This window comes from Macaca nemestrina, chromosome 14, assembly GCF_043159975.1.
Source record: "Macaca nemestrina isolate mMacNem1 chromosome 14, mMacNem.hap1, whole genome shotgun sequence".
Classification (NCBI taxonomy): domain Eukaryota; kingdom Metazoa; phylum Chordata; class Mammalia; order Primates; family Cercopithecidae; genus Macaca; species Macaca nemestrina.
The window spans coordinates 24,221,686-24,293,774 of NC_092138.1; the positions used below are offsets into that span (position 1 = coordinate 24,221,686).

Consider the following 72,089-nt stretch of genomic DNA (forward strand, 5'->3'; position numbering starts at 1 on the left):
GCGGAGCAGCTTGCACAGCAGCCTGGACCTGTTGCAGAGCCTTCTCCTGTTCTGGACACCACTCAAAACTGGCAGACTTTTGGGTCACTCAATAAATGGGCTGAAGTAACACACCCAAATGAGGAATGTGTTCCCTCCAAAATCCAAATAGGCCCACTAGACATTGTACTTCTTTCTTGGTTGTAGGCGGGGCCAAATGCAACAACTTATCCTTCACCTGAGAAGGAATTCCTCAACAGGCCCCACACGACTGGACCCCTAGAAATTTTACTAAGGTAAACGATCCCTGAATTTTAGTCGGATTTATTTCCCATCCTCTGGCATGCAAATGTCTTACCAATAACTTCAGTGTGTTTGCTACATCTTGCTCACTGGATCTAATCAGTATAATGTCATCAATTTAATGGACCAGTGTGATATCTTATGGAAAGGAAAAGTGATCAAGATCTCTGTACAAGATTATGACACAAAGCTGGAGAGTTGATATGCCCCCAAGTTAGGACAGTGAAGGTATATTGCTGACCTTGCCAGCTGAAGGTAAATTGCTTCTGGTGGGCCTTATAAACAGGAATGGAGAAAAAGCCATTTGCCAAATCAATGGCTGCATACCAGGTACCAGGAGATGGGTTAATTTGTTCAAGCAAGGAAACCACATCTGGTACAGTATCTGCAATTGGAGTCACTACTTGGTTAAGCTTATGATAATCCATTGTCATTCTCCAAGATTCATCTGTCTTCTGCACAGGCCAAATAAGAGAGTTGAATGGGGATGTGGTGGGAATCACCACCCCTGTGTTTTTCAAGTCCTTGATGGTGGCACTAATCTCTGCAATCCCTCCAGGTTTGTTATATTTTTTTGATTTACTATTTTTCTAGACACAGGCAGCTCTAATGGCTTTCATTTGATGTTCTCGACCATAATTGCCCTCACCCTATCGGTCAGGGAGCCAATTTGGGGATTCTGCCAACTGCTAAGTATGTCTATGCCAGTTATGCATTCTGGCACTGGGGAAATGACCACAGGATGAATCCAGGACCCACTGGACCCACTGTAAGTCAGGCCTGAGCTAAAACTCCATTAATTACCTGACCTCTGTAAGCCCCTACATTAACTAGAGGACCATAATGACGTTTTGGACCCTCTGAAATCAACATCAGCTCAGAGTTGATGTCCAGTAGTCCCCAAAAGTTCTGATCATTCCCCTTTCCCCAAGGCACAGTTACCCAGGTAAAAGGCTGGAGGTCTCCTTGGAGAAGGATGGGAGAAAGATTAATAGCATAAATTTTCAGTAGTGTAATGGGGTCCTTCCTCAAGGGGACCCGGCCCTCCCTTTTATTCAAGTGGTTCTGGGTCTGTAGAGTGGCTTAAGTCTAGAAATTGATTGAGGGGCAGTGATTCTCTATGTTTATAATTTAAATTAGTCTTTTGTCCATTTGACTGGGAAGTTTTCTACTTATACAAATTAAGTAAGAATGCAGTAGGCTTCCTATCACATCTAGGAACACTGTGATTAATTAGCCAGTGCCAGAACTCTACATGAGTCAAACAATTCTGATTGCTGCTTTGCCTCTGCTGCCCATAACAGTAAGTATGCCCATCTTGCCTTTGATGGTTGAGTGCCACCACTTCACCCTGGCCATGTTGGGATTCAATTATTCCCTTTGCATTTAAATTTTCTAATTGAGTGACTGTGGTTCCCACTGTAAGACATGGAATCAGAGAAGAGCAATCACAGAGCTCTTCAAGGATGCAGGTGCTCCCCTCACAAATCTGTTTTGCAAAGTATTGGTCCAGGGTATGTCTTCTGGACCCTCTCAGCTGGGATGAGTTGGTCTAAAGTGACTAATGAACTCTAGCATTCTAATCTCCCTAAGCCTTTGGATCCCTTCCTCTACATTAAACCTAGGAAGACCAGGCATTTCCAGCTTACTCACAGTGGACCTTCTTTGGATCCATATTTCAGCTAACCAAGCAAATCAACTATTAGAAACTTTTATAACTCCCCAAGCTGCAATATTAAATGCAGCATCCCTGCTTAGTGGGCTCATATCAGTAAATTCAGACTGATCCAACTTTACGTTCCTTCCACCGTTATACCACACCCTTCCACCATTATACCACACCTTTAAGTTCTTTCCACTATTATACCACGCCCCCATGCCTGTTCTCCAGATTTCTGCTTATATAAATTAGGAAACTCAGGCAGTTGTTTTGAAGTGTAGTGCACCTCTTCATGGGTCACACTGTGAACCTCACCTCTAGGGGCCTGCCAGGACTTGAGTCTAATTATAGGGCTAGAAGCTAAGAGGGGTGGGTGTTGGGGGTGGGTCCTGAGGACAATCAGCCTTGTCTTGCCTGGCAACTTCCTCAAGGGAGGCCATCATTGTTGCCTCAGGCAGCGCAGGGTTTATCTTCTCAGACAAAGGTGAAAAGGCTGATGGGTCCAGGAAGGGATGCTGTCACCAATGGGGGTGGGAAGGCTGTTTTCTAGGGCAAAAAAAGCTCATCAGAGTTTACAAGCTCAGTATCCCCAGCTTCATCAGGATCCTCCCATATGTCCCCATTCCAAGTTGCAGGGTCTCATTCTTTTCCAATCAATGCCTTCACTTTAACAGTAGACACCTGGCAAGACCAAGTGTGCACCTTTCGTTGCAAGTCAGCCACTCACATGATAAGAGGTTATGTCTAATTTTCCTCTATTTCAGCCCTTTGTCTACAGGAGATAAGACTCTCACTCAGGGCAATATTAGAAAACTTGAGCCTCAGTATGTGCTTCTGGAGTCCAAAATTAGAATCCTTGAGGTCATGCTTTTCTTTCATCACTTTTCCAGTGAAATTAGGAGCAATCAACCAACTTTATTATATTCCTTGCTTCTCCACATATGGTCAAAGATATTACGTATAGAGTCACTAACTCCTTGCCTCTCACAAGTGGTGAATCAGGATTTATTTTGTATAACTTTCTAAACAGTTCACACCAAGGACTATCAGTGTCCTCCATACTATTAAAAGTAGTGTCCTTAGCATTTTGGAGTGTAATTATATTAAGCAGCCAACTCCAGAAATCTCAAAACCAACTAGAGAAATCCATTCTTAAAATTCTGTTCCTCTAAAACCACTCCTGCTACCTAAATCTGTCTTAGTCATGGGTCTCTAAAGGAACAGAATTAATAGGATATATGTGTACAGGTGAAGGGGAGTTGATTAGGAGAACTGGCTCACACAATCACAAGGTGAAGTCCCACAATAGGCAGTCTGCAAGCTGAGGAACAAGGAAGCCAGTCTGAGTCCTAAAACCTTGAAAGTAGGGAAGCTGATAGTGCAGGCTTCAGTCAAAGGCCCAAGAACTCCCAGCAAACCACTGGTGTAAGTCCAAAAGTCCAAAAGCTAAAGAACCTGGAGTCTGATGTTCGAGGGCAGGAAGCATCCAGCACGAGAGAAAAATGGAGGCCAGAAGACTCAGCAAGTATGCTCGTTCCATGTTTTTCTGTCTGCTTTATAGTAGTCTCACAGGAAGCTGATTAGATGGTGCCCAGCCAGATTGAGGGTAGGTCTGCGCTCTCAGTCCACTGACTCAAATGTTAATCTCCTTTGGCAACACCCTGACAGACACACCCAGGAACACTACTTTGTATCCTTCAGTCCAATCAAATTGACACTCAGTATTAATCATCACACCTACCTTAATCTGAAAGTCTCTCCACCTGCCTCATTTCTTCATTTCATTTATTCATTTGAAGTGTCTAGTCAAATTGTCCTGCAGATCATCACATAACCTGAGACTGTCTGACTGCTTCCTTAGGATAAAATTTAGTTAAACAGTGTGAAAACAATCTCACATCTTATATAGGATGTTGTACCCCATAGGAAGCACATCACATCACATCAAGAGGCACATCAAGTCAGACCATCTCACTATTGGCAATGTTGTTTGACCACCTGATTAAGATAGTGACAGCCAGACCTCTTCATTGCAAAAGCATATCTTCTGATGCAGTATTTCCCTGACAATTTTCTACCAAATGGCTTTTGCATCCATAGTTGACTTTGCCTGCATCCATTGTTTTTCTGGAGGTAACAAAATGGTGGGGATCTATTTCTATTAGTCCCCTTGTTTTTATTAGTGGGTGTTCTTCTGTGAAATAATTTGTTTTCTTTTTAAATCTGTTTCTTACTTATTCATTTGGTGTTATTAGGAACCCATGGATCTTTGTATTTAAATTCTCTGTGTTGCGATCTGTTTTTATTTTTTGATACCAATCGCAAATGTGGCCAGTAGGAGCGCTTTTGAGCTAGTTTCTGTTTCCTTTCGACGTGATACACACGTATCTTTGAACATGTTTTTTATACTGTCTGGACAATAAGACGCTCCAAGTTCACCTAGAACTTTCCTTATCCTAGACATAAAGTCCACCATTTTTCTCCATTAGCTTTGACTTCTTTTTAGGGGAAATGGTATTTCACAATGGAAGATAAACATGCTCTTTGCTTTTTGTGATGTCACTGTTTCTGTGTAGTGTTAGTGACTAGAGCAGGAAAATGTGTGTGTGTGTGTGTGTGTACGTGTCTGCAATACATATGTCCATATTTATATACACATAAAATTACAAGTTCTTACAGATTCTTCTGAATCAAATTCAACATCACAGGATGTTTGTTTTCAATTTTTATTTCAAAGCTGTATCTCTCTTTCCCATAATTTCCCAATAACATCAGTATATTCACTCATTTGCTCCAGTACTCAATTCGTGGAAAATAATTTTAGAGTTCAAAACACAATACTACTAAGTATAACTAAATTAAATAAATTTATTTTTTGGCATATTTATTTTTATGTTCTCTTTTCAGCAATGGCTGCATGAAATAATGTAATGTACATTCTTTGTATCTCTCTCTTCCTTTCTCTTTTTCTTTCTTTTTTGTTTAACTTATGATAGACTGAAATTCTCTCAACATTGATTAATATAGTCTTCATTCCTCTGACAATCTTAATACTTCGTTTTGAAGATATGCAATAATTGATTCAGCTAGAACCTAGTGAAAGTCATTGTTAATATTTTGTCATTATAAATAATGTAATAATAAATAAATATCTGCACATATTGTTTCATATTGGGAGAGGTATGTCTTCAGATAATTCCTAGGAGTAGGATTGCAGGATTAAAGGGCAAAATCATAAATGATTTCATTTACATTATGACTAATTTCTCTTTGTATGGGCTGTGCCATTTTGAACTCTGACCAGTTGTGTGTGAAAATAAATATTTCTCCCCAACTTCAAGTTCTGAATTGTTGCTGACTTGAGAGGTGGGAAGTGTTATCTCATTGAGATTTATGCGCATTTCTTTCATCATGCATTTCTCATCTTTTCACTTTTTTTTAGGTCTATGCAAGCAGATTTTTGGTCTCTTAAGGACCTTTACTTTACCTTTTTTTAACAAAAGAAATACATTAAACATTCTTATCAGAATAACCTAACATTATTTACAAAAAGCTTTTCAGAAATTTCTTTATAGAGATGGTACACATAAAAAAACTATCTTCCCTAATACATTGTGAATTGACTAATAGCATTAGAAAAACATGATAAATGCATGAGTGATAACTGAATCCAAATAGTAATATTATCCATTTGAACTAAAAATGCTTATGATTTCTTGCCAGTGATGAATACTTTTATATACAATCTTAAATGTGTCCCTCCATTAAGCATTTGTCTTTAAAAGCAAATTTATACTCAGCACTTCATCTCTCACTCTCTGCTCTAATTTAATTCAGACCACTTATGATTATTTTAATTATTTTTAACAATTTCTTACTAAATCCCATATGGTAATGATCAAAACTTGAAAGCTTCAAAATTTTTAAAAAATGCAAAAAGAAATATTTTAAATAAGTTTAAGAAGCCTGCTTTGAGCCCTGGTTGTCTCTTTATCCCCGTCAAAACCCCCATGCAAAGTTCCCCAAAGGACTCATTTTCTTCTCAAATGAATAATTTTTTTTTCTTATTCCTTTCAGCTGCTTTTGAAAGTAAAGGATTTATTTAAAATAATTGATTCATTTTTGAGACTGCAAAATGCTGACATTTAGACACTCATTCAACAGAATTGATGTATTTTCCCCAACTTATTTTTCAGTTGTTTATAAATGATGAGTTTTGATTTTTTTTTTTTTTTTTTTTTTTAAGCGGGGTCTCACCCTGTCTCCAGGCTGGGGTTCAGTGGCACAATCTCAGCTCACTACAAACTCCGCCTCCTGGGTTCAAGTGATACTCCACCCTCAGCCTCCAGAGTACCTGGGAATATAGGTGCCCGCCACCACGCCTAGCTAATTTTTTGTTTTTTTAGTGAGACAGGATTTCACCATGTTGACCAGGGTGGTCTCAATCACTTGACCTCGTGATCTGCCGCTTCGGCCTCCCAAAGTGCTGGGATTACCGGTGTGAGCCACCACACCCTTGATTCATTTTAACAGCCATTTCACCTTTACTCTGTTACTTAATATTCTATTATGAAATCTTTCAAGATGCAAGGCCTGAAGCCACAAGGAACATTTATCATTAAAAAATGGAAATCATAGCACACATCCTATTGATTCAGTTGATTTTCAAAAGTTGTGCTCTTTATGAAATTGCTTCAGGGCACAATCCCAGAGTTAAAATATCAATTATATAAATCCCAAACTGAGCAAAACTAAAACTGCCTAGTTAAAAATATTTATATGAATCCATTTCCCTCAAAAAAGCATAGAAAGTGAAAAAAGCATAGGAGTAAAAAAAAAATCTATTTAAAAAAATAGATTTTGCAGAATGAAGTTCAACTAGTTATTTCTCTTAAGTGCAGATCTTCTACAAAGAAAAAAAGAGAAAACTGGTAAAAGACAAATAGATGGGAACCTTGTTGCAAATCAGGGTGGTTTCTACCGTGGCTGCAATCTTTCTACAAGGAATTTGAGTTTTCTTGCTTCAGGGTTGAAAGGAATGGTCATGATCTTAAAGGAATTGAAAGTTTTAAACCTCAGCTAGAAAATTAGGCAAAATTATAGCTGTACTAAATGTTCACATTTTGCTACCCTTTGTCTTAAATATTGGATGCACATATTTTGGGATCCAGTGATTGGCAACTCCTTGATTTGAATTCTAAATTTGTAAGTGGAGTGTTCTGTAGGTGTCAAAACATATAAATTATGTTTAATTTGAATATTTAATAAAGGATGTTTATTTTTAAAATTAAGATAGTGATAACCTCTGTTTTGGTTAGAATAATTTTGCTAACATATTACTTTATTAAATATTAATATTATTAGAAAATTATAAAATTATGAAAATAAAATAATCTGGTACTACTGCTAGTTACAATAAAGTAAACAAGTAATCCTATTTAAAGTTTACAAATGTTTGCTTACAAAAGTACAGCTTTATTATTATTTAACACTTTTGCTATGAAAATTGTATCTAATAATATTTCCATTAAAATATAATATGTATAGTTTTAGCTATGAGATCGATTAAAGTTTTACTTTGTGGCCTGATATTTTTACATAATCAGCTTTCATAAATATTTGCTAAGATCTTAAAAATAAATTTTGTTCTATCTCTTCAGTATACGCAGTTCAAACCATGACAATTGGTATGACCTTACTAATCTCATTATTTAAGGAATTCTACATGATACCAATTTGATCTGCCATGCTGTGAGTTGTAGAATACATCTCTTTCTAGAGACTTTGAGATTAGCATCACTTACAAATTGATGGAAAGTTGTCATTCCATCTTACAACAATTACAGGAAAATACATATCAGCAAATTACAGCAAAATAAATATTAATGATTTTTGTTTGACCCATCATTAAACAGGGCAAACTCAAATTCCAAAATTTGTAGATATGGTCACATCCAGGAAGATATATCTCTGGAGACTTGTTTACCTAGATAAGAAACTACAGGAATCCTTGAGCTGATAGCAGCATTGACATGGTAACTTTGAGAAGTTACCGGAAGCTCAGTGCAGACTAACTTGAAAATGAGAAATTCCTGGGGACTTCAGTCATAAAGAGGCCCCCACAATTGTTCAGGCTTTTACTCAATAAATCTACACATTTTTCATGGTGGCAATTTGAGAAAGATCTTCTGATGGTGTTAGCTGAGAGAGGAAGAGAGTGGCCATCTTGACACCCATATAGAATCTTCTTCCTAATAAATGCCTAAGCTCTAGGGAAAGATAATTCATCAGGCAATTCAAAAAAACTTTCCCAGCTGGAGAAATGTGCTTTGGCCACAGCTCCATTCTTCCTGTATCATCTATAGTGAAAAAGTCAAGAGGGACAGGGTTTCAAGAAAATAGATAAGAGACATTGCAACCAAGAAAGGGAATAGGAATCAGGACTAAAAATGGCACACTTCTCGAAGAGAGAGAGAAGCTTTTGAAAACCACATCTCCAAGACTTAATAAGAAGATGCTGGAATATTTTCCCTTCCCCACACCCACTACCATGCCTAAAAGCCTCCTGCATTCTAAGTGGATTAAGAAAAAGCTGCAAGATAGACATCTCTGAGAAGCGTTAATCAAAAAATAACAACCCAATATTTTTAACCTTAGAAAACTGGAGGAAAAGGGGCAAATTAAACCTAAGACATTCAGAAAAAAAATAGAAATAATAGCTTCAGAGAGGAAATCAATGAACAGGGAACAATAGTCAAAATGAATAAAACCAAAAGCTAGTACTTTGGAAAAGATCAATAAAATTGATAAATCTCTAGTAAGGCTAACCAAAAAAAATAAAAAGAGAGAGAGAGAGAAGATACAAATTGTCAATATCAGAATTAAAAGGTCATTCATCACTAGTGATACCATGTGATCCCATGGGCATTACAACAATATAGAGAAACACTATGAACTATTCCAAGTCAAAAATTTAGTAACTTCAATGGCATGGGCCAATTCCTCGAAGAAACAAAACTACCAAAACTCATGCAAGGAGAAATAGACTACTTAGACAGCCTGTATCTATTAAGGAATTAAATTAGTAGTTAAAAACGACCCAGAAAATAAGTCAGGGAGCCAAAAGAAGTTTCACTGGTGAAGTCTACCAACCCTTTAAAGAAATAATTACAATTCTACACAATCTATTTTAGGATACAGAAAAAAGAGATTATTTTCTGACTCATTTTATTACATCATTATTACACTAATACCAAACCAGGTAAAGACATTACAAGGAAAGGATATTACAGACCAGTATCTCTTATAAACATAGAGGCAAAAATTCTTAACAAAATATTAACAAATCAAATCCAGCAATACAATAAATAAATAAATAAATACGTCACCACCAAATGACATTCATTCCAGGAATGCAAGACTAGTTCAACATTTATAAATCAGTGAGAGTAATTCATCATATTAACAGAATGAAGAAGATAAACATAATTATATCAATATATGCAAAAAAGCATTTGACAAAGTTCAAGAAATGGTATATAGAAAAACCTACAGCTACAGTTAGGCTTGATATAATATTGAAAGAATGGCCACTTTTTTCCTAATAAGGCAAAGATATCCCCTCATCACTTATCTTCAAAATTGTACTGATATCCTGGTTGTTGCATAGGCAAGAAACATGAATAAAAGGTATACAAATTTGAAGGAAGAAACACAATTGTCTTTATATGTGGATAATATGATTTGTTACATAGAAAATACTCAAATAATTCTTCACAAAAAAACTCCCCAACTCTTCAATTAATAAGTGAATATTGCAAGGTTTCAGGATATAAGATTAGTAAATAAATTGATTGCTTTCCTCTATATTAGCAATGAATATTTAAAAATTTTAAATTAAAACAATACTTTTTAAACTAACATCCCTCACTCCAAAATAAAGTATAAAACTAACAAGTATGTACTGGATCTGTATATGAATAATTACAAATCATTGATAAAAGTACTGAAAAAAGACCTAAATAAGCAGGTGATATTTTGTGCCCATGGATTGAAATATTCAATTTTAAATTCTCAGTTGATCCAAAATGTAACTGTAGATTGAATGCAATTGCAATCAGAATCTCAGCAGGTTTTTTAAGAATCTACAAATTAATTTCAAAGTTTATATGCAAAGTCAAAGGACCTACAATAGCTAACAAAATCCTAAAAAGAAAGAACAAAATGGGAAGAATCACATTACTCAATTTCAAGACTCAATACAATGCCATGATTTCAAGATTGCAGTTGATTTTAGAAATCAACTATAATAAAAAGAGTATAGTGTTGGCAAATAATAAACACGTCGATTAAGGGAATAGAATAGAGAGCCCAGAAATATATCCAGAAATTATGTACCCTTACTTCTATTTGACAAAAGTGGAAAGGCAATTCAATAGGGAATAGGACAGTCTTCAAAAACTGGTGCTGTAACAATTGGACAACTCTCTATAAAAATTATCCTAGATGTTGACCTCACACCTTACGCAAAGATTAATTCAAAATGAATCAAATATCAAAATATAATGTAAAATATAAATTGTCTAGAAGAAAATACATGAGGAAATCTGCATGACTGGGTGTTTGGTAATGAGTTTTTTGATGAGTAATTGATTCTGGGGTTGAGACAGGGAATACACAAGGTGAGTCATTGAGCATTTTGTTATTCAGAAAATGAAGTAGTACTTAAATAACTAAATGGTGAGGGCATGTCAAAGGTACACAGAAACCAACTGAAAGAACTCTGAGAGCTTGAAACTGGAACAACTTGAGCAATATAATAAAGAATGCAGCATTAGATTGTAACATGAAAAATAAAACAATTATCCATGTGCTGGGCTAGTACATCTAAATGACTGAATAAATAAACAAATGAAGGTGAGTAAGCCCATCTTCCATGCTTAAGAATTTCAAATAAATTATTTAGCTACTACTCTTTCAAGGAAGTGGAAGATAACATCCCACCCCTTATGTAAGATGTGTCTAGTGACTTCCTACTAAACAGTACATTAGTTTTTAACTTGTGACTTTACTGAAATCGTTCATCAGATCTAGCAGCGTTTTGAATGAGTCTTTAGGGTTTTCTAGGTGTACAATCGTATCATCCATGAACAGTTTGACTTTCTCTTTTCCGATTTGGATACCCTTTATTTCTTTCACTTGCCTGATTGCTCTGGCTAGGACTTACAGTACTAGTGTGTTGAACAGAAGTAGTGCAAGTGGGGCATCCTTGTTTTGTTCCAGTTCCCAAGGGGAATGCTTTCAACTGTTCCCCATTCAGTATTATGTTGACTATGGGTTTGTCATAGATGGCTTTTATTACTTTGAGGTGAGTCCCTTCTATGCCTATTTTGTTAAGGGTTTTTATCATAAAGGGACACTGGATTTTGTCAAATGTGTTTTCTGAATCTTTTGAGATGATAATATGGTTTTTGTTTTTAATTTTGTTTATGTGATATTTTACATTTACTGCCTTGTGTATGTTAAACAATCTCTGCATCCTTGGATGAAACCCACTTGATAATGATGTATTATCTTTTTGATGTGCTGTTGAATTCAGTTAGCTAGTATTTTGTTGAAGATTTTTGCATCTGTGTTCATCAGGGATATTGGTCTGTAGTTTTACTTTTTTGTTGTTGTTGTTGTTATGTCCTTTCCTGGTTTTGGTATTAAGGTGATACTGTCTTCATGGAATGATTTAGGGAGGATTCCTTATTTCTCCTTCTTTTGAAATAGTTTCAGCAGGATTGGTATCAATTCTTCTTTAAATGTCTGGTAGAATTCAGCTGTGAATCTATCTGGTCCTGGACTTTATTTTTGTTGGCAATTATTATTATTAATTTTTTTGATTACTGAATCAATCTCGGTGCTTGTTATTGGTCTGTTTGGGGTTTCTCTTTCTTCCTGATTTAATGTAGGAGGGTTTTATTCATTTCCTTCAGATTTTCTAGTTTGTGAGTGTAAAGATGTTCATAGTAGCCTTGAATTATCTTTTGTATTTCTGTGGTATCAGTTCTAATATTTCCAGTTTCATTTCTAATTTAGATTATTTGTATCTTCTTTTCTTGGTTAATCTTGCTAATGGCTTATCTGTTTTGTTTATGTTTTCAGAGAACCAGCTTTTAATTTCATTTATCTTTTGTATTTTTTTTGTTTCAATTTCATTTAGTTCAGGTCTGATTTTTGTCATTTATTTTCTTCTGTTGGCTTTGGGTTTAGTTAGGGGCAGAAGTCATACAAACTTGAATAACTTGGGAGTTTCTTTTTTTATTTTATTTATTATTATTATTATTATTCTTTTGAGACAGAGTCTGTCTCTGTCACCCATGCTGTAATGCAATGGCATGATCTCAGCTCACTGCAACCTCTGCCTCCCAAGTTCAAGCGATTCCTGTGCCTCACCCTCCCAGGGACCTGGGACTACAGGTGCACACCACCCTGCCCAGCTAATTTTCTGTATTTTTAGTAGATATGGGGTTTCACCATGTTGACAAGACTGGTCTCAAACACCTGACCTCAAGTGATCTGCCCACTTTGGCACCTCAAAATGTGGCAGGTATTTTTCACCGGTGTTGTCCCTTCCTTTATAATCTTCAAAACACTAGATGCACTTGAATTTAAATAGTGATTATGGTCTACAAATTTTGTAAATATATGCTGTCCATTTTTAAGTCTAGTTATTGGCCAGACATTGCAATGAAGTGATTTTCTGCTTTTGCAGGACCCAAAATAATTAGGTTTTAAACATTTATCTTTCACCATTAAGTAGCCGCGTACACTTATCACAACCTTTTCGTGAGGAAATAATTTTACAGATTTCTTCCACTGTGTTGTATAGAACACAGTAAGAATGAATTATATTTGGTTTCCCCAACACCAAATCTGTGTCAGTCAGGGTTCTCCAGAGAGATAGAACCAATAGGATATGTATATAGATACATGACAGGGGATTTACTCGGGGAATTGGCTCACACAATTATGGTGGCAAAGAAGTCCTATGACAGGCCGTCTGCAGGCTGGAGAGCCTGAGATGCATGTAGAATGGCTCGTTTCAAGTCCAAGGCCTCAGAACCTGGTAAGCCTAAGGTCAAAAGCTTTGGGACTAAAGGACAAAATAGGGTAAGTTGTTGAGGCCAAAGACTGAGAAGCCTGGAGGTCTATGTCTAAAGTTAAAGAAGAAAAGTCTTCCTTGTTCTTAGAGAGAGACCAATTTATCTTCTTCTGTATTTGCTGACTCTGAGCCCTGGCCTATTGGATGGTGCCCACCAACATTGAAGATAGATCTTCCCCATATAGTCCACTTAACCTCAAACACTAATCTCTGGAAACAACGTCACGGATACAAACCTGGTAATGCATTACCACGTTTCTAGGTATTTCTTAATCCAGTCAATACCTAAAATGGAGTCCACAAGTCTACCCTTTGCCGAGTTTCTACTCATACACATCTCATTAAACCACACTTAATTTCCAAATGACTACAATAACAAGGTAACAGTTCCACCTAACGTGGTGCAAATTGATGCAACTATACTGTGTAAAAGCAAAAACACAATAATTAGGGATTTTAATATTTAGGGATTTTTGATCATTCAGGATTTCAGGGTTTAGAACTGTGTGTTGTGGGATTATGATCAGTACATGGTGTGAGTAATAAATTGACTCAATATTCCTGCAACTTCTAAACTTTCCTAGTATAGAAATTTGTTTTTGAAAGTGCTTCTATCCCTCTTACATTTCCTATAGTATTTTCTGTGAATTTTAACACTATTCTGTTTGATGTATAAATCTTTTCATTGTAGATTCTAATGTGTATCCGTTTAAATTTCCTTTTCTTTTTTTTTTTTTTTTTCTTTTGAGATGGAGTCTTGCTCTGTCACCCAGGCTGGAGTGCAATGGTGTGATCTTGGCTCACTGCAACCTCTGCCTCCTGGTTTCTGGGTTCAAGCTATTTTCCTGTCTCAGCCTCCCGAACAGCTGGGACTACAGGTGCGAGCCACCACGCCTGGCTAATTTTTGTACTTTTAGTAGAGACAGGGTTTCACCATGTTGGCCGGGATAGTCTCGATCTCTTGACCTTGTTATCCACTTGCCTTGGCCTCCCAAAGTGCTAGGATCACAGGCGTGAGCCACCGCACCCAGTTCAATTTAAATTTTCTATTTGCGTATATTGAATTGAAACTTGTCTGAAACTTTGTTCTTTCATTAGTTAACTTGATCTTATCGAATTGTTTTAAGATTTAGTGGCCACTAAGTATCTTACAGTAATGCTATTTTTAGCTTCAAATTTTAGACATTCTACAAAAGAGAAACTCTTTCTGCACTTTGGAAGAAAAATTAGTAACAATTCACTGACCAGGGACAATAACACTTAAAACTATTTTAAAGAATCAATCAAATTAAGACAAAATTGAGTATGTAGAATTACCTTAAGAGACTATATGAAGATATTATGTAGTCTTATGCAATGAGTTTTTTGGTTTATGTTTTTCTCTGACATTGATTATTCGACTTACATTTGGGCATCACAGAGTGTTCCTTTGCCTCAAGAGCACAGTTTCTAAAATTTATCCTTAAATTTTCCAATGATACTTTTTTAATCTCAAATTTTGTGATTTGGACATATATTCCTATCATGGAACTATATGCTTTAACTCATTTTACAATATTGTGACAAAAAGACTCATGGCTATTTCTTTGTTTTACAGGAGAAAAAAAGTACCCAGAGATTCTACCATAATCTAAATTACCAATCACAATCATGAAAAACACAAAAAAATTCCATTACTATATTTACAAATGTCACACATGGTATGGTTGTATCTAACTGGTTAACAAAATCAAAATATTTCATGAAAATCATATAAGGATAGACTTTCAAATCCTAAGCAAATCTGGTCCACTGCATCCTGTATGAGCTTATGGAGTACCTTGTCTTGAACTTGGTATCTACTTGCTTTATATGTGTTTTCTTAACACGTTTAACCAAATAATATGGAGCAGGGTTGATATCTACATTTTTAAAATCCCACATATCACATTATAAACCATTATATATTCAGTACACATTTGAAGAAATAGTTGTGAAGCTAAATTCAAGGGTAAAATTTGCATATCATGATTTATTTCTAAAATGTTTTCATTTGCTTGTATTAGAACTACTAATAAAAATTTAAAAATGACTAATATGAATTTCTGATACTTTCTTTTTTCTGTACAAAATTGTTTGATAAATTTATTAATGAGCCACGGTGTCCAAAGAGTAGAGCTTCCAAAAGACAAGCAGCAACTAAAGGCCTGGATGATCTACAGTCTAGGTAAGCAATTATAAACAGATACACGTAAATCATTAACATGTGCCTGTGATAGTCACAGATATCTTCATTAAAATACCTTTTTAATGATCAATTTATGTTGTTGGAGACCATATGGAAATATACATGTAAGCACTCAAATAAATTCCTAACTCATTTCCCTTCCAAAGTCAATATTCACATTGCTGCCACATTGCCCATCCTTAACAGCTTTCCTCATTACCGAACATAGATCAGTTGAAAGATTGCTATGTGCAAGGCACTATTTCAGAGTTTAAGGACAATAAAAAGCATGATAAGACATAGTTCTTGCCTTTATTAAAGTAGTTCAATGTTCTATCATTTTCTGGGTAACTCTCAGTTCCTTATCTGTATAATATAATAGAACCCACTTGGCTACCTCATTCATTCATTCATTGATTCAAGTGCTCAAATCATTCTTCATGTTTTTCATAGCACTAGTATGTGAAAGGCACTGTTTTCTCATTCTGAATATAATAGTGGCTAAAATAGGTAAAATCCTTGACATTGTGAAATATACTTAGGTGAATAAAACAGACAATATTCAAATAAGTAAATATAACATACAAGTTTGGACATGGATAAATCTTAGGAGAAGAATAAAGTCAGGCAAAAGGTTAGATATTAAATGCAGAAGAGAGAAAATGTTTCAAAATTAGGGAGGCCTCTCTAAATGATACCTAAAAGAAATGAGGAAGCAAGAAATATGAGGGATATTTCAGGCAGAACAGAAAAATGCAATGGCTCAGAGATTAAAAAAAAAAATGCTCAGCATGGTAGAGTCTTATTGAGAGACAAATGGTAAGTCAGGACAGCAGGAACAGGGGACTGAAAGGGAAAGTGGTGGAAGATGAAACCAGAATCATGAGCAGGGCCAGCTCCCACAGGGCCTAAAGGGCCTTAGTTAGGGACTTGAATCTCAGTCTAAAGGAACTGGAAAGTCACTGGAGGGCTTGGAGAAGAAACGGTTCGTGATTTCATTTATTTTTCTTAAAAGATCACATATGTTGATATGTGTAGAATAAGCCACAGATACTGTATCAGATGGAGTCCCTGCTGGGCACAAATGACACACTCATATTGGCTAGATTGAGAATAACTTAATAATAGGACTGTTCATAAAGATGTAGCCAATTAGCAAACCATAGTGCATTAAACCAAGGCCAGTAACTGGGAGATTTTTACCACTCCTAAAACCAAAGGACAGGGGAATGAAGATGCTAGTGAAATGAGAAGAGAAAGGCTTGTGTGAAGAGGGGTGTCTGGTAGAAATTGAAACCCTGCATTTAGGATCTGGTCAACCTGTGGTCACTCTGCATGGGATGACCCTGGGAATTAATCTCTCCCTTCACACCCCTCCTGGCCCATAACTCTCACTGATGCCCTCCCCCATGCCTGATTGTTGACCAAACCAAATGCAATTTAGAATGCAAGGGAGCCTAATGGTGTGTCCATTCAGGTCAGCCTCAGGAGACACAGGCCAGGGCAAAGAGGTTGATGAATAGATCTGTAGAGGAAAATGGAAGCTATCCAGTATTAGGGCAGAATTGGAGGAAGAAGACCTAGTTTTAAAAACTTGGAAAGTTCCAGGCAAGATATTTTGGTGACTTCAATGAACATGGTAAGAATGCAGATGGTGAGAAATTATGGGACATTTTGGTGGCCACCAAAAGAACTTGTTGTGGATTCTAAATGACAAGGAAAAAGAACAATCAGGGATTGTGGCTGGCTTTTACTTTGAACTACTGGGTGGATGGTGTGCTCTTTGGTGAGATAGGAAAAAAGGAGGTATGGGAATGTATTTTGGTAGGGGAGAAAAACAGAGAAACTCCTCTGAATATTTTAACTTTAAATTAGACATCCAAATGGAGGTTCTGAGCAGGTGGTTGGATATTTTTGTCTGTAGCTCAGAAAGAGATTGGAGTTGGATATGTAAATCTTGAAGTCACAAGCACATAGATAGTATTTAAAACCATGACAATGAGTGTCGATAAAGAAGATAAAGAGTCCAAGGTTGGGACATTCCAACAATTAGGGATTGAGAAGAGGAAAATATCTTGAAATAGAAACTTAGAAGGAGTATACAATTATATGGGAGAAAAACCAGGTCTCAGAGACAGGAGAATAAAGAGATTCAAGAAGAAGAGAAGAGTTTTTAAATGTAAAGAGAACAGTGCCTTAAATATAGCTGGACTGGGAAAAGAAAGTTACCTACTGTGATTATCATAAGAGCTCAGACTTGGATTTAGCTAAATTAATTTGAATCAAATTGCAGGCCCTTATTAGGAGTTTGACCTGGGGCTGCCTTTCTAAGTATCAATTTCTTCAGTCACAGAATAGTGGGGAGTTAAGGGTAAGTTCATTTCTCTTGTATTCTATCAAAGTGCAAATAAGATTATGTGTGTCAGATGAGTTTTATAAATAATTTTCCAAAGAATTCACAAAAAGTACAACTTATTTCTGATTTGAGAATTAAGAAAGAATTTATTATGGAGGTTGCCTTTGAGACAAAAATGAATAAAATCTTGTCAAACAGTTGGGAAAAAAAGAATTTTGAGCATCAGAGAAAAAACATGAACAAAGACCCAGCAATTATGAAATATGGGGCTCATTTAGAAGAATAGCAAGTTACATAATTTTTTCTGGAAATTAGGTGTGGATAGTGGGCCGTGTGTTGGGAAACTAATAAATGACATGCTAAATAATTTGGATTTTATTTTGCAAACAGTAGAAAAACCATTCATGATTCTTGAGTAGGTGATTAAGCTAATCAGAACAGGGCTTTGAAATTTAGTATGCTGTGGTAAGTAGATAGTATTGGAATGAGGAATGGTGGGTATTTAGTTGAATATACAGCTAGGGTTTGGGACATTTTATTCATAAGTCATTCATTTGGCTTAAAAAACATTACTTGTGATACTTAGTACAACCCACTGGGCACACAAATGCATATTAAATGTGCATTTTATGTATGTATTCAATGCAGGCAAGAGAGGATCCTGAGACCAGGCCTCTGCCAGTCTTTTTTGTAGAAGATCCTGATTACCTAATGAAACCAGAATGCCATAAATGCTATCAGTTTTGCATGCCTGGACAAGATAATCAAGAAAAATATATCATACTTGCTTGAGTAGGGTGAAGAGGGTGCTGTGCTACTGTTAGCATGTAGTGAGAGGCAAGGTAATTCATTTTGAAGAGAGTGATAATAATGTTGTTAATTGTCCAAAATCTTTAAGCAGAGAAGCCAAGCCCTTGTCCTTGATATATGGCTGATATGGTAGAATAAAACCACTGATTTGAAAGGCAGTTTTGGTGTGGCCACAGATTAGGAAACATTAGGAAAGTCACTTGTTTTAATATGGGCTGGTTAGCTCATTTGTACAGAAATAATTGAATTAGTGTTCTTATTATAGAGTCTCAAAAAGGATATAAGTTTTTTGAATCGGTGTTTTTCAGTTTTAACCATGGAAGCCTTGTAAAATGTAAAATCTAGAAACATTACTGGCAGGAATACATGGCAAAAACATTATGTTAAATGTTGCTCTAGATATTTCATAAGGCCAGATGGATCAAAGAAAATGCACAGACCTTACATATTGATTTTATATTCTAGCTCTACCATTTATCAGGTGATTAGCTGTGAGTTCCTGACGTAATTTTATGACATTCCATTTTCTCTTCTGTAACATGTATATTAATATTATCTATTCCTTAATATTGTCTTAATGATCAGTTTCATGTACCCAAATTAATCAGTGCAATCAATGTCTGATTCTCACTTGGCTCCTGTAAAAGTTACTAAAGGGCAACCAATATTTTGTTATTATTATTATATTTAGTTGAGTTTAAATTTATTGTTTTCAATCGTGATAGGGGAGATTAAGTATCCATGAATTTTTAAATGTTTATTAAAATATAATTTATATACCATAAAATGCAACCATTTATAGGGTACAGTTCTGTGGATTTTTATTATGGACATAGATTTAAGCAAGTATCACCACAATCTAAGTTTTGGATATCTTCATGATTCAAAAAAAAAAAAAGGACTGGGTTCATTAGCAGTCATTACCACTTCCTCCCAATAACACTCTCCAACCTAGACAACTGCTGTCCTACATTTTGTCTCTACAGATTTTCCTATTCTGGGTATTTCATATAAATTAGATCGTTAAATATGTTGTATATTGCTAGTAGTTTCTCTCACTTAAGATATGTCTTCAAGATTCATCCATGTTGTAGCATGTGTCAGTACTTTATCTTTTTTTATTGCCAAATAATATTCCAACTATGGTTATATCACATTTTTTTTGGCTATTTATCAGTTGATGGACTTTTTTTCTATTTCTTAGCTACTGTAAATAATGTTGCTATGAACTATCACATACAAGTGTTGCATGGACAAATGTCATTATTTCTTTTGGTCACTGACTTAGGAGGGAAATTTCTGATTTATATGATAACTCTGTATTTAACATATTAAAGAACTGTCACACTGCTTTCCAAAGCACCACATGCTTTTACATTTCCACCATCAGTGCATGATAGTTCTGATTTCTCCACATTTTCTCCAACACTTGTTACTTTTTATTACAGCTATCTTAGTGAATATGGATTAGTATTACATTGTGCTTTCAAGTTGCATTTCCTCAGTGACTAATGATTTTCAACAACTTTTCTTGTACTTATAGAGCATTTGAATATCTTCTGTGAAGAAATATCTATTCAAATCCCTTGCCTATTTTTAATTTTTTTAAACTGATTTATCAGAGTACTTTGTATATTCTGAATTCACATCTCTTGCTCACTGTATGATTTGCAAATATTTTCTTTCATTCTATGGGCTCTATTATCACTTTCTTCGTGGTGTTCTTAATACAGAAAAAAAATAAATTTTAAGAGGCCCAATTTGTTTACTTTTTCTAATGTGACTTGTGCTTCTTGTGTTATATTTCAGAAACCATTGCCTATACCAAGGTCATGATTATTTACTCGTATGTTTTCTTCTATGAATATTATAGTTTTGTGATAAATTTAGATAGATAACATATTTTGAATTAACTTTTTACACTATGTAAAATAGAAGTCCAAATTTATTCTTTTGCATATAAATAGCTGCCAGTGCACTATTGAAAAGACTATAATTTCCCCATTGAATTGTCTTGGTACTTTTGTAGATAATGTTGACCATACATGCTAGGGTTTATTTCTGGACTTTCAATTTCATCCCATTGATCTATATGTCTTTCTTTATGCCAGTACCATGCTGCCTTGATTATGGTAGTTTTCTAGTAAGCTATGAAATTAAAAAGTCTGAGTTCTATAACTTTTTTCTTTTGTAATATGTTTTAACTATTCTGGGTTCCTTAAATTTCTATATGAATTTTAGGATAAACTTGTCTATTTCCACCCTGCCAACCCCCAAAACAAACATAAATTTGGCTGGGATTTTGAAATAGTTTGTATTGAATCTGTAAATAACCTGGGGATTATTAGTAGCTTAATATTAAATTTCCCAATTCATGCACATGTAACATCTTTCTATCTAATCTTTAATTTTTTTCAACAGTGTTTTGTAATTTTCAGTGTGTAAGTTTGTACATCTTTTACCTAATTTATTCCTGGATTTTTTTAATGCTATTGACATGTAACTTTTTTCTGATTTTATTTTTGAATTGTTGATTGCTAGTGAATACATGAATTTTGTACATTTATCTAGTATCCCACAAAATTGCTGAACTTCTTTATCGTGTAGCTTTTCTTTGCATGTAATGTCATTGATTTGAATATTGGGGAGTACTACTCATACAATTGGTTGAGACATTAGAAAAATTTGTGACAAATAATACTCATAATTTAAATTTTTGGTATAATTCATTAGTAAAGACATCTGGTTCTGAATTTTTCTTTGTAGGGAGTATTTCAATTACTAATTCAATCATTTTGCTTGTTATAGGTCTTCTTTAGATTTTCTGTTTAACCTTGAATTAGTTTTCATAGTATTTCTTTCCGAGAATTCTTTCTTCTAAGTTACTTAATTTTTGTCATACAGTTTTTCGTGCTCTTATAATTTGTAAAATATTTCTGTAAGATTGTTCATTATGTCCCTTTTTCATTTTGGATTTCAATAGTTGCATCTTTTCTCTTTTAGTCTTGATTAGTCTAGCTAAAGATTTGTTAACTTTGTCGATCCTTTAAAATAATCAACTTATAGTTTTATTGATTTTTCTCTGTTATCTTTTTATTCTTTATTTTATTCATTTCCACTCTATTTTTTATTATTTTCTTCCTTCTGTCTGCTTTGGGGGGACAATATTGTACTTATTTTTCTAGTTTTTTAAATTAGAAGGTTGGGTTATTGATAGGGGACATTTTTTAAAAATATAAGTGGTAAGAGCTACAAATTTCCCTCTACACACACTTTTACTTGCATCTAATCATGTTCATAGGTTATTTTTTTTTTTTGTTTTTTTATTCTCAAAGTATTTTCTAGTTTTCCTTGTGATTTCTTTTTTGATCAATTGCTTATTTGGTGGCATCTGGTTTAATTTCCATATATTTATAAAATTTAAAATTTTCCCCTGTTGTTAATTTCTGTTGAAATACCTGTGATCAGAAAACATAACTTTTATTATTTCAAACCATTAAATTAATTGAAGTTTGTTTTATGGCATAACATAGGGCCAATGTGCTAGACAATGGTTCATGTACATTTGAGAAGAATGTGTATTCTGTTACTGGGCAGAGTATTCTATAGATGCCTCTTAGGTATAGTTATAGTATTCTTCGAGTCTTCTATATTTGGTCAGCTGTTTTATCCATTACTGAAAGTATAGTATTGAATTCCCCAACTATTATTTATAAATTGTCTCTGTCTCCCTTTAATGTTATGTGTTATGCTTAATGTATTTTGGAGCCATAATCTTTTTATCATTATAAAATGTCTTTCTTTATCTGTAGTAACACTTTTTGTTTTAAAGTCAATTTTGTCTGAATTAGTATATCCACTCCAGCTCTCTTTTGGTTACTACTTAGCATGTTTTCCCATTCTTTCTCTTTAAACTATCTATGCCTTTTAATCTAAAGACTGTCGCTTGGATAGTTAGATCACGTTATTTGTTTCCCCATTCTGCCAATATTTGCCTTTTGGTTAGAGTACTTAATTCATTGAGATTTAATGTAATTATAGAAATGATGTTATTTACATCTACCATTTTTCTATTGGTGTTCTATATGCCTTATGTAGCTTTTTCCCTCTATTTATCAATTATTGCCATATTTTGTGTTAGTTTTTTTTTTATGTATCATTGAAATTTCTGTGTGCTTTTTAACCTTCTGTTTTCTTTGAGCAACCACCTCAGTGGCTGATTTGTGGCTTATAATTAATATTTGATTTAAAACAATACAGTATATAGGTACTAACTTAATTTCAACAACATGGAAAACTTTGACCCAAAAGAACCTTGTTTTCTCCTCCTTCCTTGTGGTATTATTGTCCTACAAAGTACATCTTTAGACATCACAAGCCTATCAAAAAAGTGTTATAATTATTGCTTTATGTCTTTTTTAAAAACAGATATAAGGAAAGAATTACAAACAAAAGTTTGTACTGTATTTCTGTATTTACCTACATAGTCACCTTTTAACAGTATTCTTTATTTCTTTGCCTGAATTTAGGTGGTCGACTAGTTTCCTTATATTTCAACATGGTATTCATGCAAATCTGATAGTGATACATTCTCTTAAGTTGTTGTTAATCTGGAAATGTCTTTATTTTCCCTTAATTTTAGAACGAGAGTTTTGGTGACTGTGATAGTATTTGTGGAAATTCTCTTTCTTTCGACATTTTGAAGATGTTATTCCATTGTCTTTGTGCTTTCATGGTTTTGGATGAGAAATCAGTTGTTAATCTTAGTGAGACCTCTGCATGATAGTCTTCTTTTACTGCTTTCCTGTCTTTCTGTTTGTATTTGGATTTTTTCAATTTGAACATCATGTGTCTAGGCATGAATCTCTTTTAGTTTATCCTATTTAGGGATCACTGAGCATCTTGAAAGTGTATATTCACATCTTTAATCAAATTTGGAAAAAAAAATTGATCCCTCATTTCTTCAAATATTCTTTCTGTGAATTTCTTTCTCTTCTGTTTTCCTGAAACTACTAGAAAACATGTGTATGTTGGCATACTCAATGTCACACATTTCTCTGAGGCTTTATTCAAGATTTTTATACTTTTGCTTTTGGTTCCTTAGACTGGATTATCTCTATTAAACCATTTTCAAGTTCACTGATTCTTTCTCAGTGTTATTGGGCATTTCTATTTACATTTCAGTTATTGTAATTTTTAATTCCAAAATGTCTTTTTGATTCTATTTTATAATTTGTCCATATTAATATTCTCTGATGAAAAATTGTTATTATATTTTCTTTACATCATATTTTTTTTGAGACAGAGCCTTACTCTGTTGCTCAGGCTGGAGTACAGTGGTGCAATCTCATCTTGCTGCAACCTCTGCCTCCTGGCTTCAAGCAATTCTCCTGCCTCGGCCTCCCAAGTAGCTGGGATTACAAGCGTGTGTCACCATACCTGGCTAATTTTTGTATTTTTAGTAGAGACAGGGTTTCATCATGTTGGCCAGGGTGGTCTCAAACTCCTGATCTCAGGTTATCTACCCACCTTGACCCCCCAAAGTGCTGGGATTACAGACATGAGCCACCATTTCTGTCCTTTACTTCTTTAAATATGGTATTTTTTACTTCTTTGATCATATTCCTAGCAGCTGATTTAAAACCGTGATTACTACACCTAAATCTGAATCCCCTCATGGACATTTTTCATTTACTGTTTTTATTTCTTTTGTATGTGTCATGCTTTCCTATTTCTTTGCACTTCTTATATTTTCACGCTGCAAAACGACATTTTAGATAATACATTGTAACTATTTTGGTATCTGATCTTTTCTTATCCCCCAAAGTTTGTTGTTGTTAAAGAATTTTATGTTGTTGTTGTTCTGTTGTTGCTGCTTATTTGTTCAACGGTTTTCTTGGATTAATTCTGTAGATTCAGTATTTAATGTAATATGCAGCCACCAAACTCTATTAGATTATTTTTAGGTGTTATTTTTATCTTAAGTCTAGCTTCCTAGTGATCAGCCCAAGGTTACTATAATTTAAGAGTCTGTGAGTGATTGTTCAGAAGATTTCCTAAAAGACTTTGCTTTTGTATCTCTCTCCTGTCAAAAGGATCTATGTGAAAAGGCATGCCTTCAAGCTTCAGGTAGTTCACAATACAGTTTTAACTTTCACTTTCTGCTTGCATGAGACCTCAGTATCAACAAGAGATTTGTGGGAATTTCTAGTTTCTGAAGTCTTTCCTAAACAGGCACATAGATCCCTAGGAATATGTGGGAGTTTTTCAAAGTTCCCTATGGTTATATAGCTCTCTTTTATTCCCTTTTAAATTCCTGGCAAAGCTCTTGTTTGATCTACCAGAATTCATAGCCTTTGACAGTTGTGATATTGCCAGTAAACTTTTATGATTTTGGCATGTCCTGTGTATAGGGAATTCCCCGCACCTTTTTACAGACATTTGACTCAAATCAAATAACCATCACTCTAGAATAGGGAATTTTCAGAGAGCAGCAAATTTAGGAAAATATTAAAAGTACTTCTGGAAATGGTGCTTTTAACACAGTTCCAAAATGGCTCAGTCTTTCCTCTTGCTAAAACACAACTGGCTAAAAGGCAGCTTTTTATGTTTCCATGTTACCATGATAGAGAAAGAGGAAGTTAAAACATCATAGACTGCTGTCTTATTAAGGTTCGGTAGTTTCTCTTCCATGGGCAATGTCCAGTTTGTTACTTGGCTTTGGCCAATTTATAGAGTTCTGAAATGATTAAATTTAGGTTTTTTTCCCAGTATTTTTATTATTTTTGTGGGAAAGCCATGCCTGAGGTCTTCATTTCAACATTCTTGAAGTTGATTTTTTGTGATTTATTTGTAAAAGTCTATTCCTGTATTCTTAGTAATGTTCTCATTGTTATTTTTATATCTACCTGAACATGACAGAATCAGTTTATTAAAGTTGTGAGATTACATATTTACACATATATATACTATATATGTATATATGTGTGTGTGTATTTGTGTATTTTCAAACCTAGAATATTATTATAATACTATTGCCATAATAGAATTTGAAAGAAATAAAAGAAAAAATTATCATACTTTTAAGTAGTGTGCTTGTATCTACCTTGTCACACTAACAAAGTTACAAATGATATGTATAAGAGAAGAAAAAGTACAGCAGATTTATCCTAAGTATATGAGCTGGTGCTTCATCTAGAATTCCTGTAGAATAGGGGCTATATAATACTAATTAGACATGATCTGGAAGCAGGTTGTTTGGTAGCCCTGAAGGGACTCTCCTTGTTACAGCAGCCACATGCACATTAGACTACTCAAGATATAATTTTCTTTCCAGCAAATATAAAATGACAGAGGAGTAGCGGACACTCCATCTCCCCTCTGGGCCCTAAATGGTACTTATCTAATGGTCTCTTATAAATGCATATTAACACGTGATTAATATAGGGTTCACTTTAAACTGTAGATCCCATCTTCATATTTATGGAAATTATGTAAACCAGCATATTTTCTTATTATGACTATATTGGTAACTATAAAACAAAATTGAAATATGCTTTATTAACAAAGTTTTCTATTTTGATACTTACTGTGTTGCTTCCATTATGTGAGACTATTAAGTCTTCCTGCGGGTTAACTTGATTTTAGCAAACATTTAAAACATAAAATCATGACCAAGTGCTAAATATTTTATGGTCTACACTGACTCACACTTTCCTGGTACAAAATTTGAGAATGTTTACCCCCGAAAACTTGGTTGACCAAGCATAGTTACATAAAATTGGTAAGACTTCTTATAAACCAACTGTCCATAAACATAATTCACTCATTACTAAAAAAAAATCTTATTAATTATAAAAGATGAAGAAATAAAAGCTAGAAGGGACCATCAGCATATACCTATTAAAGTCCATAGATATAGATGTCCTAAAGTGGTAAGACAAGAAATCAATGTCAGAAATTAATTAAATATATTCATATTATAAAATATATTCTTAGACTTAATCGAATTAGGCATCTGGTTTTCTTTAAGGAAGTTTCTTTTCATATACAGGTTAAGGATGGCTTGGCTATGCCTTGAAGAAGACTCACAGCCAACGTGGACTATTTCTTAACAACCTCTGTCAAAATCCCTCTGGACAATGGGTAAGTCTTAGCTATGACATACACTTTCCTCTAATTTTTTATAAAAATTATGTAGTTGTAACTTGACTATTTTTAAAAGTAGTCCTAATTATCTTTCCCAAATTCTACTTTTATCACTCCTCTGAATGACATTTCGCGTTTTCTAACTTACCAGGATCTATATTTTTTAGGGGTACTTTTTACTTATCTTTTACTGTGTTACACCTCTGTGTCAGTTAAGATTATAAGTTATTCTGATTATAAGTTATAATCAGTTACAATTATAAGTATATTCTGTTAATATACAGAATTTGAATTACTTAAAACTGTAGATGTATATTTCTCCCTTTATGTTACACATCCATTGTAAGTGAGCAGAAGGATCTACTCAGTAATTGTTCAAAGATCAAGGCTGATTAATCAGAGGGTAGCTTGAGTCCCATTAGTTACAGTACCAAATGAAAAAAGAGATCACTGGAGTGTCTTGCAGAGGCTACCAAATACTGAACTGAAAAGAAACACACACCATTTTCACTTTCAGCTCTTTGTACAAAACCAGTTACTTGGGCTCAACTACTCATGAATATGGAGGGGGAGATGGTAAATAAGTGCAATTCTACGATACACTTTCAAAAGTATAGAGCTTGAAATATTTAGGGAGAAGGAAGAAATATTTGTATAAACCAGAGTCTCTTTACAACTTTAATACATGCAAGCATCAGTCTGGAGAAAAAGCTAGGTCACTTAGAAAAAAAAAGTTACTCAGAAAATGGGAAAATTTTAATTTAGTAAATTACTTGTAAGTCTTCTGTGTTTTTATTATGTTCTTGTTTTCTCAATTCTTAGATAAGATTATTACCTATTATTAAAGGCTATTTGAATTTTATGCAATATATTCTTAGACTTTCAGGTGAAAATATGACAGGGGAGCACTGTTTTGAGTTCAAATGAGAGTATCTGCATAATTTAACTTACAGAATTGCAATGCTTAAGAGAATATCAGTGGTGGGCAGGAAAAAAAGTATACCAAATCAAGTTAACCCATTTATGCTTGAAGTTGCAATTTGTTTGAGTTTTTGCAATGAGACCTTGGTGATGACCTTAAGCAGCAGGATGTAAATAAGTCCCACATGCCTAGTGATCCAATAATGGAACGCTAGGCATGAATGTGTTTAAAGAAGAAAAAAAATTAAAATTATTCTGGGAACATAAGACAGTCCCAAAAGGAATTTGGTTGTCTAATAAATGAAGGTGTTTTGGAAAAAGGAAAGGTCATTAAGTCTAGTTTTGGTCAAAGAAAAAATAATGTAAGAGATGATTTGCAATCACTTTTATACATGCAACACAGTAAAATTCTACAATAGTGCATATATTTATTACATTATTATAGGCCAACAATCATATTCTCATCAAGTTTTTTGAATAGCATAGTGTATTATAAATTTGGTGTGATAGGATTATTTAAGTCTTAAAATACAACATCATACTGAAGAAATTGTGTTCGTCATCATACAGGTTTATGAGCAGATTGAAGATGATTTTCCTGTTTTCAATATTCCAGCCACTCTATTCAAATTTCAAGATGATTTTCTTATTCTTACCCAACTCAACCACTCTATCTAAAGCTTTAGAGAGAAAAGCATCTTATAGTCAGTACCTGAAGATATCTACACAATGTAGTATAGCGGGTGTTTAATATACTATATAATATATAAATTTCCCAATTATGTTATGCTTAATCATTTTGGAGATACTTTTTTATTATGTACAACACGAAACTCTATATAGTAGCAGAAGAAATAGTGAGGAAAGCAAAAAAAATTTAAAGTTTATATTTTCATGTCAACTTGTCCGTGCAATGACTAATCATAATGGAGAATCACTTCCAATTATTTTGAGAAATCTCCTTTACCTTTATAATCATAGCAACATTATCACCCCATAACAGGAAATAATTTCCATTTTTGTGCCTATGAGGATAAGGATTACAAAGTGGTGAGACAGGAGAGTTTTTCTCAGCTTTGACCTTGACAGTTCTAAGCAGAACTATTGGATTGGAAATGTGGATGTAAATAATGCTATGCTATTATCACTGCTGATCTGAGAGTTTAAAATGCAGCACTTGTTGCTCTCTTAGCTTCCTATTAGACTAATATTTGTGGCCTATCCAAAGCCATGGGAAACATACTTGCTAATAGTATATGAAATTTTCCTCTAGAAATCTGCTTAATGTTGAGGCACCGGATTCTGTTTACACATGAGCAGTTGGCTTATTCAATAAAAAGATGACAAATTACCTTATGGAGCTTTCATAGGAAGTCTGCAATAATTTGTCATTTAATTAGCTTGTGGTTTCTACTGTAGTCAGGCAATTGTAGTAAAATTATGGTGTATGATACTATAGAGACATGAGCATGGTGCCATGGAATGTAGATAACTAGACAGTAGGAAGACTGCAAGGCTAGTACACTATGATATGTACACACAATCCTGATTCATCAGTCTGCTTCCCACAGTAAGCAAACAGAACCCTCAAAATGTGAAATTTTACTTTCAAATATACTAGTTTTAAAAGGAGGGTATGGGGTAACCACAGGACTGGCCAATGTGCAGTGTGACGTAAGCCTTTCATCCCCGGCCCTATGAAGAGGATGGACCTGAATAGAGTTAGCAGCCTGGAGAGAAATTTTGAACTTAGGTTGAGGGGGAAAGCCAAGCTGAGGCAAACTTTATGGGACAGAGGCAGAGAATAAAGGCCCTGACCTCATTCTCTTCAGTCTCTCCAAACTTCTAACAACAACTACCACCCCCAGATCCCCAATCTTGGAAGAACTTATTGGGACCTGATGGATACATGCAAACACACAAATGCATACATAAAGACACATGTAATAATACGATCTCTCTCTCTCTCTCTCTTTCTCTCTCCTCTTTATTACACATTTGTGTGAGTAAGTTCTGGTGCAGCAAAAATGCAAACTAGGACAAGTCACAATTTCTCTAGTTTCTGCAACTGTAAATAAGAATAACCACACTCAGTTCACTGAAAGTTTGAGAGCTTAATGACATGTGTAGGAAATATGAAATTTTATTTTAAAAGTAAATTACATATATAATTATATATAAAAATTACGTATAATATGATATTTACCTAGAATGCATAATGCAATGAAGGTTACATAAACAGATGTTCAGAATGGATAAGCAGTCTCTGTGAAACAGGTAATCCAATGAGATAGCTTACATTCCATTGTGCTGCTTAGATTGACCAACATAGTGCATGAATATAGTGCTTACTCCATAACTGCTGAGTGATTTTATTCCTCACATCATTTTAAGCTACACTTCCTTATTTCCTTCCCTACTCCCTAATATTTCTGTATTAGTACAAAATGCTAACCAATTGTGCCAGTGGAGCTCCAAACTTCAGTATTTCCTAAGGCTAGTTCTAAACTTTACTATGGCTTCCTGTACTTGGCAAACTCTTTTTATCATATTTCAACTGTGTCTTGGCCAATGAGAATGCAGGGATCAAGGGCATGCATTGAGAATTTGAAGACAAAGACCATGGTCTTCACTTCAAGGAATTTGAATCCTATCAGAGGAGACAAACAAGTGAATACACCCTTTAAATAATTCAGTAACTAGGCTTCTAGGGTGGGAAGCAGAATACTATTTCTTAAAAGGTGAAACACTAGAGTCAGATTGCTTGAATTTGACTCCTGGCCCAAAGCAAAACTATAAGGATTTGGGATAAATTACTTGATCACTCCATGCTTGAATTTTTTCATCTTTAAAATGGGAATATTAAATGCACAGTGTGCAATTAGGTATTAGTCAGTTCTTGCCCAGCTATAAAGAAATATCTGTGAGTGGGTAATTTATAAAGAAAAGAGGTTTAATAGGCTCATGGTTCTGCAGGCTGTAAAGGAAGCATGGTGGCAACTGCTTCTCTTCTGGGGAGGCCTCAGGAAACTTACAATTATGGTGGAAGGGGAAGGGGAAGAGGGCAAGTCTTACATGGCTGGAGCAGTAGCAGGAGCAAGAGGGGGGAGGTGCTACACACTTTTAATCAACCAGATCTCACAAGAGCTCATTATTCTGATGACAACATTAAGAAGGATGGTGTTAAACTGTGAGAAACTGCCCCCTGATACAATCACTTCCCACCAATGCCCTCCTCCAACACTGGGGATTAAAAGTCAGCATGAAATTTGGTGCGGACACAGATTCCAACCATATCAGATTACTACTACAGCTATTATTAGTACAGTACTATAATCTGAAAGTATTATTACTATTGCAGAATGGCAATTATAATGATAATAATGAAAGTGGCAAAATACGGTATAAGAGGACAGAGAAGTAGAGTCTTAGAAATTTGAAAGCAAACTGATAGGCACTCTAAAGATTGGAGAAAATTCAAAAGACGACAAGTAAAAGGACATAGGGAAGAGATAGGCTATTGTGGGAGCAGCAAGTAATTTTTCAGAGATAAATGGAAAGGTACTAGTGCAGCTATGCAATGCAGGAAAAGGCTGGAGAGGCAAGGAGAAAACAGACTATGAACGATATCTTGTGTCGCGTTAAAAGGCGTAAATTTGATCCTGAAAACTAAGGCTGTTGTGGGAAGACTTTCAGGAAATCAGAGACATGAATTGTCCTACCTTTTAGACAGATCACTTGACAATTGTGCCACAAACAGACTTTAAAAGAATGAAACTAAAAGTTAGGTTGGTTAGAAGTCTCTTTAGAAAGTCAAATATAACTGTGAAAAAGCCAATGAAGGGAATAGAAAGCTTAGGGCAGAAATGATAAACAGAATTATGGGAATTGGAGAGAAAAGGGAGAAATTCAGGTCCTCAGATATGATTTGCACAATAGTATGATTGGTGGTTTTAACAGGAAGGAGACTGTAAGAGGTGTATTTAATTTAAAGTACAATCACAGTCAATTAAAAAGACTTTGAGGTTCCATAGAGATACAGTGAGATGTGGGTAGTTGACTAGGTTCACATGTGTGAGCTCTATAGAGCATACAGGTAAAGACAGACCATGCTGGAACTTTGGTGAAGACACACATTTAAGATATCAGGTGAGATATTAAGGAGGAACTGTTACAGATATGAAAGAGAGAGAACAAGGGAAGGCTTCAAGAGTTTCCAAAAAGGAAGGTGGATAAGAACGTCATATGGATCAAGTAAGATACGGATAAAAACACATTTTTTTAAATTATACTTTAAGTTCTAGGGTACATGTGCACAACATGCAGGTTTGTTACATATGTATACTTGTGCCATGTTGGTGTGTTGCACTCATCAACTCGTCAGCACCTGTCAACTCGTTATTTACATCAGGTATAACTCCCAATGCAATCCCTCCCCCCTCCCCCCTCCCCATGACAGGCCCCGGTGTGTGATGTTCCCCTTCCTGAGTCCAAGTGATCTCATTGTTCAGTTCCCACCTATGAGTGAGAACATGCGGTGTTTGGTTTTCTGTTCTTGCAATAGTTTGCTAAGAATGATGGTTTCCAGCTGCATCCATGTCCCTACAAAGGACACAAACTCATCCTTTTTGATGGCTGCATAGTATTCCATGGTGTATATGTGCCACATTTTCTTAATCCAATCTGTCACTGATGGACATTTGGGTTGATTCCAAGTCTTTGCTATTGTGAATAGTGCCACAATAAACATACGGGTGCATATGTCTTTATAGCAGCATGATTTATAATCCTTTGGGTATATACCCAGTAATGGGATGGCTGGGTCATATGGTATTTCTAGTTCTAGATCCTTGAAGAATCACCATACTGTTTTCCACAATGGTTGAACCAGTTTACAATCCCACCAACAGTGTAAAAGTGTTCCTATTTCTCCACATCCTCTCCAGCACCTGTTGTTTCCTGACTTTTTAATGATCACCATTCTAACTGGTGTGAGATGGTATCTCACTGTGGTTTTGATTGGCATTTCTCTGATGGCCAGTGATGATGAGCAGTTTTTCATGTGTCTGTTGGCTGTATGCATGTCTTCTTTTGAGAAGTGTCTGTTCATGTCCTTTGCCCACTTTTTGATGGGGTTGTTTGTTTTTTTCTTGTAAATTTGTTTGAGTTCTTTGTAGGTTCTGGATATTAGCCCTTTGTCAGATGAGTAGATTGCAAAAATTTTCTCCCATTCTGTAGGTTGCCTGTTCACTCTGATGGTAGTTTCTTTTGCTGTGCAGAAGCTCTGTAGTTTAATTAGATCCCATTTGTCAATTTTGGCTTTTGTTGCCGTTGCTTTTGCTGTTTTAGACATGAAGTCCTTGCCCATGCCTATGTCCTGAATGGTATTACCTAGGTTTTCTTCTAGAGTTTTTATGGTATTAGGTCTAACATTTAAGTCTCTAATCCATCTTGAATTAATTTTCGTATAAGGAGTAAGGAAAGGATCCAGTTTCAGCTTTCTACTTATGGCTAGCCAATTTTCCCAGCACCATTTATTAAATAGGGAATCCTTTCCACATTTCTTGTTTCTCTCAGGTTTGTCAAAGATCAGATGGCTGTAGATGTGTGGTATTATTTCTGAGGAATCTGTTCTGTTCCATTGGTCTATATCTCTGTTATGGTAACAGTACCATGCTGTTTTGGTTACTGTAGCCTTGTAGTATAGTTTGAAGTCAGGTAGCGTGATGCCTCCAGCTTTGTTCTGTTGATTTAGGATTGTCTTGGCAATGCTGGCTCTTTTTTGGTTCCATACAAACTTTAAAGCAGTTTTTTCCAATTCTGTGGAGAAAGTCATTGGTAGCTTGATGGGAATGGCATTGAATCTATAAATTACCTTGGGCAGTATGGCCATTTTCACGATATTGATTCTTCCTATCCATGAGCATGGTATGTTCTTCCATTTGTTTATGTCTTTTTTGATTTCACTGAGCAGTGGTTTGTAGTTCTCCTTGAAGAGGTCCTTTACATCCTTTGTAAGTTGGATTCCTAGGTATTTTATTTTCTTTGAAGCAGTTGTGAATGGAAGTTCATTCGTGATTTGGCTCTCTGTTTGTCTGTTACTGGTGTATAAGAATGCTTGTGATTTTTGCACATTAACTTTGTATCCTGAGACTTTGCTGAAGTTGCTTAACAGCTTAAGGAGATTTTGGGCTGAGATGATAGGGTTTTCTAAATATACAATCATGTCATCTGCAAACAGGGACAATTTGACCTCTTCTTTTCCTAACTGAATACCCTTTATTTCTTTCTCTTGCCTGATTGCCCTAGCCAGAACTTCCAACACTATGTTGAATAGGAGTGGTGAGAGAGGGCATCCCTGTCTTGTGCCAGTTTTCAAAGGGAATGCTTCCAGTTTTTGTCCATTCAGTATGATATTGGCTGTGGGTTTGTCATAAATAGCTCTTATTATTTTGAGATATGTTCCATCAATACCGAATTTACTGAGAGTTTTTAGCATGAAGGGCTGTTGAATTTTGTCAAAGGCCTTTTCTGCATCTATTGAGATAATGATGTGGTTTTTGTCTTTGGTTCGCTTTATATGCTGGATTATGTTTATTGATTTGCGTATGTTGAACCAGCCTTGCATCCCAGGGATGAAGCCCACTTGATCATGGTGGATAAGCTTTTTGATGTGCTGCTGGATTGGGTTTGCCAGTATTTTATTGAGTATTTTTGCATCGATGTTCATCGGGGATATTGGTCTAAAATTCTCTTTTTTTGTTGTGTCTCTGCCAGGCTTTGGTATCAGGATGATGTTGGCCTCGTAAAATGAGTTAGGGAGGATTCCCTCTTTTTCTATTGATTGGAATAGTTTCAGAAGGAATGGTACCAGCTCCTCCTTTTACCTCCGGTAGAATTCAGCTGTGAATCCATCTGGTCCTGGACTTTTTTTGGTTGGTAGGCTATTAATTATTGCCTCAATTTCAGAGCCTGCTATTGGTCTATTCAGGCATTCAACTTCTTCCTGGTTTAGTCTTGGGAGAGTGTAAGTGTCCAGGAAATTATCCATTTCTTCTAGGTTTTCTAATTTATTTGTGTAGAGTTGTTTATAGTATTCTCTGATGGTAGTTTATATTTCTGTGGGGTCGGTGGTGATATCCCCTTTATCATTTTTTATTGTGTCTAAGAATAAAAACACATTTCTAAGCATGAGAGTATGTCCTCAGAGCTAGAAACTGAATTTTCCTATTTCCAAGGAGAAAGGCGTCAGGGAGAAATATCTTGTCCTTGTGAGGATATCCCTTGGACCTCCAAATGCACTGTGGAGGGATTCAGGGGTGGAAATCATAAAATTTTTCTATTTATTTAAAGCTAATTTATCTCAAGAAAACCATTTTTTGAGCTGGGCACAATGGCTTACACCTGTTAGCCCAGCATTTTGGGAGGCCGAGGCAGGCAGACCACTTAAGGTCAGGAGTTTGAGACCAGTGTGGTCAATATGGTAAAACCCTATCTCTACTAAAAATACAAAAGTTAGCCAGACGTGGTGGCAGGCGCCTATAATCCCAGCGACTTGGAAGGCTGAGGCAGGAGAATCACTTGAACCCAGGAGGCAGAGGTTGCAGAGGTTGCAGTGAGCCAAGACTGCACCACTCCACTCCAGCCTGGGAGACAGAGCAAGAATCTGTTTAAAAAAATAAATAAATAAAACTTTTGATCTCATACTTGGAGCAGTAAGAATAAAATGCTATAACAACTTGTCTTATTTAATGTATATGGTTAAAGTAAAACAAAACAATACCAGTTATAATATTTTCTCTTGATGTAGTTACAACTTTTACATCTATTTACAGGTAAGGAAAAGTAGGTTTGATGGTTATTTTACGAGTCAACTTGAGTGGGCCATGGGATTCCCAGATATCTTGTTAAACATTATTTCTGAGTATATCTGTGAAGGTTTTTCTGGAAGAATCTAGCATTTGAATTGGTGAATTGAGTAAAACTAATTTCCTTCCACCTACGCCCTTCAACGTAGATGGGTAGCATTCAATCTGTTGAAGGTCTGAACAGAACATAAAGGCAAAACAGAAGCATATGGATTTATTGTGTCTCTGCCTGAAGGCTTGAGATGGGATACTGATCTCCCCCTGCCCTTAGTGCTACTCATTCTCAGGTCTTCAGACTGAACTGTAATCTACAAGATTGACTCTGCAGCCCTTAGGCATTTGAATTACACTACTGGATTGGCTCTGCAGCCCTTAGGGATTTGAATTACACTACTGGACTTTCTAGGTCTCTAGCTTGCAGTAAACCAATAGTTTATAATAATAATAATTCTCTCTCTCATTCTCTCTCTTTCTGTATTATATATTAAAAATATATACATATATTATTTAGATATTACATACATTTATATATAATAAATATTACATATATACACATATTTTATATGTTTTTTATATATATACATATTTTTTCTATTGACTCTGTGGGTTCTGTTTCTCTGGAGAACCCTGCTGGGCATAAAAAATTTAAATTACCTACCCAAAATCACACAGTAAGAGATGAAGCCAGAACAGAAACTCAAGTATATGTAATTTGTCTATTTTTAACTACTATGCTATACTACTGAGTTGAAAATGTATTATTACTTATAATATTATTATTCTTGTTTAAAAAATGCTGCTTGATGTAGGCGTAGAATACTCTAAACATTCAATTATTTATTTCAAAAATACATTATATTAATACAGTTTTGTGTACTTTAGAGAAATGTGTTTTGTATAATTTATGAGATTACCAAAAAGTTCCAAATATAATTATTCTTAAATATAGGATTTTATAATTATATAGTAATATCAGGTGATGACCTCCAAATAAAATATTTATGGAGAAGTATTTACGGGTATGAGTGGGAAGGGAAATTGTATATAACTGTTTCATGCCCTTGTATCTCAGCCTAGTAGAGAGTGAGGATTTGGGTTCGGGAATAGACTTGCACTCAAAAATGGACAATTTTGTCCAATGTCATTTTATATTTCAGAATCTCATTCAGGAAATTCTAACTCCATGGTTTTCTAAGGAGAAAAGGTCCACTTGAGATAATTTCATACTTTTCCGAATAGTTATTTCAATAAAGAGATGGAAAATTTAACAATCAAGCTAGAGTATCTACTTTGTTCATCTTTTTACTACATTCTTAATGTTTACTGATGTTTATGAAAGACATGTTTGTTAATGTAGCCTACTAAAATTCTTTCTTTATCTATCTGTATGTATACTACTATATGTCCATTACATACCTATTTTATGAAAACCACAATCCAGTATATTTTTTCCATTTGTTTGTTTGTTCATTTGTTGAGTGTTTTCTTTTATGGGAGATAGGAATACAGTAGTGACTGCTTTTAAAACTCTGGAAAGACATCCCTGTCCATGGTTCTTAGCAGGCAATGCAGTGGTGACCAATACCTTTCATTTGAGTGGTAACTTTACTTCCTGCCTTTGGCAGATACAAAGAACATTTTGTCCTGTTAATTCCAGACATAGACTCAAAACTGTTCACACAAACAATGCCCCAGGCAGTAACTATCAATTGATTAGAGTTGTCACATGAAATGAAATCTATTTGTCATTATTAGGCAGATAGACAGTATTATCTTGTTGAAAAGAAAAAAATAAGGCAGAATATAACAATAGTTCATCCCAAAAGCAATATTAAATTGATATGACAATAAAAGAGATATAAGACTTGAGATGCCAATTTTCTTTGATTTTCACCTTCCAAATGATTGGTTAGGTTTCCAATAATCTGGTTAGATACTCTAAAATACTTATCTAGTTTAGATATAGTTATATCCCACTGTGCTTAACGTAGGTTTGTTATTTCTATTGCTTTTTTAATGATTCTGTTATTGTTATTTGTTTTGGATATTTTGTAGGCCTGCTTTTTGATCTTTTGCTATTGTTCTTGTTCACATTTCAAGAATTATAAGCCAAGCTTTCAAAAGACTTTAATATATTTAAATCTGAAAAAAAAAAAAAGTCCATGTGATCAACCTGTACTTTTAAGTGTTTTCAAAACTAAGACAAAGATGGCCAATGTTGTTTCTGGCAAACAGTGAGGTTTATGGAAAAACAGGTCTATATTCAGGGTATGTCATCCTACACTCATCCTCCAAAGTGTGTTCCCATAACTAAATAGCAAAAAAAGGGCTTTGTACCTCTCTGTCCATCATTTTAGTTGTGGATATTCCTTGACTTTGCTCAAATGCTCTAATATAATGACATTCCATGTATGTTGAATCTCAGCACATTTTTAAATTCCTGACCATATCAGATATATACAATATGTTTTTCCTTTTTCTCCTAATAGAGACAATTTGAGCTACTTTAATCCATATGGTGGCACCTATGTGAAAATAGGGTGGAAGCAGACACAATGTTTAGAGCATATTGACCATGAGAGTGTTAGTCTGAAAGTTTGAGCTGACCATAAGAAGTGTTTTGACCTCTCTAGCCCATTGAAATTGGGGTATATGTCAAGGAAATTTTATTTAGAGTTCAAGAGACTAAGAAAAAAAACTAGAAGTCACCTGAGTTCATAGGAGACACATTGGGGAGTGGGATTCTGTGTGGTTTGGGTCATTTTATGAGTGGAGAGTTATGAGGCAATCTTAACACAAAAAAATCAATTTATAAACTGCCAGGACTCTGTCATGGCAGACCTAATGACCCTATTATAAACCAAGGTTAATCTGGAACATCTATTTACTTCTGCCCTCAGTGTCACGAAAATAGAGTGGTATTCAGAGAACATATATTCTCACATCTTAGATAGATCCTTACCTCCTCTACACATACTCATAATGCTTTTGCTCATTCTGGGACAGTAAGAGAATGTCTTATGTGAAAGTATGTCAGCCCTCTGAAAATTAGCTCCATGAGTCAAAATGATGGAGTACAAATCAAATTATACTAATTTTGTAAATGCTCTTTCCCTACTAGCAAGATATAAATATACTATGTTTAGTTGATTACCACTTTGCAAATTGTTAACCATGGAGTTTTTATTTAATATCTCAGTGATATGCACAAACAATTTTGGCCATTTAATTCAAATGATATTCTTCAGATGTGGTAATATTTAATATGTAGCATATTAAAGATGGCCAGAGATTCCTTGATACTCTGCCCATTGAGAGGCATGGTCTGTGCCCCTCTACCTTGTCTTGAATCTGGGAAGTCTCTGTGACTGCTCTAAACAATCCAGATCAGCAGAAACGATGCTGTTCTTGTTCTCAAGTTCGAGCCTTCAGAGACTGGCAGCTCTCTCTGCCTTGGAATGCTCATGCTTAGGATACTACCTGTCAGATCACAGCAGCCATGCCAGAAGTGGCTCTGGGCACATGGAAAGACGGCATATCAGTGTTCCAGTAGTCAGCCTCAGATGAAGTCCTAGACAACAGCAGGCATCAACTGGCTGGAGTCATTCATGTAAAGAAGATACGTTGGACTTTCAACCAAGTCAATCCTTAAAATGACTGCAGCACCAGTTGACATCTGCCTTCAACTACATGACAGATCCCCGAGTAGGAACTGCCCAACTGAGCTGAGTCAACTCATAGAATCAAACGAGGTAATAATGACTGTTATAAGCATCATGTTTTGGAGTTGTTTATCACACAGTAATAACTAGAAGTTCAGGTATAAATTAAACATCAGAGTGATCAAAGTCTCATTATATCAAATGTTACCTTTCCTTGATTTTAGATCACCAGAGTAATAGCTATGTTCAGCAATATTGTGGTAACTATTGCAATGCTGACATTCCCATTAGTTAGAGCTGCAAAATGATGATGAAATATGAACATATTCTTATTTAGATGCTAAAAAGGACATTGTAGAGATGAAGAGAAATGGCTGCCAGATCCTGCCTCCCTCTTGCCTTTCCCCTCCCCCAAACACACAGATATATTCAGCCAGGAAACTGAAGGCAATGGAATGTAACTGGCACTGGTAATGCTGATATATTCTTTTTTGTGCCAAAACAGTCTCTTGGCTATATCCACAGCACTGTTGCCCAAACAGAGGATCTTCTGTTTTAGGGCTGAGCATGGCAATGATTCCAGTCTTTCGCCTTCTTCTTCTTTTACCATTTAAATTTGTAGAAAACATTTCCATATTTTGCTTTCTAAAGAATTTTGCATGAACAAAAATGATACCTATATTTACAAGTTATAAGAGATAATCAATCCTTGAGATGATTGCTACAGCTGACAAAGTTATATACAATTCTGGGACACTGGATGTAAATGCCCTGGGATTCTTACTAAAATGCTCATTGTTTTCATTAATGCCTTCACCCTTTAGACCCTTGTTTTCCTCTCAATGGTGTTTAGAACACTAATGCACCATGTGATAAAATCATAGCCCTTGGTGCTCAGAAGCATAAAGCAGAAGTAACAGGCTGAATCAGTACTGATCTTGGAAAACACAGTCTGCTTAGACAGAAGTCTAAGAGAGAAAATTGGCAAGAATGAAGAAATCAGACAGCTTCATGGAGAGTGTCTCAGTGGGAAAACCACTGAGGAAACACATAAGAGTTGAAGGCAAATGATGGCAGGATCCATTTTTCCATGGAGATATTTGAGAGGAAGTTTGATGCCTGTCTGTTTGGAATATTTTAAGTAAAGGCTGCCCTGATATAGAAGAATATACTTCATACTTGGAGATTCCTCTCAGTTCTATTGTCCTTTGGATAACAAACGAAGTTATTTTATTTTTCCTTCATCATTGCTAGTGAGAACAAAGAAATACATCTCTATTCACATAGACTCATAAAAATTAAGGTAATGGAGTGGAAAAACCCTTAGAGACTACAGAGTTAATCTATGCAAGGTTTCCTAGCTCAATAAACCTTTTCATTTGTATCTGCCTCATATTTGTTGAACCTTCATCTATATTTACTAATAGAAGTTATTCAATGCTTGTCACATCTAATTTTAATCTAACCTTAACTCAAATCTTCCGAACAAGAATTTCAGGCAACTTCAAATAAAGTGACATAAACACAAAAGAGGGAAAAGAAAATGGGATGATATTAATATTAATATGTTTTATTACAAGGTTTAAATGTGGCTGTGTATGTTCGGAGAGGGTAGACCAAAAGAGAAATTTAAGAAAAAGTATAACCCTAATCTGATGGAAAAGGTACTCTTTCGAAAGTACAAATATATTTTCACCTGTTTTAAAATGTTGAATATTGTCAATCACACGAGACACTGAATGACATAATCATAATATTTTTCTATCAGTTAATATTAAATGTAGAAATAATTTTGTAAACTTTTATAGAACTGAATAGAAGGAATCCGGGGGTGAGAGAAATTGTATGAATTTGGCTGTAGATAAAACTACATTCAGACTTTTACCTTATTATTCTATCTATCTAAACTTGGTCAAGTGACATATACTTTCAACATATGGAAATTATTATTTTTATCATGTTCATTTTCTTTATCAATATTTATAATTTCTACTCAGTACAACCCCATTTAAGATTTGAGGATTTTCAAAAGTATATATTGTGAATTTGTAATAGGTCAAAGGTGAACTTTTTTGTGAATTTTGTGAAATTTGACTTTGTAAATGGATTTTTTAATTTAATTTTAATTGAAAAATAATAATGGTGTATATTTGTGGGATACAATGCGATATTTTGATCTATTTTACATTGCAGAAAGATTCTCATTTTTAATTTTAAGATACTTTTAAATTTAGAAAAAATCCTAGTTGTCACATTCGTTTCTCTTAATTATTCACAGCAAGTCTTTCAGAGTTATCAAAGTGTAATGTAATCAATTTTGTGTCACTTTTGTTTTAGGTCATCCCAATAGATTTATCAGTCTAATAATTCTTTAAGTATTTTAAGTGATAAATGTGTATTTGTCACTGGCTTCCTATTCTGGATTAGAATTTAATCTGTCAATTTGACAAATGATCCTTCTGTGGATAGTTTAAATTACAAAAGATCTTTACCAAAATTCTCTTTTCAATTGAATTATTATTTCCTTTATAGCAGGGACTGTGTCTGATATTTTTTCATTACTTTTCAGGCTGCTTAAGAAAGAGTTAATCACAAGAGTAGTGATGAATAAATACTTGGTGATTTATTTTAAGGATATAAAACTGACATTTTTCACTCTTTCTTTCTCTGAAACTCAGACTTTCTAACTCTAGCAAACACTGATCATTGGTGCTTGAGTTGATTGTAAAGTTAGTACTGATTAGACATGGATATAGAATTCGGTAGTCATGTCTTTCCCCTGCTCTTTCAAGTCAAAGAAAGGGAAAAGCAAGGTTTTCACCATGGAAAAAAAAGTGTACATGTTAATATAATTATATCTGTATACACACACACAAATGTGTCACAATTAATGCTTTATTACACAAAGTAATTGTGCTTAACTTGAGGAGACAAAATTCTTAGCTTAGGCTATTTCTGTTGCAGCAAATTTGACACAGAGAAAATATTTCCATTTAGTTTTATCAACATAAAACTAGATGTAAGATATAACTGGCCAAGAGAATTCTCTGACCCAGATATTGTTCAGAATTACTCTATGAATAAAATTTGTTTTTAATCACACAGTGAAAATTATACAGACACATATAAGTATATTGTATTATTTTATATTTTGTTTAGATGTGATGTTAATATAAATGAGGCCATAGCACAGATATTGTTTTGAAATTTACTTTTTAATGTATCTTGGAAATATTTCTGTGTTAACACATGAAGATATACCCCTATTTTCTTTTCTTAATTATAAAGTTCACATTGTAAAACTGATTAATGTTAAAAGTGCAATCTGATGTATTTTTTAAAATGAAAATGCGTGAGAAACAAACACATGAAGTGGATTAATATTAAAATATTACCAAACACCTAAATAATGAAATAATGCTATCGTGCCACTGCCAGTTAGTAGACCTCAGAGGTAACTACCAATTTGACTTTACTCATTATAGATATTTTGCCTGTTTTTAAAAGTGGATTCAGAGCACATGCATAGCAGCCCTTCTATATCTGTGGGTTTTGCATCCACGTATCCAACCAACCATGGATTAAAAATATCTGAACATGTACAGACTTATTTCTTATCACTATTCTTCAAAAAATACAGTATAACAACAATTCACACAGTATTTACATCACATTATATTGTAAATAATCTAAAGATGATTTAAATATATAGGAGAATGTGCTTAGGTTAATATGCAAATAAATCATTTTATGTAAGGGATTTGAGCATCCATGGATTTTAAGATCTGCAGGGGCCCTGAAACCAATTCCTCATATATACCAAGAGACAACTGTATTCAGACTTTCATGTCTGGATTCTTTTTCTTTGTTATTTTGTGAGATTTATTCATATCATTGTGAGTAGTAGTTTTTTCCTTCTACTATATTTATATTGAATATGCAATAACATATGCATTTTATTGTTGTATTTTATTTTATATTTTTAGAGATGGGGTCTCACTCTGTTACCCAGGCTTGAGTACAATATTGCAATCATAGCTCATTGCAGCCTTGAACAATGGGGCTCAAGGGACTCTCCCACCTCATCCTCCTCATCTGGGGCTACAAGCACTGCCATCACGTCTGACTAATTTTTAAAACTATTTGTAAAAATAATGGCTGGTGGGGAGGTCTCACTATGTTGCCTAGGCTGGTCTCAACATCCTGGCTTCAGGCAATCCTCCCATCTCAGTCTCTTGAATAGCTGGGATTACAGACAAGAGCCACTGTGCCAGGCACATTTTATTGTTGATGGATATTTGTATTGTTTATGCATTTTAGCTATGGTACATGAAGTTACTATGAATATGTCTGTATATGTTTTCAGGGAACAATAACATTCATTTCATTGGGATATTTACATACAAGTGGAATTGCTAGGTCACTAGATAAGCATATCTTTAGCTATAGGTGATCCTGCCAATATATTTTTCTACTATATTGTACTAACTTATTCTCCTTTATTGGTGGATGCAAGTTCCAATTACTCATTAAATTCAGCTTTTTCAGTTTTTACAAAAAAAATCTGTGATCATTCCAGTGAGAATGTAGTAATGTATTTATTATGAGTGTGTGTGTTTGTGTGTGTGCACTTGCACTTGTGTGTGTGTTTTGGTTTTGTTTTTTGGTTTTTTTTTTGAGACAGAGTCTCACTCTGTTGCCCAGGCTGGAGTGCAGTAGTGCAATCTTGGCTCACTGCAAGCTCCGCCTCCCGGGTTCATGCCATTCTCCTGCCTCAGCCTCCCGAGTAGCTGGGACTACAGGCACCCGCCACCATGCCCGACTAATGTTTTGTATTTTTAGTAAAGACGGGGTTTCACTGTGTTAGCCAGGATGGTCTTGAACTCCTGACCTCATGATCTGCCCACCTCGGCCTCCCAAAGTGCTGGGATTACAAGCATGTGCCACTGCGCCTGGCCTATTATGTGGTTTTGATTTGAATTTTCTTAATGTCTTACAATATTAATCACCTTTTCCTTTGTTGTTTATTTGTAAAGTACCCTTTTCCAGTCTTCTTAAAAAAAAATTAGCAGCAATCCAAATTGGTGATGTAGTTGCAAGCTGGCTTCACCCACTCCACCCCACAGAAAACCAAAATCAAATATTCATCAGTGAGGTTATCACCAGCCATATCCCAGAACTCAAATATGAGGATGAATTAGTTCCCTGGGCTGCAGAGGAGTGAAAAATACTCCAAGAAGACAGTAAAATAATAGGATTTTCATATCTATGACACCCCTTCTGCCAGTCTACCTGGCCCCAAGCATGCAGAAAATTTCCTTGACTCATGATTTCTACTCTGGAAAAAGTGAGATAAAGGTGGACAACCAGATTACTCACCATCTTGTGTTCCCTAGCAGGAGACCTCTTCATGCCTCAACCACAGGAAACATGCCTGAGGGGAGAGAAAGCCCTGAAGACAGCTAGAGACAAAGCTGGGAGGTGGGACTACCATCCCCAGCATGGGAAATACTGCTCTGTAACTAGGCTAAAGGAGACACCAAATAAGAGTGGCTGATCACTAACACCAGGGTGTAGAAGGTATGTTCCACAGATCCCCTTGTCACAAACACCTGGCCAACGTTTTAACACTGCTGCTGGTGATAGAGACAGGAGGCAGCAAAATGCCACTCAGGTCGCTGTGCACAGGGGGCTTGCTTAAACATGCCCAAGGTGCAAAATTCTGTCTCTTAACTCATGCACAGTAGAGGAAATAAATCAATGTGGAGTGGCTCAGACTAAAGGCCCGCCTACACATTGTGAGAATGTGGTGAAGCCACCAGAAATTTGCCCCTTATGAAGGGAGAAGGAGCCCAGCCTACTCAGCTCCTGTGTGGTGGCCTGGTATTCAGTCTGTAAGTTGGGAGCTTGTTGTCAGTACCCTCTCTTTTTTCGCTGAGAGCTTTCTTTTAATAAATTCTGCTTTCCTCACCTTTCAATGTGTCTGTATTCCTAATTTTTCCTGGTCGTGAGACAAGAACCCAGATTTTAGCTGAGCTAAGGAGAAAACTCCTGCATCATTGGGATGTCCCCTTTGGGATCTCATCCATTCCAGCAGGGCAGTGCTCTATTGTTTGCTAAAGCTGAAGCAAACCTGGACTTAAGATGCCATCTAGTGCCAAAAAGGAGGCAGTGACCTAGTGGAAAAAATACAAGAAATTCAATGGGTAAATTAAGAATCTTTACGCAAACACTTCAAATAAAAAGTTAAACAAACCAATTAAAAAAACTGGAATAAGTGATTAATTATTCAATGCAAATGCATAGACACATATCCACTAGAAGCATCAGCATACAAGGAACCATGCCCTCTACAAACAGACAAAGCAAGGAACCAGTGACTAACTTATGAACTCTCTGACCCAAAATTCAAAACAGCAGCTGTAAGAAAACTTTGTCATCTCCAAGATAACACAGAAAAGTAATTCAGAAACTTATCAGAAGGATTTAACAAAAAGATTGAAATGATTTTCAAAAATCAAACAGAAATTTCAGAACAGAAAATTTATTTGCTGGACTGAAAAATTTATTATAAGCTCTCAATAGTGAACAGATCAACAAAAGGAGTCACTGAGCTCAAAGGCAGGCTATTTGAAATTACATCATCAGAGGAGAAAACAGGGAATGAAAAGAAATAAAGATTACCTACAAAATGTAGAAAATTACTTCAATTACTGGTATTCAAAAGAAAGTTGAGCAAGAGCACATGGTAGAAAGCTTATACCAAAAAAAGAGAAAAATCTTTCCAAAACTTGATAAAAATATAAATATCTAGGTACAGGAAGGCCAGAGAACACCAAACAGATTTGACCAAAATAAGACTATCCCAAGGCATGTAATAATCAAAATCTCAAAGGTCAGGGACAAACAGATGATTCTAAAAGCATCAAGAGAAAAGCAAATAATGTATAAAAGAACTCCAATTTGTCTGCCAACAAACTTTTCAGTGAAAACCATGCAGGTTGGGAGGGAGGAAAAACATTTCCAAACTGCTGAAAGAAAAGAAAAAAACCTGTCACCCAAGAATACTTTATCCAATAAACCTATTCTTCAACTATGAAGACAAGATAAATTATTTCCCAGACAAACAAAAGCTAAGAGAATTTACCACCCCAGACCTTTCTTACAAAGAATGTTAAAGGGAGTTATTCAATCTTAAAGAAAGAAAACACCAACATGCAAGAAGGAAACATTCGAAAATTTAAAACACACTGGTAAAATTAAGTAGACAATCTCAGTATAATCTAATATTGCAATCGTATAAAACCTAAAAAGTATAAAACCTACTCAAAACTGCAGTATAAAACCTAAAAAGCAGATCTACAGAAAACGATAATAGCTACAGGAACCTGTTAAGGCATAGGCAATATAAAAGTATGTAAATTGAGAGAGCCAAAAGTCAAAATGTGGTGGAGATGAATCTAAAGTATATAATTTCATTTAGCTTCTTGTTTGTTTCTGGTATTTTGAGATCTAAAATAAATGGTCATCTCTTTAAAATCTTTTAAGAAGATTTTTATAAGCCACAGATGCTAAAACCTATAATAGATTCACTAAAAATAAAAAACAATCATACTGCCAGAGAAAATCAAAACATACTGCCAGAGAAAATCACTTAAACACAAAGGATGACTGTGGGAAACGAAGAAAGGAAGAGAGGAGTTACTACACAACTGAAAAACAAGTAACAAAATGGCAGTAGTAAGTTGTTAGTTATATATAATAACAATGAATGTAAATTAACTCATTTTTCTATTAAAAGACACAGAGTGGCAGAATGAATACAGAAACAAGATTCAATTGTATGTTGTGTGCAAGAAACTCACCTCACTTATAAAGATACACATAGACAGAAAGGAAAGGGGTCAAAGAAAGGGATATTCCATGCAAGTAGAAACCAAAAAGAGAAGGGGTAGCTATACTTATATCAGACAAAATAGACTAAAGTTAAAGACTAAAAAGAAACAGAAAAAGTCACTCAATAACGATAAAGGTGTCAATACAGCAGGAGGAGATATGACAATCATAAATATCTAGGCATCCAACGCTAGAGTACCCAACTATATAAAACAAACATAAATCAATCTAAAGGCAAAGATAGAGTACAATATAAAAATAGTAGGGGACTTCTATTTATCTATCACTCTCAGTAATAGACAGATTATACAGGCAGAGAGTCAAAAAAGAAACAACAAAGTTAAACTAAGTACTAGACCAAATGTCTTAGTTGACATTTACAGAACATTTCACCTGACTGCTGCAGAATACAAATTCTTTCTATCAACACATGTAACATTCACTAGATTATATTTTAGGCCACAAAGCAAGTATTAACAAATTCTAAAAAGAGTCATATCAAGTATTGTTTCTAACTGCAGTGGAATAAAACTAGAAATCGATACCAAAAACCACCTTGGAAACTGCACAAAAAATTGTTAATTTAACAATATGTTCCTGAATTCCCAATGGATCAATGAAGAAATTAAGAAGGGGATTTTAAATTTTCTTGAAACAAAAGAAAAATGGAAATACAACATACCAAAATCTGTGTGATACAGCAAAAGCAATGCTAGGAGGGACATTTATAGCAATAAGCATCTACATCAAAAAAGTTGAAAGACTTCAAATAAACAACCTAACAATGCACCTTAAGGAGCGAGAAAATCAAGAACAAGCCAAACTGAAAAATGACAGAAGGAATGAAATAATGAAGATCAGAGCAAAAATAAATATAATTGAGACCAACAAAATTATAAGATCAATAAAACAAAATTTGTTTTTTTGAAAAGATATCAACAAAGCCAACAAACTTTTAGCTAGACCAAGAAAAAAAAAAGGAGAATACCAAAACAAATCAGAAATTAAAAAGGGAACGTAACAACTGAGACCACAGAAATGCAAAGAATCATTAGAGACTATTGTATGATATGATGTGGGGCTATGACATAAAGGGTATTGCAACAATCTCCTTGTACTTTTTCATGGATCATTCACTCTGGAGGGAACCAGCTGCATGTCATCAGGATTCTCAGAGTTTGGAAATACCCACATGGAGAAGGACTGAAGCCTCGTCCTAGGAACCAGCACCTAACATGCCAGGCATGTGAGGGAGTTACTTTGAAAGTTGATTCTCTAGCCCTGGTCAAACCACAATTGACTTAATTCCTCACTGATATCCTGAATACAATCTCAATAAAAATCCTGAGCCAGAACCATCCAGGTAAGATGCTCCCAGATGCCTGATCCACAGGCATAAGAAGATAACAAATGGTTAAGGGTGAGGGTAATTTTTTACGTAGCAATAAATAACAGATACAACCATCTCCCATGGTTTTAATTTCAACTTTCTACCTGATAATTGCCCTTCGGCATGAAGGAAACCTTTTAGTAATTTATTATAATGTGAGACAATTGTGACAAATTACCTATGTATATATATTTCATTCAATATAGAATTTTATTTTAATGCATTTTTGCTTCAGCATTTGCAAGGTATTGTTAATGATTTTCTGGCCAACATTGTTTCTTATGACAAATCACTAGCAATTTATATATTTTCCCTCAAACCTAATACTTCTTTTCCCTCTGGTTGCTTTCAAGATGTTTTATCTTTGGTTTTCAGCTGTTTGATTATGACATGCTGAGCTTTGGTTCTCTTCACACTTACTCTTCTTAGGTTTTCTTAAGCAACTTGGATCGCTAAGTTAGGATTTTTTCCATCAAATTTGAGAAGTTTTAAGCCATTATTTATTAAAATATTTCTTCTGCACCACCATAACTTTCTTACTCTCCTGAGACTTCATTTATATAATATGTTACACTACTGTTATACAGGTCGCTTTAATTCTTTTCTGTTTTTTCAGCCTCTTTCCTTTCTGATTTTCAGTTTGAGTAATATCTTGATCCATCTTCAAGTAGAGAGACATTTATTTTCTACTGTCTTAAATCTCCTGTTTAGCTCATTCCATAATTATTTTATTTTTTAAACTTTATGTATTGTGCTTTTTATCTCTGTATTTACATCTAGTTCTTTCTATTATTGCTTTTATTTGAAATTATGTAATGTGCCTGAAAACTTACAACACTGATATTCATATGTGACGATTATCCATAGTTTTTTCCCTTGGTACAATATTTGTCAAATTTGCAGAGATTATGTTACAAATGTTTCTCAAAATAAATTACAAATTATTATTTCTTTTTCTATACTCTGATTTTCCTAAGTGTAATTGAAATTATCTGACTCTTAAAGGTTTGGTAAAATGCCAGTTGAAGCCATCTCAATATAATTCTTGTGTGTATTGATTGGGGACTGGGACAGTGGTGAGGACTATGGAGAGTTCTACTAGACATTTATTTACTTTATTGCAATTGCTTAATTAAACTATCTCTATTATAGATATGATATTATAGATATTTTTGGTAAATTTTATTTTTGGAAAGAATTTCAGTTAAGTGTGCTAAGTTATGGTAAGTGGTTTCCCTTTAGATTTCTAATGCTTAGATCATATTTCCCCCTTGACACTTGTAATTTTGTGTACTAATATTTCTCTCTCCTCTTAAAAGTAGATTTGCTAATAACTTTTTAATATTGTCGACTTTTCCAAAAATTAGCTTTTGGATTTATTTGTAAGCTTCTCTATTTTTCTCTACTCCAGACTCTGGCAACCATTATTTTACTCTTTGCTTCTAGGAGTTCAACTTTCTTAGATCCCACATGTAAGATCATGTAACACACATACCTCTTTCTGTGTCTGGCCTATTTCACTTAGCATAATACTTTTTTTCTACAGCTCTTTGATAGTTTGTAATGTGGTTTTACGTATTTGAGAGATTTATGTGATATTTTGATATATGTAAATAAGGGGACAAATCAGGGTAATTGAGATATCCATCACCTAATACATGTATCTTTACTTCATTTTGAGGAAAATTAGATTTATTCTCTTATAGCTATTTTAAAATATACAACAAATTAGTATGAACTATAATTTCCTTATTGCGCTATCCAATACTATTATTCTTCTCAGTGTATTTTTGTACTCATTAACTGACTTCTCTTCATCACCCCCTCCTTTTACTCAGATAATTACAGCTATACAATACAGATTCTGACATGTCATGATTTTACTTTTATTATTTTTAAAAATCTGTGATTTTATCTTTCTACCTCACCTCAATATTTGTTTAATGAAGGTTTGTTTCTTTAGATGGAGGAATCTTTTTAATTTTTGTCTCATTATCATCTCATATGACTTCTATATTTTAGGCAGAATGCTGTTTGTATCACCTATGTTCTGTGTACCATAATTGTATTATATCTATTGTTTTTGGATTTTATTGAAGTTTATTTTGTAATCTATGTTTAATGTTTTGTGACCTTGCCATGTGAAATAAAATGCATTCACTGTTTTTGTGTTTCAGAGAGATATATATATATAGCTGCAACATCCACTTTGTTAATAGTTTTTAGGTTTTCTGTAGCCCTATTAATGATTTATTCTCCTGATCTGCTTTGGAATAAGAAAGCAATTTTGTCAACTTCCATTAGTCTTTGTCAAACTATGCAACTTCCATAGTTTCTGTTTGTTGCTGTGGTATTTGGTGCATAAGTGTTCATAAATTTTATTTTTATTGCGAATTACAGTTTTGAGGATTTGCAATCTCTCTTTATAGATATGGCTTTTTGTTTTGTTTTGTTTTGTTTTGTTTTGAGACAAGGTCTTGCCCTGCTACCCCAGGCTGGGCTGCAGTTCCATCATCAGAGCTCACTGCAACCTCGAACTCTTGAGCTCAATCAATCTTCCACCTTAGCCTCCCGAATAGCTAGGACTACAGGCAAGCATTGTCATTAGGCCCAGCTAATTTTATACTTTGTAGAGACTGGATCACACTTTGTTGCCCAGGCTGATCTTGAACTTCTGGCTTCAAGTGATCCTGCCACCTCAGCCTCCCAAAGTGCTGGGATTATAGGAATGAGTCATCATGCCCAGCTACTTATAGTCTTATTATAAAAGACTGTTTGGTATAAATTTTGTCTTATTAGATATCCAGATTGTATCCACTACTTTTTAAAGTTACTGTTTGTCTATTATATATTTTTCCATCATTCTTTTAATCTTTCTGAATGTATTTTGTTGCAGATATGTCTCTTACATATATAACAATGTGGTCTGTAATATTTAATATATAATATATACTTTTTTTCCCAATGAATATCTATAAGGCAATTAACAAGCCTACTTTAATTTCCTTACATTCGATCTATTCATCCTACTGTGGTTTTGAGGAGACAGACATTTTATATTATGTTATCAGTCTTATGAACATCATTTATTATTAGTCCTGCAACAAATATACGCTTAGTTTCAAACAGTTCTTGTCTAACATCTCTTTGGTGTTTTGGTTATCTGAATCTTGCTCTCTAATGTACTGCTTTGGAAGTGGTCATGGATACAATATCTACAGAATTAGATTTTTATAATAGCTTGACTGTAGCATTTCTATTTAAGAGTCATTTTGGCTGGATTTATAAATCTTAGTCACATTATTTTTCTTGTGTGTATTTATATTTTACTCCATTGCCTTCGGACATAAAAATTTTCTCTGAAAAGAAAGAGAACAAAGACAATCTGATTTTTCTGACAAGTTATATGACATCTTGTTTTTTGTTTTTCTTTTCTTTCATTATACCGATATCTACAATATCTTGATATTGATAATTCTGGATTGATTTTTTCAGGTGTTTGTGTGCCTTTTCCATATGTAGTCTTACATATTTTTATTATTCAGGGTAGCTTTCTTGAATTATTGTTTATACTTCCTTTTCTTATTGCTTCAGCTTTCTGAGGGGATATCTATTACACATGTATTCTATCTCCTCTTGTATCTTCAATTTTCTTCACTTTCTGTGAATTTATTCAATGATTAATTTTTAATTATTTGGAAAGTTCTCTTTTTAACTTTCCATTATTTTTTACGCACTGTCTGTCTGTCCATTAACTCTCGCACTCTTCATAGTCTTTATTTTGGAAATAATTATTTTTTATGTTTTTTCCCCCCAAAGTTCAGTCACCTTCTTACTGTAATGTTTCTTTTTTATTCTATTTTACTTTGGTCTTTTGTCTCATGCACCATTTTCTTAATTTATTTTATTTTACATTTTTAATATGAATTGATAGTTTGTATCTGTTTTATGGACACGGCTTCATTTTTGGAGGGGTTTTGGTCTGTTTTAATTATGTTAATAAAATATCTATATGAAATTTGGGTATGATTCCTTCCTGTTGCTTATTGGTATGTAAAAATACTTATTTCTTCTGGTTTTCAGAAAGGAATGTTAGCTGAGTATAGATTTTCTGACTCCACAGTACCAGAATTCTGTCATCTAATGTTTGCATAAAGCAGATAAAAATATCGTCTTTTATTTTATGAGAGGTCCTGACAGTTTCCATTCTCTATTTTTACATAGATTTTTTTACATCTTTTTTTTTTCCCATGTCCCACTCAATTTGGAATATTTTCCCAACAGTTTTCTTCAGTGTAAGACCTCACCTCTAAGTGAGAATCAGTGGTTGGTTGCGAAAGTTCTTAGTGCCCAATTTCTCTTACATTTTTATATGTTACGGTGAACGCTTGCATTCATGCACAAATTGGAGTGTATAAAACTAATCCCAGTCCCAGTTTCTATGCTCAAATTGACCTGCATGGGTTTTCTTGGTTGTTGTTTTTGTTTTTGTTTTTTGAGACGATGTCTCGCTCTGTCACCCAGGCTGGAGTGCAGTGGTGCAAGCTCAACTCACTGCAACTTCCGCCTCCCGGGTTCAAGCAATTCTCCTGCCTCAGCCTCCCGAGTAGCTGGGACCACAGGCGCACGCCACCACACCCAGCTAATTTTTGTATTTTTAGCACAGACGGGGTTTCACCATATTGGCCAAGATGGTCTTGATCTCCTGACATCTTAATTCACCTGTCTGGCCTCCCAAAGTGCTGAGATTACAGGCGTGAGCCACCACGCCTAGCCTGACCTGCATGTTGAAATGAGTACAACTTCGTTGCTCAGGATTGGTCCTGTCCTCAAGACAATTAGATATCTTGTTGCTTACTTTTGCTTCTTCCCAGACAGATGCTGATTTTGAAATTCTTTAGGTGTTGGTGACCTGTCCTTGCCCGCTCCCATTGGGTATACCTTGCCATTTAATTATTTTTTAGAATTTGGTCATGCGTAGTTGGTTTTAATATCCTAGGTTCTTTATATTTTTAATGAGATGATTCAGAGAAATAAAAACAAATCAAACTATGTTGCTGATGCTGAAATTTTTCTAGTTTGCCATCTGTGTAGTAATATTCTTATTAAATATTTAACTGGAAACTAGACATGAGAAGACAATCAAATTCGGGTGTGTGCCATTATTTAAGAGAGTTGGTCTAGTTTTTAAAAAAAATGCTACCGTCATTAAAAATAAAGATGCCAGATAGTCAGGGGACAGTTTTAGATTAGGTGAACATATGACAACCAAAAGCAAAACATAATTATTAGTGGTATCATACATCAAGAAAGCAGAATTATAAGTAGGTTGCTTTAATAATTGTCTATATTTTATTATGTGCTCTATGTAATTGTATACATTTTATTATGTGCTCTATGTTAGACACAATATCAATGTTAAATATTTTGGGTATGATAATGCTATTTTTTGCATCTCCCAGTATGGAACAATGCCCTTGTTATTAAGAAATACATGTTTTAATGTATTTAGAGCTGAAGTAACATGATTTTTGTAATTTGTATATATGTAATATATGCAATATATATATTTTGCATATTTTTTAATATAAAATATAATATAGACATAAATATATATTTTGCTACATAATATACATAACATATACTTTTATATATAATATAAATATAGTATATTTGTATTATATAAATATAGTTAATATTTAATATATTCTATATAATTTATATTTTATATACTATATTTTATATATTATGTATTATAATTAATATGTGTATATTTATGTATTATTTATTATAATAATATATAATATGTAAATATTGCATATTTAATGTTTAAGACATTTATACTTTACATATTATGATAGTATATAAATATATATTGACTACATTTCATATAAATATTAAATATATAAATTTATATTGTATAAATATTTGCATATTGTATATTAAATATATAATATATTATTGAATATTCACATATAAGTATTATATGTGAAATTATGTAAAATATAGACATTCTTTATATAATATATAATATATAAGATTATGTATAATATATCTATATTATATTATGTATACAAAATAAGTATATATTATGTATATATGTAAATATGTATATATGTAAATATGTATATATAATATATAATATGTACCTATATTGTATATTACGTTAATATGTACAAAATATGATGCATTTGATATATAATATATATTAATTTATACATGTAATTATATACAGCTATATAGTATGTACATCTGTGTATATATATAGATAGAGATATTATAATTATTAAAGCAAAATTTGTGGAAACATTCTTTTTATAATTCTAACATTTATTTTAGATTCAAGGTGTACGTGTGAAATTTTGTTACATGGGGGTATTGTGTGACGGTGTGATTTTGGGTACAAATAATCCCATCACCTAGATAGTGAACATAATATCCAACAGGTAGTTTTTCAACCCTTCCCTCTTCCCTCCCACCCTCCTGTAGTAGTACCTGATATCTATTGTTCCCATCTTTCTGTGCATGTGTACCCAGGAAGTAGCTCCTACTTATAAATGAGAACATGTGGTATTTGGTTTTCTGTTCTTGTTTTAATAGGCTTAGGATAATGGCTTCTAGCTACACCCAGGTTGCTGCAACGAATATGATTTTATTCCTTTTTAGGGCTATGTAGTATTCCATGGTGGATATGTGCCATTTTTTCTTCATATAATCCATCATTATGGGCATCTATGTTGATTCTACACCTTTGCTATCATGAATATTGCTGAGATGAACATACAGATTTATGGGTCTTTTGGGTAGAATGATTTATGTTTCTTTGTGTATATAGCCAGTAAAGGGATTACTGGGTTGAATAGTATTCTAAGTTCTTTAAGAAATCTCCAAACTGCTTTCCACAGTGGCTGAGCTAATTTGCACTCCCACAGTCCTGCCAACATCTTTTGTTTTGGTTTTTTAAATAATCACTATTCTTATTGGTGTGAGATAGTATCTCATAGGGATTTTGATATGCATTTCTCTCATCAGTAATGATGAACGTTTGTTCATATGATTGTTAGCCTTTTGTATTTCTTTTTAGAAGCTCCTGTTCATGTTCTTTGCCCACTTTTTAAAGAGGTTATGTTATTCTCTTGTTCACTTCTTTAAGTTCCTTGTAGATTCTGGATATTAGACCTTTGTTGGGTGAATTGTTTGCAGATATCTTCTCCCATTCTGTAGGTTACCTGTTTACTCTGTTGGTAATTTATTTTGGCTGGTCAGAAGCTCTTGAGCTTAATTAAGCCCCACTTGACAATGTTCATTTTTTCTACAATTGGTTTTAAGGTCTTAGTCATGAATTCTTTGCCAAGGCCAGTATCCAGAATGGTATTTCCTAAGTTTTCTTCTATAATTTTTACAATGTTAAATCTTACATTTAAATCTTTAATCCACCTTGAGTTAATTTTTATATATGGTAAAAGATAGGGGTCTAGGCTTGCCAGTTATCCCAACACTATTGACTACAGTGTTTTTACTCTGTTACTTATTTTTGTCAACTTTCTTAAAAACCAGATGGTTATAGGTTTGTGACTTTATTTCTGGGTTCTGGGTTCTGTTCCTTTGGTCCATGTGTCTGTTTTTGTACCAGTATCAGGATGTTTTGGTTACAGTAGCCTTATATTATTGTTTGAAGTTGTGTAATGTGATGCCTCAGCTTTGATCTTTTTGCTTAGGATTGTTTTTTTCTATTTAGGCTCTGTCATAGAACAGTTTTTATTTTTTCTAATTCTGTGAAGAATTACTTTGGTAGTTTCATAGAAATATCATTAAATCTGTAAATTGCTCTGTGTGCTATGGCCATTTTAATAATATTGATTCTTCCAATCCATGAGCATGGAATGTTTTTCCATTTATTTGTGTTATATGTGACTTCTTTCAGCAATGTTTTGTTGTTCTCCTTTTAGAGGTCTTTCACCTCCTGGGTTACATGTAGTCCTAGTTGTTTTTTTTTGTTTTTTGTGTGTTTTTTTTTAAGGCTATTGCTGATGAGATTGCATTCTCAATTTGGCTCTCAGCATGGGTGTTATTGGTGTATAGAAATCATACAGATTTCTACATTGATTTTATATCCTGAAACTTCATCAAAGTTATTTATCATCTCCAGGAGCCTTCTGGTAGAATCTTTAGAGTTTTCTATGTATAGAATCATATCATCAGTGAAGAGAGATAATTTGACTTCTTTATCTATTTGGATGCCTTCCTTTTCTTGCCTGACTGCTCTGGCTAGGGCTTACAGTACTATGTTGAATACAGATGGTGAGAGTGGACATCCTCCTTTTCTTCTTGTTACTAAAGGAAATGATTCTAGCTTTTGTTCAATCAGTATAATGTCAGCCATGGATCTGACATAGATGGCTCTTATTATTTTGAGGTATGTTTCTTTGATGTCTAGTTTGATGAGGGTTTTTGTCATGAATGGAAATTGGATTTTATCAAAAGCTATTCCTGCATCTATTGAGATGATTATATGGTTTTTTGTTTTAAATTCTATTCATGTGGTGAATCACATGTATTTATTTGTGTATGCTGAACCAACCTTGTATGCCTGGCATAAACGTACTGGGGCTTCCTTCACTTTTTTCAGCAGGACACTGCCACAGGGACTGCTTGCTCATCTTCTTCTCCCCAGGATCTGGGTTTTCCTTCACTATTCTGATGGATTCCCATTTCCCAATTAAAGCTCAGTGAGTTTATCTGTATGCATGATTTTGATATTTCTAGGTGACCAAGATGTGCTAAAAGCCTGTAATCTGCCATCTTGGAAATCAAACTGGCAAAGAAACAAAAAAACAAAACAAAGGGAAAATAAGGGTTAAGACGAAGCACAAGCAAAAAAGAATAAGAAGAATAAGAAAACAATAGAAAAAATCAAGCAAAATAACATAACTGTGTGACTAGAAGGAATTTTACCTTTTGATAGTTACATAATTAACCTTACCTTCCATAAAGAAACTACTTTACAGATTTTGGCAAACATTATAGGTGAACACTCAGCTATTACATTTTCTCAATATGCATTGTTATTCCCCATTAATCTATCTTTATAGATCCTATTCCATTTGTGTTTATACAAATTAAATCTGTTAATTAAAGTCAGGAATATGACAAATAAAAATATCAGAAATACCATAGGAACAAAGAACCGCTAATGAAAATAGTACGCCTGAGGCCGGGCGCAGTGGCTCACGCCTGTAATTCCAGCACTTTGAGAGGCCGAGGCGGCTGGATCACGAGGTCAGGAGATCGAGACCATCCTGGCTAACACTGTGAAACCCCGTCTCTACTAAAAATACAAAGAATTAGCCAGGTGTGGTGGCAGGAGCCTGTGGTCCTAGCTACTCAGGAGGCTGAGGCAGGAGAATGGCGTGAGCCTGGGAGGTGGAGCTTGCAGTGAACCGAGATCACGCCACTGCACTGCAGCCTGGGCAAAAGAGCGAGACTCTGTCTCAAAAAAAAAAAAAAAGAAAGAAAGAAAGAAAGAAAGAAAAAAGAAAAGAAAATAGTACACCTGAAGAAAAAGGGGTTGGATTGGCTTAAAAAAGGATAAAGATAGATAGATCGATCGATCGATCGATCTAGCCATGGATGTATACTAGGTTTTAATGCTCAGGGCCTGTCTTTGTGAAATTGCTGATATATTAATATTTTATTCAATGAACTTAATGTTTATCACTTCAAATAGGGATATAAATGAGAAATAACTCTCTTTGCTCCATCACTCACACATTATTACCTCTTTAATAACCCGAGCAGATCTGGCACTTTACTGACCACAGTTCTACCTAGTTTGGTATAAAATTGTAGTTATCATTAAGTTTAACAAAATCCAATGACTAGGTAGAAAATGTGTTGACATGTTACGTTATATAAAGTAGAAATTCTGACTTTTTTTTTTTCAGCATTGACCTATGTTACAGTTGCACGTAGAATAAGGGCTTTGACATAGAGAAAAGAGTGTGCCTTATTCACAACTATGAATCTATGAACTATCATGCCACCAATTTTTCTACTTTGCATTATATTTAATGTAAGTGAATAAAAATGATGTTTTTGGGAAGAGGCAGTCTTTAATCCACCATAATTTGAGTTTAAGGATTAAAGCAAACATCAGTTACATAAGCATTTCACTGAGGTTATATAAATATGCAGAAACTTGCAATGATCACAAATGTATAAGCTCAACACATTTTCACAAACTGAACACTGCTAAGTAACTGATACCGTACTCGAGAAACGGGCTGGACACAGTCGCTCACGTCTGTAATCCCAGCACTTTGGGAGGCCAAGGCAGGAGGATCGCTTTAAGCCAGGAGTTTGAGACCAGCCTGAAAAACAAAGCAAGACCTCATCTCTACAAAATTAAAATTAAATTAACCAGTCATGGTGGCAGGCACCTGTAGTCCCAGCTACTAGGGAGGCCGAGGATCACTTTAGATTAGGAGTTTGAAGGTGCAGAGAGCTATCATCGTTCCACTGCTCTCTAGTCTGGAGCTGGAATAGAGCAAGACCCTATCTCTGAAAAAAGAAACAGAAGTTTACCAGATTAGAGGTGGGAAAAAAAAAAAAGTGCCACTTTCAAATCATGAAAAATCACAATCTTAAATTTTAGCATCATATATTAGTTTTGTATGGTTTTGAAATGTATGTAACTATAGCATACAATGTGAAGTCTTGGTGTACGACTTCTTTTCCGTATCATGCTTTTGAGATTTACGTATACTTCTATGAACATTTGTAACTTATTCATTCTCATTACTATGTAGCCAACCATTTTCTGAATAAAATAAAAATGTATATTTTCAATTGGCAGTTGGATAATTTCCAATTTTTGCTTATTACAAATAGTAATACTATGAATGTTATTGTAATATTGTGTATTTTGGTGATTACATAATTGTATTCTCATTGGTTGTATTTCCCTACAAGGGGATTTGCTGAGTAATTTGTCATATGTATTTAAAGTTTGTAGATATTGCCAAATGGTTTTCCAGAATGTGTCCAACCATATATACTTTTATCAGAAAAGTATGAAAGATCCGGTTTCCTCCTCCTTCAAATTCTTCTCTACTCTTCATTTGCTCTTCCTTTCTGCCCTTGTTATCTCGTTTTTCTCCATTACTTTCTTTCCTTCTTCTTTGTTTCTCCTCTTGCTTTCTCCTTTCCTTTCTCCCTTCCTAACTTTCTGCTTCCTTCTATCTCTCCCTTTCCTTTCTTTATCTTGTTTTGTTTTTTTTTCTGCTATAGCCACTCTGTTGTTATGCGTTAATATGTCTTTGTTTTAAATTTGTACTTACTCAAAGTATGTTGAGTACCTTTTCATATGTTTATTTGTTATTTAGATCTCTAATTTTGTGAAGTGCCTGACAAACATTTAGTCATTTTTTTCTGACTGCATTTTTTTTTACTACTTTTTATGTGTTCTCTATAATTTCTACACATAGCATAAGATGATTCTCTTATTCTTTACATGACTTTCTTTTTGCTGCCTTAATGATGTCTTTTGCTAATCAGATTTTTTTCACGTTAAGATAATCTAATGTATTAATCCTCTATTGTTAGTATTTTTTATGTCCTGGTTAATAAACGTTTGTGGATTTTAAGGTCATACTCTCCTTTATTTTTTTCAAAAATGTTATTACTTTATATTTGCATTGAGATATATACTTCTGTAGTATTTCTGTGTATGATGTCGGGTAGGGGTAAATTTTATTTTGTGTCTAAATAAATATCTATTTGAGCCAGCACTAATTATTGAAAAGATATTTTTCCTCACTGCATTGAATTATCAAATTTGTTCCACATTAGTTTATTGCATGCATAGAGTACTATTTCTGGATTCCCTACTTTATATTATTGGTTTACTTGTCTGATTTTTGCTTTACTACTATGTTTTTTAAATTACTAAAGCCTTTTAATAGGTCTTAGGTCTTAATATCTGGTAATATAATTTATTTACCTTTTTTTTTTTTTTCCTTCAAAATTGCTTTTTATTTTTTAAGCATTATTCCTATGTGTACACACACACCAACACCCCTAGAATTTCTTCTGGAATTAAGTTCACCCTATGAACCAATATGGAGAACATTAAATTTTTTACCCAATTGCATCTACCAACCAAGGAAAATGTTTATGTTAGCCTCCATTTATTTGTGTCTTAGTTATGTTCTCTACATCTCATTGTAGAAGTCTTTCAAATCCCTTAGATTTATTACTAGGTATCTAATGATTATCAATGCTATTAAAAGAGCATTATGTTTTTGAAATATAGTTTTCTTTTTGTTTAATGCTTATATGATAATATAATTTATTTTGTATATAGGCATTTTATCAAGTAATTTTGATAAATTTGGATATTATATCTTATTTTGAAATCCAGCATGATTGAATAAGGTGGTTGACAATTGTAAAGTTGGACAAAACTAGAAATTATAATTATTTTGGTGCTCTGGAATCAATCAAAGGTATACAGTCAAATGAGAAGCATTTATTCATGAAAACCACTGAATTTCAGGTAAGAGCAACAGAGTCTGTAGCACTTTTGTGCAGAGAATCTCCTTTGTCGCTCAGCTCAGACCATATAGTAGTTCAACCAGGGCAGGCATGATGTGAATATAAACTTTGCCACCAAAGAGGCACATTTGATTTGGATTGTGTCATTTGAAGTGGCAACATTTATGACAAAGGAGCAAGAAGGGCTAGTGGCACTTATTCTGATATTATGGGCCTGCTTGATGCAAGTAAGAGACCAAAGGACTAACGAAGAAAAACAGGGTGGCAAGGAGTCGTATATTCCAGGTTGACCAGATGCTGTGTATGTGCTGCAGATACTGTGTGCATGTGCCAACCACCTGCACATCCTTGGAAGAAGGAGCCTGTAATACCCAGAGGAGATGCCAGAGAGTCCAGCTGAAAGTGAAATGAGATGTGAACTTAAAAATGGCCTGAAGCTTGAATGTGCTCTCTGGTCCACACACTGATCAATCAGCAGATAGAGGAAGCCTTGCTGGCTTATAATATTTGGACACAACCTCTGACCAATCTTTGGCTCAAAAATAAGCTATGTGGACAGAAGGGTGATCTTTAGAGAGTCAGGCTTAAACCAAACAAGAAAGAAAAAACAACCTTAGCATTGAGATATCAGTATTTGCATATTGTCAAAAGACATACTTGACAGATTTACTTTTGCAGTAAAATGTATATAAAATGAAGTGGTTAGTGAGGACTCTGAAAAGTGAATCAACCTAGGTAGATTGAGGAAGAAGATAAAACTTTGAAAGACCATAGACCTGGTGATGAACCTGCCATTCTTTTTTCCCTCCGGTATTCCTGGACAGAGAGAGCACCAGGAGAAGCTCTGTAGTTCTGACTCCAGAAATGAGAAGGAGCACTCATAATGCCCCAAGAGAATAAGGAGCCCACCTCCTCCTCCCCGCCGGCCTCCTACTTTTTGCTCCGTTACTTCATGTCCCAGGCAGTCCCATTGCAGCTTTGGCCACAGCAGCAGCAACAGGAACTCAAAGAAGCCCAAACTCTAAGACAGGAATATCTTCTGATCTTCTCTCATTGATAGCTCTGTGTTATCAGCATTGTGCACTGTGCAATTAGCTCCCATTGCCATTCTCTCTGTGTCTCTTCCCATTGCTAACCTTGAATTTTTTTTTCTTTTTTCTTTTTTTTTTTTTGAGACGGAGTCTTGCTCTGTCTCCAGGCTGCAGGGCAGTGGTGCTGTCTCGGCTCACTGCAATCTCTACCTCTTGGGTGCAAGGGATTCTCCTGCCTCAGCCTCCTAAGTAGCTGGGACTACAGACGTGTGCTGCCACGCTCTGCTAATTTTTTTGTAATTTAGTAGAGATGGGGTTTCACCATGTGGGTCAGGCTGGTCTCGAACACCCGACCTCAGGTGATCCGCCTGCCTCGGCCTCCCAAAGTGCTGGGATTACAGGCATAAGCCACCGTGCCTGGCCTAACCTTGAATTTTTGTCCTCGTAATGGTATCTTTGAAAATTAAAAGGTAGTCTAATTTTACTTCTCTTAGTAAAAGAAGGGACTACAAATAATATACCATATACACCAGATGATTTTATTTATATAAATTTTGAAAGAAGTAAGTGTTTAGAGAAGCATTTTGGTGATAAAACTATAAAGATAGGCAATGAACTGATTATCATACAACCCAGGACAAAATTGAACAGGACTGGAGAAGGCCGTTATCCTATGGAGATGGTCATATAAATGAACTCTTGAAATGCTGGAAATAAATCAGCAATTGACAGACAAATGTTTATATAGATGCTCTCTTTATAATAACTTGTTAGACTGCACAATTACATTTTAAGCACTCTTTGTCTGTGTTGTTTCACAACATAAAGGTGAAAATGGGTACACAGCTTCTAGGGCATGAAATAACCTCCTAAACCATATTTCTAACTACACTACCCAAAAACTGGAAACACAGATAATATTTGTCTTTCACACTTGGTGTTTCAACATGGTGTCCCAAGGATATATGAATACTGAATATTCAAATTACATGTGTGAAAATTATAAAATTTCTTCCTCTATATTGTACATATTTGCATTAAAGTATTTTTTAATTCACATCAAGCAATTTATCTTGATCCTATGATATTCTTGGAATTTAAAATGCCACCCTTGTTCTAGTCTCTGTGTGCAACTATTGTCTTTGGAGTATTGAAACCATAATTCTGTATATGCAACAAACTCTCAGTAAAGGTTTTTTACTTTTAATTTTTATTATTTAACTTACCAGTATAAATATAGAAGTTATGTTGCTCTGACGAGTCCATTGTTAGACCTATTCTTGAGTTTCCCTTCCTGGTGAGATAGTTTAGTATCTTTGGCGGCACCTGAAGTATGTTAATTGTTACCTTCTCCAGATTCTTTAATGCCCTTTTGAGATATGAAAATTTTAAAAAGAAATCTGGTGATAGCTATCATTTATTGAGTGCTTACTCGATTTTATATACATCATCTCATGTAACACTTTAAAAAGTCAGTCAGTATCTCACAGATTAGGGTATTGAGATTTAAAGAAGTTAAATAACTTTGTCAAAGTCAGGCATATGATGTGGGATTCCTGCATTTTTCATTTGTCTGACTCCATTAATTAATTCATTCATTTGTTCATTCGGTATCTACTACAATAGTCATACCAATACCTGGCTACCATGCCAGATATTGGTAATATATTAGTAATGGGAAACAGCCAGTCCCTACTGCATGAAGCTAGCACAACTATATAAATACTAAGGTGAAAACAAACAAACAGTAAAACCTAAAGCAATGTATAATTACGAGTTCCATCTATAAGCTACAGAAATGAACAGTGAGAGACTGCTAAGTAACTTATGCAGAGGCTAATATGTCTTGAATTACTCTTTGCTTTATGCAATATAACCCTTTGTATTGGCAGTAGTGCAGCATCTGTTGAGGTGGGACAAGCAATTCTGTAAAATTAGCTTCAGAATGATGATTTTGCCAGAGCTCTACCTCACAGGATGAGGTATTAATTAGTACTCATAACATCAGTCAGCACTTCAATCATCCACAGACGTAACACTGGTCCTCAGTGTAATAAACAGGCTGTACAGGGACTTCAGAAGCCGAGTTCTGAAAGGCTGTTCATAAAAAATTGATTTAATTGATTTTTCATGTTTATGTTCTAAGACAGTGGTTCCCAGCTTTTTCCAATAAGAGGATCCCCTTTAATTTTGCAAACATCCACATTAAAAATGCATTTCTGATCATTTTGGATTGTGAAAATCCCTGACTAAAGGCTTTCATAGTGTCAGAAACAATAAAATTAGCTTTCATTTTATTAATTACTAAAGCATCTAAATATATTTAAAAACAAATAGTATGCACTGGGTTTCCACGTACGACTGCAATAACTTCCCTAGGAGACTATGAGCCTGAACTGTGGGTTCAAAATGACTTGGCTACATTACTTGCTAGTTCTATGACCTTAGGGAGATTACTTGACCCCTATCTGTCTCAGTATCCTCTTTTATCAAATGCTTACAATAAAAGCATATAGTTTACAGAATTTTTAAAATAAGGTTTCATAATATGTGAATGTGTTTGCGTATTGTTCACACATATGCATGCATTACATTTTTTTCTTTCTTTCTTTTTTTTTTTTTTGAGACGGAATCTCCCTCTGTCACCCAGGCTGAAGTGCAGTGGCACAATCTTGACTCACTGCAAACTCTGCCTCCCGGGTTCAAGCGATTCTCCTGCCTCAGCCATCTGAGTAGCTGGGATTACAGGTATGCATCACTCAGCTAATTTTTGTATTTTAGTAGAGAGGCGGTTTCACCGTGTTGGCCAGACTGGTCTCAAACTCCTGACCTCAAGTGATCGCCCAACTCAGCCTCCCAAAGTGCTGGGATTACAAGCGTGAGCCACCACGTCCGGCTGCATTAAACTTTTAAATGAAGTACATTATACACACAAACAAACTCCAAGCATTATTAATGCTGTCTGGGGATGGGATGTCAATCTGGTACAATTGGACTTGATTTAGCAGAGACTAAAGCTGGCATCCAGTGAGGAAGCCATTGTAAAATGCTTTGTGTGGCTTAAGGAGTTTTGACTTTATCCTGTAGTTTGTTTCATGTATGAACATCCAGTAAACACTGAGTAGGAAGACATGGGTTTTTTTTTTGCCACCTAGTTCTAGGTTTTTACCTTGGGTAGGTAAGTTAGCTAACCTTCAGTTTTCTAATAAATCTTCCCTCTCATTTGAAAATGTTGCCAAGTGAGCCATATATATATATGTATAAATGTGTATATATATATATATATATTCTAAAACTGTAAATAGAATTCTTAGGTGACAATTTTTCTTCAGAATTTGAAGTCATATATCTATCTATGTATATATCTATATATACATACACACATCCATATATATATGGCTCACTTGGCAATATTTTCAAAGTGATAGATATCTACACATGTAGATAGATAAAGAAACAGAGACACAACAGCCCGACTTTCACCAACCAAATGAGATAATGTGGAAACTTGTTTTAACACACAATAACAAACTTATGTAGATGACACTAATGCATGCGTTCTAAGCTAGGAATTATCTGGTGAAAAAAACCTGTCTGACTAAGTTTTTGAAAAAAGAAAAATTTAGAACACCTTTGAATCTTATTTTGAGAGGTACTTTTTTGAACTTGCAAGCATCTATCAAAATGCTGAATTATTTTACGTGGATTTTAGCTCACAAGAAGACAGTGTGTCTGCAATTTGCATTACGACACTCTGCAAATTTTTGCAGGAAAACAACAAAAAAGGGGAATTGGATAGATGGTATTATCAGCCTAAAAATTGTTTACATTTTTAGAAGAAATCATTAGTCACATGGCCTTACGAAAAAGTTTATTTTGGTGCCTGAAGTATTTGACAGACCAGTCAAGTTATTTTGATGATGATTCTCAAGAATTTTCCAAACTATTTTCTTCATGCACTTAGAGAAAATGAGTAAGAAGATATGGAAGAAATAGTACTATTGATTTGTTTGAAGAAAAAAAAAATATAGTAATATGTTGTATGCAAAACTGAGCTTAAAAAAAAAAAAAGTTGGCCGGGCATGGTGGCTCATGCCTGTAATCCCAGCATTTTGGGAGGCCAAGGCAGGCGGATCATGAGGTCAGGAGATTGAGACCATCCTGGCTAACGTGGTGAAACCCCGTCTCTACTAAAAACAAACAAACAAACAAACAAAAAACATTAGCCAAGCATGGTGGCACCCACCTGTAATCCCAGCTACTCGGGAGGCTGAGGCACAAGAATCACTTGGAATCACTTGAATCCCAGACATGGAGGTTGCAGTGCGTGGAGATTGCACCACTGCATTCCAGCCTGGGTGACAGAGCAAGACTCTGTCTCAAACAAACAAACAAACAAACAGTTAATGAGAGTTTAGTGTCACAGACACTGAGCAGTCCCTAACACAGCTCCCTGTTGTGTAAATAAGACTAATAAGTCCAGCTCTGAAAAGGAAAGAAAAGTGTATACAAACAGAAACAGTAGAAAGATGAGATCCCTTCTAGTTCCTACCCAATGAGTGAGATAAATAGCCGAAGGTGGTTTGTTAGTTTTAAGACTGAGGTGAACATGTGACAATGATCAGAAGGCAACTTGTTTTCTCTGGACAACCAACCATTTTTATACAATGATGTGCAGAAAAGATTCAGGGAAACAGACAGGTTTTGGTATCTTGACACCTGTCTTAGTTAAAAACAGCCTACTTAGACATTTGCTTAAAAGCAATTCACGAGGAAATCAGTTGCTCACCATACAGCAGCACACCTAGATGTGGCTCTTGGACATTTTCTGACAATGCAAGAAGAGACAGTTTTAGGGTAATTTCTACCAGCATACTAAGATAATATCTGATTATTTAAATTAATTGTATAGATGATGGACATTGCTTGAACTAAAAATTAATTCGTCCATTTTTAGTTTAGTTTGTATTTGATTTAATAAAAATACAGAGACGTAGGCAAATAAAAATGTAGATTCTGCTATGATGTTCTCTTTTATATTTGCAATATATGCCTCTTTTATGCTTTATCAGTCTTATATAGGTTATTAATTTTATTTGTCTATTTATAAAACAAATGCTTGGCTTTTTCATTTTCCCTATTGCTTATTTGTTGGTTGGATTTATTGCATACTTTCTGCATAACAAATCATTCCTAAATTTACTAACTTTAAACAATTATATAAACTCAGGTGGATCCACTGCTCCGTGTGATGAAGTTTTCCAAGACCGGGCTAGATACCCAAAAGGGCCCACTCACATTTCCAGCACCATGGCAGGAAAACTGAGCTCAGCTGGGACACTGGGATGGCCCTGTCCCTCTGTATCACTCTCTAAGTGATCTTAGGGCACCTCCCTCTCCACATGGTTTTTCCACCTGGTTGCTCTACATAGTCTCTCTAAGTGGTCATTCCAGTAGGATGTTCAGTCTTCTTGCATAGCAGATCATGCTCCCAAAAGCACAGAGCAGCTAACATGACTTGTTAGAGCTCAGGCAATGAACTGGCACAAGGTCACTTCTGCCTTCTTCAATGAAAGCAAGTCACAGACCTACTCAAAATTCAGTGGAAAAGAATTTTATTTTATTTTATTATTATTTTCTTTGAGATGGAGTCTCGCTCTGTCGCCCCGGCTGGAGTGCAGTGGCTCGATTTTGGCTCCTTGCAAGCTCCGCCTCCCTGATTCACGCCGTTCTCCTGCCTCAGCCTCCCAAGTAGCTGGGACTGCAGGCGCCTGCCACCATGCCCAGCTAATTTTTTGTATTTTTTACTAGAGACGGGGTTTCACCATGTTAGCCAGGATGGTCTCGATCTCCTGACCTCATGATTCACCCTCCTTAGCCTCCCAAAGTGCTGGGATTACAGGCGTGAGTCACTGTGCCCGGACAGACAAGAATTTTTACTAGGGTGTTAATAAAAATGGGAGTAGTTCTTTTGGAGTCACCAAAGTAACCAACTACCACACACATTTTACCTAAATTTCACTAGTTTTGATACGATGTATTTTGTTTTGTTTGTTTTACCATTCGTTTAATTTTTTTCTAACATTTTTGTAAGTCATTATATATGAGAAATACACTAACTTTGGTGATTATTACAGATTCAGAGATTAATTCTATATTTGAGATGTTATTTTTCTTTGAACTTTGTTGAGAATTGCTTTATAGGCCAACATATGGTTCATTGTGGCCAATGGTTCTTATGCAAAATTGGAAACACACACACACCCTGAATTTGTTTGGCACTATGACATTTTTTATGTCAGTTGTTCGTTTCTAATCTTATTATTAAAATGTATTATACCATCATCATTTTTGTGTGATTATTCTATCTGATATTAGAAAAAGTGGGTTAAAATCTTCAAACATATCTCTGGATTTGTCAGCTTCTCCTTGCAGTTATTTCATATATTTGGAGATTAACTATTAGGTTCATTCAAATTTAAAAGTGTCATATCTTCCTGGATTTGAAAGGGCAATAGCTACTTAATTATTTCAAAATGAATCATTTCTGGAATCATTCTTGCTCTGAAGTCCACTTCACTCGATATTATATTACCTACAATCGGTTTCTTTTTTCAGTATTTGTACAACACATCTTTTTGCAGTACATACATTAACCTTTCTGTGTCTTTAAATAGATATGATGCATCTCTTATAAGTATCATGTAGTGGAGCTTTGCTTTTTCATCCAGTTTAACTTTTTGTCTTTTAATTGATTTATTTAGTTCATGGACATTTCACATTATTATTAGTGTTGTTGCATTTCATGCTACCATCTTGCTTTTGTTGATGTTGTTGTTGTTGCATTGGTTTTATGGTCCCTTCTCTTTTCTTTCTTGTCTTCCTTTGCAGTAATTTCAAGTGAGTCACCAGCAGATATCACATTCGAGGGGATCGGATTACACAGGGGTGTGAATACCAGAAGGAATGATTCATTACAAACCACCAAAGTAACAGACAACACACACTCTGTGTGATTGTATATATGTATGTGTGAGCTCTATCATTTGCTTAAAAATATCTAAATTCCTTCACAATTTCTTCTCTGTTATTTTTAACTGTATTATCTTTTACTTTTTAAAAGGGCTCCTCAATGATTATAAAATATTTGATTCAGTAGAGTCTAAATTAATGCTCTTATAACCTCCAAAAAATGCATTTATCTGTTAACTCCAATTCTAAGTGAAAACTTAAAGCATTTATCTTTACTTACTATTGTTTCCTTTCTGCCTTTTCATTAATGTTTTTATGCATTTTATTTTTACATATATTTTAAGTCCAAAGACTTTTTATACTGTCAATTTTATACTGTCAATAAGTGTGCGTGTTTACCCATATACTTATTATTTCCATTTTGCTTCCTTCTTTGCATTTTCATGCATGTTTCTAGATTGTTATCTTGCTGCTTTAAGAATTCCTTTTATTCAAGGTGTTCAGGGATGATTTTAGTTTTGTTTTTTTTAATTTGCCTGAAAATATACTTATTTCACCTTTACTTTCAGGATATTTTTGCAGCATATAGAATTTTTAGGTGAGAATTTTCCTTCAGAATTTGAAGATACTGTATTTTTTCTGAATTGTATTATTTATGTTAGTAAATTAGCTATTAATCTTATTGTTATTTTTAAGTGATTGTTTATTTTTTTTTGATTTCCCTTAAGACTGTTGTCTTTTTTTTTAGTTTCAAAGCTTTTACTTTGATGTTTCCAAGTTTCATTTTCTTTGTAATATCTTACTTGTTATTTACATTATTTCTTGAATTGGGACCTTGATATTTTTTGCCAGTGTTGGACAATTCTTGGCCTCTGTCTCTTCATAGATTGCTTCTATCTCATTTGTTATCTTCTTACATTTTGGAGTTGCAATTGCATGCCTGCAAGATCTTTTCATCATGTATGACTCTCATTTTTGTTTTTGTTTTTGTTTTCCTCTTTTATTCTCTCCTGATGGTTTCGTCTAATATTTACCATTGATATATATTCCTGTTTACTAATTTTCACATTGGAAGTATCTGATTTACTGTTAGACTCATCGATTTGGTTCATCGTTTCAGTTAATATACTTTTCAGTTACAGAATTATAATTCAACTTTTTTGAAAAAGACTTTGTTCTCCATTGGCATTAGCCACCTTATTGTTTTTTTTGTTTCAACGTATTAACCACAGTATGCTTAATGCTCATATTTTTTATCCATTACCCCAACCACCTGCAAATCTCTTTTCATTGTCTGTTCTCTTGACCCTGTGTCTTGAAATGCCCAGTAAATATGATTTAGTTAGGAACTTAGTTTTGTTTTAGGCAATTAAAATACAGATAAACTACCTTCATCCAATAAAGGATTGAGTTAGTTAAAGGCTATGTTGCAGTCTTTGTCAGAAATGGTTTATTTTTGTTTCTCTGTTGCTCACACACTAAAAGTCTTCAGGGCTTTGAAGGAATGTTTATGTAGAATTTTTATCAGAACACTTTCTCTGAAAATTCCTCAATCATTATTATTATTATTATTTGTCTCCTCAGCACTAGGAAACCACTGAAAGCTCTACTTTGCATCTCACTTGTGGTCTTTTTTGTTCATCTTCTCACCCTATGGAATGTGAACTAACTTGACAATTAGCAGATGCCTTGAGGAAAAATGTGGTAGAATATCAGAATTGCATTATTGATTTTCCATTGACTTAAGTGTTTTGGTGTCTCAAGTCCTTTCATTGTTGGTTCTTTTTCATGCATAAAACTAATTCCTAAAAATGTTTTAGAAGTTTCATGTTTGTTCTTGTCAGGTATATAGTTCTGCTTCGAGCTACTCAGTCACATTCAGATGCAGAAGTTCTTAATTCTTTTTCAATATTTGCTCCAAAAAGCACCTTTTTTTGATGCCTCAAAAATAAGTATATAATTAAATGGTTATGTTTTTGGCAATTTGTTCTTTCCTATAAAAGTCTGTTGTCTGTTTTGATTTACATGTATTTGAAGTATGTAACAGATCATTTGTTTATTATCAGATATGATTTCCATTTTGATGGATTTTTCTCAAACTGCATTTAGAGGGTTCCTGAAGACAAGCTAAGGTTCTACAGACCTTGCATTTTAGATTCAACTCAAAACTTAAATTAAGAATTTCTGAAGGGTAAAATAAGAAAGCAGAACAAAATAAAACAGAAACTTTCTTCTTTTTAAAAACTTCACTGTCAAATTGAAACTTTGTTTTCAGGAATAATGTTTCAGACTATATGGCTTCTTAATTTAAGACAAAGATAAACATTATACGTCCTATTACATATTTTTTAAGTTGTATGCATTGCATCAGTAAATATTAGAACAGAAAAATACTTAAAAAGTTATAGATTCTGACTTAATATACAAGTTAAATAATATTTGAAAAAAGACCACCATAGAAACCCTAAGTTTCTATCCTATGTACACCAACATGGATTATTAATTTAGAATAATGGTTAGGTAAGTCTAAATGATCATTACATATTGCCTCCATTCTTGTAGTCTTAAAACATTTAAAAATATTAATATATCTAAAATACATTTTTACATATACTCATTTGATTTTAGAAATGAAGAGCTGAAATGATTAAAAAGAATTATTGAAGATGTACCAGAAAATAATTTGTGGCTCCTTTTTAAAACATGAGTAAACGTATTAAAATCTTCTAAAATCAAATAACATTTCCAAATAAGTCTTGCTTGAAAGAAAACTTACTCCATAATTTAATCAAATAAACATCTCTCTCATTCATTTGTATCTTACTAGCCTTAATATAAATTATGGCATTTCTTTTATTATTTTGGGTATAGGCTTTTAAAAGCAAACTTTAAAGACACATCTGTGTGTATGTGTAGGTAACACAGAAGTTTCAAATATTCATATCCATTTTTCAAAAGCCACAAATAAATGATACTGAAATTATCTTTGTATACAACAAATAGAGTCATACAATCAAATGCTATGCTGCATCTTAGTGATTTTCAAGTCATTACTCAATTCAACATTACATCTAATGTTTTTAATTCATATCATTTATACATTACAACTAATTGGATAAAATTAAGCATGGACTTCAATTGTTCTGTGTATTTTAAGTTTGACATTTTAGCAAATACTTCTTT

The 72,089-nt window shown here is 34.5% G+C and overlaps 1 long non-coding RNA gene across 1 annotated transcript; it reads left to right on the plus strand.

Annotated features, from left to right (window-relative positions):
• Nucleotides 1–14,991: 14,991 nt before the first annotated feature.
• LOC105498678 (uncharacterized) lies at nucleotides 14,992–44,657 on the plus strand. Its single transcript, XR_011613042.1, has 3 exons — nucleotides 14,992–15,297; nucleotides 26,517–26,608; nucleotides 44,459–44,657. It is a non-coding gene; the product is annotated as an uncharacterized lncRNA (long non-coding RNA).
• The last annotated feature ends 27,432 nt before the right edge of the window (nucleotides 44,658–72,089 follow it).